This window comes from Pseudophryne corroboree, chromosome 3 (genome assembly GCF_028390025.1).
Source record: "Pseudophryne corroboree isolate aPseCor3 chromosome 3, aPseCor3.hap2, whole genome shotgun sequence".
Taxonomy (NCBI): domain Eukaryota; kingdom Metazoa; phylum Chordata; class Amphibia; order Anura; family Myobatrachidae; genus Pseudophryne; species Pseudophryne corroboree.
This window is the reverse complement of record NC_086446.1, coordinates 5473908-5545996: the sequence shown is the minus strand read 5'-3', so window position 1 is coordinate 5545996 and position 72089 is coordinate 5473908. Positions and strand designations below refer to the sequence as shown.

The window sequence follows — 72089 nt, the reverse complement described above, 5'->3', positions numbered from 1 at the left end:
CATGGGGCAAATCAACACGGGACAGTAACACACAGGGAGCACATCACCACTGGACAGTAAAACACAGGGGGCACATCACCAAAGGACAGTAACAAACAGGGGGCACATCACCACAGGACAGTAACACACAGGGGGCACATCACCACAGGACAGTAACACACAGGGGGGCACATCACCACAGGACAGTAACACACAGGGGGGGACATCAACACAGGACAGTAACACACAGGGGGCACATCACCAAAGGACAGGAACACACAGGGGGCACATCACCACAGGATAGTAACACACAGGGGGCACATCAACACAAGACATTAACACACAGGGGGCAAATCACCACAGGACAGTAACACACAGGGGTAACATCACCACAGGACAGTAACACACAGGGGGCACATCAACACAGGACAGTAACACACAGGGGGGCACATCGCCACAGGACAGTAACACACAGGGGGTACATCAACACAGGACAGTAACACACAGGGGGCACATCACCAAAGGACAGTAACACACAGGGGGCACATCAACACAGGACAGTAACACACATGGGGGCACATAAACACAGGACAGTAACACACAGGGGGGCACATCACCACAGGACAGTAACACACAGGGGGGGACATCAACACAGGACAGTAACACACAGGGGGCACATCACCAAAGGACAGTAACACACAGGGGGCACATCACCACAGGACAGTAACACACAGGGGGCACATCACCACAGGACAGTAACACACAGGGGGGCACATCACCACAGGACAGTAACACACAGGGGGGACATCAACACAGGACAGTAACACACAGGGGGCACATCACCAAAGGACAGTAACACACAGGGGGCACATCACCACAGGACAGTAACACACAGGGGGCACATCACCACAGGACAGTAACACACAGGGGGGCACATCACCACAGGACAGTAACACACAGGGGGGGACATCAACACAGGACAGTAACACACAGGGGGCACATCACCAAAGGACAGTAACACACAGGGGGCACATCACTACAGGACAGTAACACACAGGGGGCACATCAACACAGGACAGTAACACACATGGGGGAACATAAACACAGGACAGTAACACACAGGGGGGCACATCACCACAGGATAGTAACACACAGGGGGCACATCAACACAAGACATTAACACACAGGGGGCAAATCACCACAGGACAGTAACACACAGGGGGCACATCACCACAGTACAGTAACACACAGGGGGGGCACATCGCCACAGGACAGTAACACACAGGGGTAACATCACCACAGGACAGTAACACACAGGGGGCACACCACCACAGGATAGTAACACACAGCGGTAACATCACCACAGGACAGTAACACACAGGGGGCACATCACCACAGGATAGTAACACACAGGGGGCACATCAACACAAGACATTAACACACAGGGGGCAAATCACCACAGGATAGTAACACACAGGGGTAACATCACCACAGGACAGTAACACACAGGGGGCACATCAACACAGGACAGTAACACACAGGGGGCACATCAACACAGGACAGTAACACACAGGGGGCACATCATCACAGGACAGTAATACACAGGGGGCACATCACCACAGGACAGTAACACACAGGGGGGCACATCACCACAGGACAGTAGCACACAAGGGGGGACATCACCACAGGACAGTAACACACAGGGGGCACATCAACACACATGGGGGCACATCAACACAGGACAGTAACACACAGGGGGGCACATAACCACAGGACAGTAACACACAGGGGGGCACATCACCAAAGGACAGTAACACACAGGGGGCACATCACCACAGGACAGTAACACACAGGGGGCACATCAACACACATGGGGGCACATCAACACAGGACAGTAACACACAGGGGGGCACATAACCACAGGACAGTAACACACAGGGGGCACATCACCACAGGACAGTAACACACAGGGGGCAAATCAACACGGGACAGTAACACACAGGGGGGCACATCACCACAGGACAGTAACACACAGGGGGCACATCTCCACAGGACAGTAACACACAGGGGGCACATCAACACAAGACAGTAACACACAGGGGGCACATCAACACAGGACAGTAACACACAGGTGTAACATCACCACAGGACAGTAACACACAGGGGGCACATCACCACAGGACAGTAACACACAGGGGGCACATCACCACAGGACAATAACACACAGCGGTAACATCACCACAGGACAGTAACACACAAGGGGCACATCAAAACAGGACAGTAACACAGGGGGCACATCACCGCAGCACAGTAACACACAGGGAGCACATCAACACTGGACAGTAACACACAGGGGGCACATCACCAAAGGACAGTAACACACAGGGGGCACATCACCACAGGACAGTAACACACAGGGGGCACATCACCACAGGACAGTAACACACAGGGGGGCACATCACCACAGGACAGTAACACACAGGGGGGGACATCAACACAGGACAGTAACACACAGGGGGCACATCACCAAAGGACAGTAACACACAGGGGGCACTTCAACACAGGACAGTAACACACAGGGGGCACATCAACACAGGACAGTAACACACATGGGGGCACATAAACACAGGACAGTAACACACAGGGGGCACATCACCAAAGGACAGTAACACACAGGGGGCACATCAACACAGGACAGTAACACACAGGGGGCACATCAACACAGGACAGTAACACACATGGGGGCACATAAACACAGGACAGTAACACACAGGGGGGCACATAACCACAGGACAGTAACACACAGGGGGCACATCACCACAGTACAGTAACACACAGGGGGGGCACATCGCCACAGGACAGTAACACACATGGGGCAAATCAACATGGGACAGTAACACACAGGAGGCACATCACCACAGGACAATAACACACAGGGGGCACATCACCACAGGACAGTAACACACAGGGGGCACATCACCACAGGACAGTAACACACAGGGGGGCACATCACCACAGGACAGTAACACACAGGGGGGGACATCAACACAGGACAGTAACACACAGGGGGCACATCAACACAGGACAGTAACACACATGGGGGCACATAAACACAGGACAGTAACACACAGGGGGGCACATAACCACAGGACAGTAACACACAGGGGGCACATCACCACAGTACAGTAACACACAGGGGGCACATCACCACAGTACAGTAACACACAGGGGGGGCACATCGCCACAGGACAGTAACACACAGGGGGTACATCAACACAGGACAGTAACTCAAAGAGGGCACATCAACACAGGACAGTAACACACATGGGGGGGACATCAACACAGGACAGTAACACACAGGGGGCACATCACCACAGGACAGTAACACACAGGGGGCACATCACCACAGGACAGTAACACACAGGGGGCACATCAACACAAGACAGTAACACACAGGGGGCACATCAAAACAGGACAGTAACACACAGGAGGCACATCAACACAGGACAGTAACACACAGGGGGCACATCAACACAGGACAGTAACACACAGGGGGGCACATCAACACAGGACAGTAACACACAGGGGGCACATCACCAAAGGACAGTAACACACAGGGGGCACATCACCACAGGACAGTAACACACAGGGGGCACATCACCACAGGACAGTAACACACAGGGGGGCACATCACCACAGGACAGTAACAGACAGGGGGTACATCAACACGGGACAGTAACACACAGGGAGCACATCACCACTGGACAGTAACACACAGGGGGCACATCACCAAAGGACAGTAACACACAGGGGGCACATCACCAAAGGATAGTAACACACAGGAGGCACATCAACACAGGACAGTAACACACAGGAGGCACATCAACACAGGATAGTAACACAAAGAGGGCACATCAACACAGGACAGTAACACACATGGGGCAAATCAACACGGGACAGTAACACACAGGGAGCACATCACCACTGGACAGTAACACACAGGGGGCACATCACCAAAGGACAGTAACACACAGGGGGCACATCACCACAGGACAGTAACACACAGGGGGCACATCACCACAGGACAGTAACACACAGGGGGGCACATCACCACAGGACAGTAACACACAGGGGGGGACATCAACACAGGACAGTAACACACAGGGGGCACATCACCAAAGGACAGTAACACACAGGGGGCACATCACCACAGGATATTAACACACAGGGGGCACATCAACACAAGACATTAACACACAGGGGGCAAATCACCACAGGACAGTAACACACAGGGGTAACATCACCACAGGACAGTAACACACAGGGGGCACATCAACACAGGACAGTAACTGTTAGGGTCTCCTGCCCTGTGCTGCCACGTCATCATGGCAACCGGGAGACAAGTGCTAGCGGAATAACCTGAGCGCAGCTGATACTCCAGTTCGGGTCTTTTGCTGTGCAGTGGTTACAGGCAGGGGATCCGGTGCTGGTTTTTGTGCTCACAGTCTGTGAGGTCTGAGTGGGGCGTGGACAGCACCTGCTTTATAAGGCCTCTTCTCAGATTAAGCAGATGCTGCTGAATCTTTGTTGGTTAGTCAGTTCCTGAAAATTAGCCAGTACTGTGTAGCTTTGTATTTGTTATTGCTTACTGCAAATAGGCCTGGAGATTTGGTACTACACTCTGCCAATCCAGACCTAGCAGTAAGACTGGAGTCAGTCGTTTAGCCTGCTGAAGTTCTTTTGTTATTCTGTGAACCCAGCAGGTTTGTGGCTGTACTTTCAGACCTGCATGCTTAATCCTCTCTCACTGTGCAGGGCGTCCATGTGTCAGTTTAGTGGCAGGAAGCTGAACCTGTGCCCTGCAAGTGAGAAATAGGATTGTGGAGACTCTCCTTGTGTCTACTATTCCATCTCTGACCAAGGAGTTTGCTGCCACACCCGTTGGTAACCCTTTAGGGTTTTGCTGTTGCCCTTAGCAACAGCATTTCGGGTTCTCTACGTATTAAAACACAACATCTTGCTTTTTCCATCTGAGCATTTGTAATACTAGGGAGACACCCAGTTTCTTAGCCTCTGGGCTTATCTGTTCACTTTGTGTTGGTTTTGTTACCCTATCACTTTCTGTGTATGTGATGTCATATTTCCCAGTCTGTCTGTTAGTTCATTTGTTTTGCATCCCTCTCTGTTCAGACACCAGTACATTCCTGCAGGCACTGGTGTGCATAACATATTCAGCAGCCCAATACTCCTGTTGAAATTTTGTGGGAATATGGAGCATACCCCTCAAAATACGTTGCAACAGGTGGTCGATCAGGTGCAGGTCCTGACTCGTCAATTTAGTGATTTGTCCATTAAAATGCACACCTCCCAGGCCGCTGGCAGAGCTCCCGCAGCAGCAGCACCTTCAGGGGTTAAGGAGCCGAAAGTAAATCTTCCGGATCGTTTTTCTGGAGATCGCTCGCAGTTCTTTTGTTTCAAGGAGAGCTGCAAGCTATATTTCCAGCTTAGGCCTCAGTATTCTGGGTCAGAGATTCAGCGGGTGGGCATAGTGATTTCCTTGCTACAAGGAGACCCACAGGTCTGGGCATATGGGTTGCAGCCTGACTGTCCGTCGCTTAAAAGTGTTGATGCTTTTTTTACGGCACTGGGCATGTTGTATGATGACCCTGACAAGACGGCCTCAGCCGAGGCTCAGATTTCGATCCTTAAGCAAGGGCGAAGGCCAGTTGAGGTTTACTGTACGGAGTTTCGGAGGTTGGCCCATGATACCCAGTGGAATGACCCAGCCCTGAGACACCAGTACCGAAGAGGTCTTTCTAACCAGATAAAAGACCAACTGGTACAATATCCCTTGCCTGATAGCTTGGATCAGCTTATGCAGTTATCCATCCGGGTTGATAGACGGCTGAGAGAGCGTAAGCTTGAAAGGGAGACCGAGGTTTCCTTCCTTCCCAAGGGAACCTCAGACTCTGAGGAATTTTCCGAGGAGCCTATGCAGATTGGGGCTACCCGCCTCTCCTCGCGTGAGAAGACGCGGAGGAGACAGCAGGGGTTGTGTTTGTACTGTGGGAATAAGGGTCATGTGGTAGTATCATGCCCAGAAAAGCCGGAAAACTTCAGGGCCTGAGGGTGATGGGAAATATCCTGTCAGGCCAGAAGTCAGAATTTCCCAAGAAGACTTTTATCATTCCGGTGACCTTGAAGATCCTCGGTCAAACTGTCAAGACTGAGGCCTTTGTGGACAGTGGGGCCGACGGGGTTTTTATGGACCGCCAATTCGCCCTGAAACACTCTGTTTCCTTAGTAACCTTGGCGTCGGAAATTGAAATTTGTGGGTTAAACGGGGAGCCATTATCCCAGGGTAAAATTACCTCTTGCACTAGCCAGATTTCTTTGTTTATTGGAGCCACACACTCTGAAAAATTGTCCTTTTATGTGACTGTCTGTACTTTTGCCCCAATGGTGTTGGGGTTACCCTGGTTAAGGGCCCACAATCCTCAATTTGACTGGGTCTCTGGGGAGATTCTTAGTTGGGGTACTGATTGTTTCAGGAGTTGCTTGAGCCTTCCAGTCAGGCTCTCGCAGCTAAGTTTGCCAGGATTGCCAGGGTGTTATGCAGATTTTGCGGACGTGTTCTCCAAAAAAGTTGCAGAGGTACTACCTCCCCATCGCCCCTATGACTGTGCCATTAATTTGTTGCCGAATGCTAAGCTTCCCAAGAGCAGGTTGTACTCCCTGTCACGTCCTGAGACTCAGGCTATGGCAGAGTACATTCAGGAGAACTTGGCTAAAGGATTTATCAGACCTTCACAGTCTCCAGTTGGGTCGGGGTTCTTCTTCGTGGGTAAAAAGGATGGTTCATTGCGACCCTGCATCGACTTCAGGGAATTGAACCGTATCACGATTAAAAACTCATACCCACTGCCTCTCATTTCGGTCTTGTTTGACCAGCTTCGTACTGCCACCATTTTTTCTAAGATTGACCTACGCGGTGCGTACAATCTAATCCGAATAAGAGAGGGGGATGAAAGGAAGACTGCCTTTAATACTCACTCAGGGCATTATGAATATTTGGTGATGCCTTTTGGGCTCTGTAATGCCCCGGCAGTCTTCCAGGATTTCATGAACGATGTGCTCAGGGAATATTTGGATAGATTCTTGGTCGTATACTTAGATGACATCCTAATCTTCTCCCATTCCCTGGAGGAACATCGGAAGCATGTACGCTTAGTCCTCCAGAAACTCAGAGACCACCGGCTTGGGGCGAAGCTGGAGAAGTGCGAATTTGAAGTTCAGCAAATCGCATTTCTAGGATATATTATCTCCCCAGAAGGTTTCAAAATGGAGGGTTCCAAGGTACAGGCAGTCCTGGATTGGGTGCAGCCCACTAGTTTGAAGGCGCTTCAGCGTTTCCTGGGCTTTGCAAATTTTTATAGACGATTTATCGCTGGATTTTCGTCTATAGTGGCGCCCTTGGTGGCACTCACTAAGAAAGGGGCGGATGTTGCTCACTGGTCTCGTGAGGCCAAATCGGCTTTTGCCCGTCTCAAAAGGGCATTTGTCTCGGCCAAAGTGCTGCGACACCCAGATCCAGAGCGTCCTTTTGTGGTGGCGGTGGATGCCTCTGAGATGGGTATTGGGGCAGTGCTCTCTCAGATGGGAGTGTCTGATAATCACCTTCATCCCTGTGCTTACTTTTCCCGTAAATTTTCGCCTGCCGAGATGAATTATGACGTGGGTAACCGGGAATTGTTGGCTATTAAGGATGCACTCGAGGAGTGGAGACACTGGCTTGAGGGGGCTAAGTTTGTGGTCTCAATTCTCACCGACCATAAGAATTTGGCATATTTAGAGTCAGCGAAGCGTCTCAATGCCAGGCAGGCACGATGGGCTTTGTTTTTTGCTCGCTTTAATTTTTTGATAACATATCGCCCTGGGTCAAAAAACATCAAGGCTGATGCGCTCTCGCGGAGTTTTGCTCCAATCCAAGAGACCACCGAGGAGCCGTTGCCCATTGTGTCCCCCTCATGTATTAAAGTGGGCATTACCCAGGACCTCTTGTCATTAGTCCTTAGAGCACAGGAGCAGGCTCCTCCAGACCTTCCGGTAGGTCTTTTGTTTGTGCCTCCTAGGTTAAGACAGCGAGTGTTCCTGGAATTCCATGCCAAGAAGTCGGCAGGTCACCCGGGTATTGCCAGAACTCGGGAGTTGCTATCTAGGGCGGTGTGGTGGCCCTCGGTGGCTAAGGATGTGGATCAGTGGGTTCGGGCATGTGACATCTGTGCCCGAAATAAGACTCCTAGAGGGGTTCCTGTTGGCCCATTGCATCCACTCTCTATTCCATCTAAGCCATGGACCCACATTTCAATGGATTTTGTGGTGGACTTGCCCAAATCCTCGGGGATGACAGCCATCTGGGTTGTCGTTGACAGGTTTTCGAAGATGGCGCACTTCGTTCCACTGGTTGGGCTGCCATCGGCCAGACGCCTGTCTGAATTATTTATGCTGCATGTTGTGCGTCTCCACGGGTTGCCACTTGATGTGGTATCTGACCGCGGATCCCAGTTTGTGGCCAAATTCTGGAGGGCATTTTGTTCCGATCTCCAGATTTCTGTCAGCTTGTCGTCAGGCTACCATCCGCAGTCTAATGGGCAGACTGAAAGGGTAAACCAGTCCTTGGAGCAGTTCCTCAGGTGTTATGTCTCCAAATGTCAGACTGACTGGGTTGCTCATCTGTCCATGGCGGAGTTTGCCTATAACAACGCGGCTCACTCTGCTACAGGGATCTCTCCTTTCCTTTGTGTGTATGGGCATCATCCTAAGGCCAATTCTTTTGACCCCCTGGACTCCACGCCTGGTGGTTCCTCTGTCGTTTCGGTCCTTAGAGGTATTTGGAGGAAAGTGAAGAAAGCCCTTGTGTCTGTGTCATTAGTGACCAAAAGGGTTTTTGATAAGCGGAAAAGACCCTGCAGCTTCAAATTAGGAGACTTCGTCTGGTTGTCTACCAAGAATTTGAAGTTGAGACAGCCATCTCATAAGTTAGGCCCCCGGTTCATCGGCCCTTATAAGATCACCAGGGTTATCAATCCAGTGGCATTTCAGTTAGATCTGCCCCGTTCTTTGGGTATCAATAAAACATTTCATTGTTCCCTTTTAAAACGGGCGATTAGTAATCCTTCTTCCAGAGGAAGACCTTCCCCTCTTCTGATACGTGGCCAGAGGGAGTTTGTTGTTGAAAGGATTCTTGACTCCAAGATGGTTCGGGGTCGGCTGTCATTTTTGGTGCACTGGAAGGGGTATGGCCCGGAGGAGCGGTCGTGGGTGCGCAGTTGTGATCTTCATGCCCCCAGACTGATACGCTCTTTCTTCTCGCAGTTCCCCGATAAACCCGGTGGTAGGGGTTCTTTGACCCCTCGTCAGAGGGGGGGTACTGTTAGGGTCTCCTGCCCTGTGCTGCCACGTCGTCATGGCAACCGGGAGACAAGTGCTAGCGGAATAACCTGAGCGCAGCTGATACTCCAGTTCGGGTCTTTTGCTGTGCAGTGGTTACAGGCAGGGGATCCGGTGCTGGTTTTTGTGCTCACAGTCTGTGAGGTCTGAGTGGGGCGTGGACAGCACCTGCTTTATAAGGCCTCTTCTCAGATTAAGCAGATGCTGCTGAATCTTTGTTGGTTAGTCAGTTCCTGAAAATTAGCCATTACTGTGTAGCTTTGTATTTGTTATTGCTTACTGCAAATAGGCCTGGAGATTTGGTACTACACTCTGCCAATCCAGACCTAGCAGTAAGACTGGAGTCAGTCGTTTAGCCTGCTGAAGTTCTTTTGTTATTCTGTGAACCCAGCAGGTTTGTGGCTGTACTTTCAGACCTGCATGCTTAATCCTCTCTCACTGTGCAGGTCGTCCATGTGTCAGTTTAGTGGCAGGAAGCTGAACCTGTGCCCTGCAAGTGAGAAATAGGATTGTGGAGACTCTCCTTGTGTCTACTATTCCATCTCTGACCAAGGAGTTTGCTGCCACACCCGTTGGTAACCCTTTAGGGTTTTGCTGTTGCCCTTAGCAACAGCATTTCGGGTTCTCTACGTATTAAAACACAACATCTTGCTTTTTCCATCTGAGCATTTGTAATACTAGGGAGACACCCAGTTTCTTAGCCTCTGGGCTTATCTGTTCACTTTGTGTTGGTTTTGTTACCCTATCACTTTCTGTGTATGTGATGTCATATTTCCCAGTCTGTCTGTTAGTTCATTTGTTTTGCATCCCTCTCTGTTCAGACACCAGTACATTCCTGCAGGCACTGGTGTGCATAACAGTAACACACAGGGGGGCACATCGCCACAGGACAGTAACACACAGGGGGTACATCAACACAGGACAGTAACACACAGGGGGCACATCACCAAAGGACAGTAACACACAGGGGGCACATCAACACAGGACAGTAACACACATGGGGGCACATAAACACAGGACAGTAACACACAGAGGGGCACATCACCACAGGACAGTAACACACAGGGGGGGACATCAACACAGGACAGTAACACACAGGGGGCACATCACCAAAGGACAGTAACACACAGGGGGCACATCACCACAGGACAGTAACACACAGGGGGCACATCACCACAGGACAGTAACACACAGGGGGGCACATCACCACAGGACAGTAACACACAGGGGGGACATCAACACAGGACAGTAACACACAGGGGGCACATCACCAAAGGACAGTAACACACAGGGGGCACATCACCACAGGACAGTAAAACACAGGGGGCACATCACCACAGGACAGTAACACACAGGGGGGCACATCACCACAGGACAGTAACACACAGGGGGGGACATCAACACAGGACAGTAACACACAGGGGGCACATCACCAAAGGACAGTAACACACAGGGGGCACATCACTACAGGACAGTAACACACAGGGGGCACATCAACACAGGACAGTAACACACATGGGGGAACATAAACACAGGACAGTAACACACAGGGGGGCACATCACCACAGGATAGTAACACACAGGGGGCACATCACCAAAGGACAGTAACACACAGGGGGCACATCACCACAGGACAGTAACACACAGGGGGCACATCACCACAGTACAGTAACACACAGGGGGGGCACATCGCCACAGGACAGTAACACACAGGGGTAACATCACCACAGGACAGTAACACACAGGGGGCACATCACCACAGGATAGTAACACAAAGCGGTAACATCACCACAGGACAGTAACACACAGGGGGCACATCACCACAGGATAGTAACACACAGGGGGCACATCAACACAAGACATTAACACACAGGGGGCAAATCACCACAGGATAGTAACACACAGGGGTAACATCACCACAGGACAGTAACACACAGGGGGCACATCAACACAGGACAGTAACACACAGGGGGCACATCAACACAGGACAGTAACACACAGGGGGCACATCATCACAGGACAGTAACACACAGGGGGCACATCACCACAGGACAGTAACACACAGGGGGGCACATCACCACAGGACAGTAGCACACAAGGGGGGACATCAACACAGGACAGTAACACACAGGGGGCACATCACCAAAGGACAGTAACACACAGGGGGCACATCACCACAGGACAGTAACACACAGGGGGCACATCAACACACATGGGGGCACATCAACACAGGACAGTAACACACAGGGGGGCACATAACCACAGGACAGTAACACACAGGGGGCACATCACCACAGGACAGTAACACACAGGGGGCACATCAACACGGGACAGTAACACACAGGGGGGCACATCACCACAGGACAGTAACACACAGGGGGCACATCTCCACAGGACAGTAACACACAGGGGGCACATCAACACAGGACAGTAACACACAGGTGTAACATCACCACAGGACAGTAACACACAGGGGGCACATCACCACAGGACAGTAACACACAGGGGGCACATCACCACAGGACAATAACACACAGCGGTAACATCACCACAGGACAGTAACACACAGGGGGCACATCAAAACAGGACAGTAACACAGGGGGCACATCACCGCAGGACAGTAACACTCAGGGAGCACATCACCACTGGACAGTAACACACAGGGGGCACATCACCAAAGGACAGTAACACACAGGGGGCACATCACCACAGGACAGTAACACACAGGGGGCACATCACCACAGGACAGTAACACACAGGGGGGCACATCACCACAGGACAGTAACACACAGGGGGGGACATCAACACAGGACAGTAACACACAGGGGGCACATCACCAAAGGACAGTAACACACAGGGGGCACTTCAACACAGGACAGTAACACACAGGGGGCACATCAACACAGGACAGTAACACACATGGGGGCACATAAACACAGGACAGTAACACACAGGGGGCACATCACCAAAGGACAGTAACACACAGGGGGCACATCAACACAGGACAGTAACACACAGGGGGCACATCAACACAGGACAGTAACACACAGGGGGCACATCATCACAGAACAGTAACACACAGGGGGCACATCACCACAGGACAGTAACACACAGGGGGGCACATCACCACAGGACAGTAGCACACAAGGGGGGACATCAACACAGGACAGTAACACACAGGGGGCACATCACCTAAGGACAGTAACACACAGGGGGCACGTCACCACAGGACAGTAACACACAGGGGGCACATCAACACACATGGGGGCACATCAACACAGGACAGTAACACACAGGGGGGCACATAACCACAGGACAGTAACACACAGGGGGCACATCACCACAGGACAGTAACACACAGGGGGCACATCAACACGGGACAGTAACACACAGGGGGGCACATCACCACAGGACAGTAACACACAGGGGGCACATCTCCACAGGACAGTAACACACAGGGGGCACATCAACACAAGACAGTAACACACAGGGGGCACATCAACACAGGACAGTAACACACAGGGGGCACATCAACACAGGACAGTAACACACAGGTGTAACATCACCACAGGACAGTAACACACAGGGGGCACATCACCACAGGACAGTAACACACAGGGGGCACATCACCACAGGACAATAACACACAGCGGTAACATCACCACAGGACAGTAACACACAGGGGGCACATCAAAACAGGACAGTAACACAGGGGGCACATCACCGCAGGACAGTAACACACAGGGAGCACATCACCACTGGACAGTAACACACAGGGGGCACATCACCAAAGGACAGTAACACACAGGGGGCACATCACCACAGGACAGTAACACACAGGGGGCACATCACCACAGGACAGTAACACACAGGGGGGCACATCACCACAGGACAGTAACACACAGGGGGGGACATCACCAAAGGACAGTAACACACAGGGGGCACTTCAACACAGGACAGTAACACACAGGGGGCACATCAACACAGGACAGTAACACACATGGGGGCACATAAACACAGGACAGTAACAAACAGGGGGCACATCACCAAAGGACAGTAACACACAGGGGGCACATCAACACAGGACAGTAACACACAGGGGGCACATCAACACAGGACAGTAACACACATGGGGGCACATAAACACAGGACAGTAACACACAGGGGGGCACATAACCACAGGACAGTAACACACAGGGGGCACATCACCACAGTACAGTAACACACAGGGGGGGCACATCGCCACAGGACAGTAACACACATGGGGCAAATCAACATGGGACAGTAACACACAGGGGGCACATCACCACAGGACAATAACACACAGCGGTAACATCACCACAGGACAGTAACACACAGGGGGCACATCACCACAGGATAGTAACACACAGGGGGCACATCAACACAGGACAGTAACACACAGGGGGCAAATCAACACGGGACAGTAACACACAGGGAGCACATCACCACTGGACAGTAACACACAGGGGGCACATCACCAAAGGACAGTAACACACAGGGGGCACATCACCACAGGACAGTAACACACAGGGGGCACATCACCACAGGACAGTAACACACAGGGGGGCACATCACCACAGGACAGTAACACACAGGGGGGGACATCAACACAGGACAGTAACACACAGGAGGCACATCACCAAAGGACAGTAACACACAGGGGGCACATCACCACAGGATAGTAACACACAGGGGGCACATCAACACAGGACAGTAACACACAGGGGGCACATCAACACAGGACAGTAACACACAGGGGGCACATCAACACAGGACAGTAACACACAGGTGTAACATCACCACAGGACAGTAACACACAGGTGGCACATCACCACAGGACAGTAACACACAGGGGGCACATCACCACAGGACAATAACACACAGCGGTAACATCACCACAGGACAGTAACACACAGGGGGCACATCAAAACAGGACAGTAACACAGGGGGCACATCACCGCAGGACAGTAACACACAGGGAGCACATCACCACTGGACAGTAACACACAGGGGGCACATCACCAAAGGACAGTAACACACAGGGGGCACATCACCACAGGACAGTAACACACAGGGGGCACATCACCACAGGACAGTAACACACAGGGGGGCACATCACCACAGGACAGTAACACACAGGGGGGGACATTAACACAGGACAGTAACACACAGGGGGCACATCACCAAAGGACAGTAACACACAGGGGGCACTTCAACACAGGACAGTAACACACAGGGGGCACATCAACACAGGACAGTAACACACATGGGGGCACATAAACACAGGACAGTAACACACAGGGGGCACATCACCAAAGGACAGTAACACACAGGGGGCACATCAACACAGGACAGTAACACACAGGGGGCACATCAACACAGGACAGTAACACACATGGGGGCACATAAACACAGGACAGTAACACACAGGGGGGCACATAACCACAGGACAGTAACACACAGGGGGCACATCACCACAGTACAGTAACACACAGGGGGGGCACATCGCCACAGGACAGTAACACACATGGGGCAAATCAACATGGGACAGTAACACACAGGGGGCACATCACCACAGGACAATAACACACAGCGGTAACATCACCACAGGACAGTAACACACAGGGGGCACATCACCACAGGATAGTAACACACAGGGGGCACATCAACACAGGACAGTAACACACAGGGGGCACATCATCACAGGACAGTAACACACAGGGGCACATCACCACAGGACAGTAACACACAGGGGGGCACATCACCACAGGACAGTAGCACACAGGGGGGGACATCAACACAGGACAGTAACACACAGGGGGCACATCAACACAAGACAGAAACAAACAGGGGGCACATCAACACAGGACAGTAACACACAGGGGGCACATCAACACAGGACAGTAACACACAGGTGTAACATCACCACAGGACAGTAACACACAGGGGGCACATCACCACAGGACAGTAACACACAGGGGGCACATCACCACAGGACAATAACACACAGCGGTAACATCACCACAGGACAGTAACACACAGGGGGCACATCAAAACAGGACAGTAACACAGGGGGCACATCACCGCAGGACAGTAACACACAGGGGGGCACATCGCCACAGGACAGTAATACACAGGGGGTACATCAACACAGGACAGTAACACACAGGGGGCACATCACCACAGGACAATAACACACAGCGGTAACATCACCACAGGACAGTAACACACAGGGGGCACATCAACACAAGACATTAACACACAGGGGGCAAATCACCACAGGACAGTAACACACAGGGGTAACATCACCACAGGAAAGTAACACACAGGGGGCACATCAACACAGGACAGTAACACACAGGGGGCACATCAACACAGGACAGTAACACACAGGGGGCACATCATCACAGGACAGTAACAAACAGGGGGCACATCAATACAGGACAGTAACACACAGGGGGCACGGGACAGTAAAACACAGGGGGGCACATCAACACAGGACAGTAACACACAGGGGGCACATCAACACAGGACAGTAACACACAGGGGGCACATCATCACAGGACAGTAACACACAGGGGGCACATCAATACAGGACAGTAACACACAGGGGGCACGGGACAGTAAAACACAGGGGGCACATCACCACAGGACATTAACACAGGGGGCACATCACCACAGGACAGTAACACACAGGGGGAACATCACCACAGGACAGTAACACACAGGGGGCACATCACCACAGGACAGTAACACACAGGGGGCACATCACCACAGGACAGTAACACACAGGGGGCACATCAACACAGGACAGTAACACACAGGGCGGCACAGGACAGTAACACAGGGGGGCACAGTACAGTAATACAGGGGGGAACAGGACAGTAATACAAGGGGGCACAGGGCAGTAACACAGGGGGCATAGGGGCAATGAGCACATGACACAGACAGAACAGGGGTATCACTACCTGTCAGGGGACATCACCAGCTGTACACAATGTAGCTGGCTGCACAGTGCCACCATAGGCCTCCCAGCATACACACACTCTGGGGACACTCACTACCATGGTAACAGGAAGTCTGGTCACTAAGGGGTTACCATGCAGAGCAGTCACCGCGGGGGAGGGGGATCCTGCACTCATATACCGCCCCCTATATCACTAATCATCCCCCACACACACAGCTGGGAACCCCAGGCCGGAGCCCTCTGCAGCGGTACACCTCCGGAGCCCGGGACACGCCACTTCCGCTCTGTGCGTTCCACCCTACTTCCGCGTTCCCGCTCACTTCCGGCCCGTGCGGTCCACCACTCATTCATCCTGTGCGTTCCACTCCACTTCCGCGTAACACCTTACATCCGGCCTAATCCCCGCCCCCTGTGCACCATAACAACATCCGGATCTCTAGGTGAGAAGGAGCAGAGAGGAGACATCAGGTAATGGTGCTATATATTATTATTATTATACAGGAGGAGCAGCCTGTGTATTATTAGTATTAAACAGGGGGAGCAGCCCGTGGTGTCCTGTTATTATTATTATACAGGGGTCTGAGTCTGTGGTGTACTATTGTTATTACTATACAGGAGGCGCAGCCTGTGGTGTCCTGTTGTTGTTATTATTATTATACAGGAGGAGCAGCCTGTGGTGACCTGGTATTATTACAATACAGGTGGGGCAGCCTGTGGTGTCCATTTGTTGTTATTATTATTATTGTTATACAGGAGGAGCGGCCTGTGGTGTCGTTGTTGTTGTTATTATTATTCAGGAGTAGCAGTCTGTGGTGTCATGTTATTATTATACAGGAGGAGCGGCCTATGGTGTCCTGTTATTATTATTGTTATACAGGAGGAGCGGCCTGTGATGTCCTGATTATTATTATTATTATTATTATTATACAGGAGGAGCAGCCCGTGGTGTCCTGTTATTATTATTATACAGGAGAAGCAGCCTGTGGTGTCCTGTTGTTATTATTATTATACAGGAGTAGCAGCCTGTTGTGTCAAGTTATTATTATTATTATTATTATTATTATTATTATACAGGAGGAGCAGCCAGTGGTGTCCTGTTGTAGTTGTTGTTGTTGTTATTATTATTATTATTATTATTATTATTATTATTATACAGGAGGAGAAGCCTGTGGTGTCCTGGTATTATTATAATACAGGTGGAGCAGCCTGTGGTGTCCTGTTGTTTGTTGTTGTTGTTGTTGTTATTATTATTATACAGGAGGAGCAGCCTGTGGTGTCCTGTTGTTGTTGTTGTTGTTGTTATTATTATTATTATTATTATTATTATTATTATTATTATTATTATACAGGAGTAGCAGTCTGTGGTGTCCTGTTATTATTATTATACAGGAGGAGTGGCCTGTGGTCTCCTGTTATTATTATTGTTATACAGGAGGAGCGGCATGTGGTGTCGTTGTTATTGTTGTTGTTGTTATTATTATTCAGGAGTAGCAGTCTGTGGTGTCATGTTATTATTATTATACAGGAGGAGCGGCCTGTGGTGTCCTGTTATTATTATTGTTATACAGGAGGAGCGGCCTGTGATGTCCTGATTATTATTATTATACAGGGGGAGCAGCCTGTTGTGTCCTGTGATTATTTTTATACAGGGGGAGCAGCCCCGTGGCGTCATGTCATTATTATTGTACAGGTGGAGCAGCCTGTGGTGTGTTGTTGTTGTTGTTTGTTGTTATTATTATAATACAGGAGGAGCAGCCTGTGGTGTCTTATTATTATTATTATTATTATTATTATTATTATTGTACAGGGGGATCAGCCAGTGGTGTCCTGTTGTTGTTATTATTATTATACAGTAAGAGCAGCCTGTTGTTGTTGTTGTTATTATTATACAGGTGGGAGTGAATTTTGGTGTCCTGTTATTATACAGGGGAAGCAGTCTGTGGTGTTCTGTTATTGATTCTTAGACACACTGATCATGATTCTATGGCTGGTGGGACAGGTGATAGTTACTGGTCTCTCAGTGTTAAATATTATATGTTACATGTATTATATGTACAGTATTGTATTTTTTCCTAGGCACTCAAGCTGTGAAGTAACGGAGGCTTTAGTTGTACCTCCTGTATTCTCCCTGATTCTTTGAGAATGGACACAGACAGACATCAGAAGATGGAGAGAATAATAAATCTCTCCCTAGAGATCATCTACCTGCTGACTGGGGAGGTGAGGGGATATCTGAGTATCACAGTGACATCACATATCTATAGTAATAATACAGGGACATGACTGGGGAGGTGAGGGGATCTGGGAGTATCACAGTGACATCACTTATATCTATAGTAATAATACAGGGACATGACTGGGGAGGTGAGGGAATCCTGCAGAGTTTGCAGTGATATCTGAAGTCTCCCCTAATAAACAGGATTATGCAGTAGTGAAGAAGACAAGGGATTTTGAGACACCCAGCAGCCGTCTCCGAGTGACAGGATTGCTGAGCAGGATCCAGAGTCCCATCACGGTGCCTCCACATCACTCTCTGATACATGAGAGACGCAATGACCAGAAGATCCTGGAAATCACCAACAAGATCATTCAGCTGCTGACTGGAGAGGTGACTGCTGGGAATGGGACATTATACAGTAACACCAGGGGATGTGTCTGGGTGATGACCGGAGAGGTGACTGCTGGGAATGGGACCTTATACAGTAACACCGGAGGATGTGTCTGGGTGATGACTGGAGAGGTGACTGCTGGGAATGGGACATTACACAGTAACACCAGGGGATGTGTCTGGGTGATGACTGGAGAGGTTACTGCTGGGAATGGGACATTATACAGTAACACCAGGGGACGTGTCTGGGTGATGACTGGAGAGGTGACTGCTGGGAATGGGACATTATACAGTAAAACGGGAAACGTGTCTGGGTGATGACTGGAGAGGTGACTGCTGGGAATGGGACATTATACAGTAACACCAGGGGATGTGTCTGGGTGATGACCGGAGAGGTGACTGCTGGGAATGGGACCTTATACAGTAACACCGGGGGATGTGTCTGGGTGATGACTGGAGAGGTGACTGCTGGGAATGGGACATTACACAGTAACACCAGGGGATGTGTCTGGGTGATGACTGGAGAGGTTACTGCTGGGAATGGGACATTATACAGTAACACCAGGGGACGTGTCTGGGTGATGACTGGAGAGGTGACTGCTGGGAATGGGACATTATACAGTAACACGGGAAACGTGTCTGGGTGATGACTGGAGAGGTGACTGCTGGGAATGGGACATTATACAGTAACACCAGGGGATGTGTCTGGGTGATGACTGGAGAGATGACTGCTGGGAATGGGGCATTATACAGTAACACCGGGGGATGTGTCTGGGTGATGACTGGAGAGGTGACTGCTGGGAATGGGACATTATACAGTAACACCAGGGGACGTGTCTGGGTGATGACTGGAGTGGTGACTGTTGGGAATGGGTCATTATACAGTAACACCAGGGGATGTGTCTGGGTGATGATTGGAGAGGTGACTGCTGGGAATGGGGCATTATACAGTAACACCAGGGGGATGTGTCTGGGTGATGATTGGAGAGGTGACTGCTGGGAATGGGACATTATACAGTAACACCAGGGGATGTGTCTGGATGGTGACTGCTGGGAATGGGACATTATACAGTAACACCAGGGGATGTGTCTGGGTGATGACTGTATCACTGTGTGTGTCAGTTGTCTATAAGGTGTCAGGATGTCACTGTCTATGTTTCCATGCAGGAGGGGGAGTATATAGATGAACACAGGTTTCTGTACAAGGACGTGATGATGGAGAATCACTGGCCCCTCACATCACTGGGTAAGAGGAGACTGTCATGTATTGTACAGGGGAGAGCAGGTATGGGGGCCCCTATATACACACATTATCTGATAATCACATATATACACTGTACTCAGTCACTGTGTGTCTCCTACAGATGGACCCAGTAACAGAGATACCCCAGAGAGTTGTCCCCGTCCTCTGTATTCCCAGGATTGTACAGAGGAGAATCACAGGACCCCACAGGAGGATCAGGTAGGTGGGATTTAGGGTCTCACCAGGGCCACAACAGAAATCTAGGGGCCCGGTGCAGTGATATCCTCCCCAGATTATATGTGTTTATGTGTGTGTGTGTGTATATATATATATATATATATATATATATATATAAATTTCTCCAACTCCGGCACTCCGCTGACATAAATCTCATACTGCACCCGGTGCCTTCCTCATGTAAACCTGCACGGCTCCACGTAATATAGCCCTCCAATGGCGGCACTCCAGGGTTCAAGAAAAAATGACACAAGTCGGCTGTTTAAGGCAACGTTTCAGCGCCGTTCAGCGCTTTTATCAAGCCAGTAACTGGCTTGATAAAAGCGCTGAACGGCGCTGAAACGTTGCCTTAAACAGCCGACTTGTGTCATTTTTTCTTGAACCCTGGAGTGCCGCCATTGGAGGGATATATATATATATATATATATGTATATATGTATATATATGTGTATATATATATATATATATATTTCTCTGACGTCCTAGTGGATGCTGGGGACTCCGTAAGGACCATGGGGAATAGCGGCTCCGCAGGAGACTGGGCACAAATAGAAAGCTTTAGGACTACCTGGTGTGCACTGGCTCCTTCCCCTATGACCCTCCTCCAGACCTCAGTTAGATCTTTGTGCCCGGCTGAACTGGATGCAAACTAGGGGGCTCTCCTGAGCTTCTTAGAAAGAAAGTTAGATTTAGGTTTTTTATTTTCAGTGAGACCTGCTGGCAACAGGCTCACTGCTACGAGGGACTAAGGGGAGAAGAAGCGAACCTGCCTGCTTGCAGCCAGCTTGGGCTTCTTAGGCTACTGGACACCATTAGCTCCAGAGGGATCAAACACAGGCCCAGCCTCGGACTCCAGTCCCAGAGCTGCGCCGCCGGCCCCCTTACAGAGCCAGAAGCAAGAAGTGGTCCAGAAAATCGGCGGCAGAAGACATCAGTCTTCATCAAGGTAGCGCACAGCACTGCAGCTGTGCGCCATTGCTCCTCATGCACACCTCACACTGCGGTCACTGATGGGTGCAGGGCGCTAGGGGGGGCGCCCTGAGCTGCAATATTAACACCTTGGCTGGCAAAAATACATCACATATAGTCCCCAGGGCTATATGGGTGTACATTAACCGCTGCCAGATTTCCAAAAAAAGCGGGAGAAAAGTCAGCCGAAAAGGGGGCGGAGCTATCTCCCTCAGCACACTGGCGCCATTTTCCCTCACAGCTCCGCTGGAAGGACGTCTCCCTGACTCTCCCCTGCAGTCCTGCACTACAGAAAAGGGTAAAAAAGAGAGGGGGGCACTATTAGGCGCAGTATTAAATATAACAGCAGCTATAGGGGAAAACACTCTATATAGTGATATCCCTGTGTATATATAGCGCTCTGGTGTGTGCGGGCATACTCTCCCTCTGTCTCCCCAAAGGGCTAGTGGGGTCCTGTCCTCTATCAGAGCATTCCCGGTGTGTGTGCTGTGTGTCGGTACGGCTGTGTTGACATGTATGAAGAGGAAAATGATGTGGAGGCGGAGCAATTGCCGGTAAATGTGATGTCACCCCCTACGGGGTCGACACCTGAGTGGATGGGCTTATGGAAGGAATTACGTGAAAGTGTCAACTCTTTACATAAGAAGTTTGACGACATGGAACAGCCGGCTTCTCAGCTTGTGACTGTCCAGGCGTCTCAAAGGCCATCAGGGGCGCTAAAATGCCCGCTACCTCAGATGGCAGATACAGACGTTGACACGAATACCGACTCCAGTGTCGACGACGGGGAGACAAATGTAACTTCCAGTAGGGCCACATGTTACATGATTGAGGCAATTAAAAATGTTTTACACATTTCTGATAATACCCCAGGTACCACAAGAAAGGGTATTATGTTTGGTGAGAGAAAACTACCTGTAGTTTTTCCTGCATCTGAGGAATTAAATGAAGTGTGTGAGGAAGCGTGGATTTCTCCCGATAAAAAACTGATAATTCCTAAGAGGTTATTGGCAGCGTACCCTTTCCCGCCAGAGGATAGGGCACGTTGGGAAACACCCCCTAGGGTGGATAAAGCGCTCACACGCTTGTCCAAACAGGTGGCACTACCGTCCCCGGATACGGCCGCCCTTAAGGAACCTGCTGATAGAAAGCAGGAAACTATCCTAAAGTGTATATACACACACACTGGTGTTATACTGCGACCAGCGATCGCCTCAGCCTGGATGTGCAGTGCTGGGGTGGCATGGTCAGACTTCCTGACAGAAAATATTGATACCCTGGATAGGGACAGTATATTACTGACTTTAGAGCATATAAAGGATGCACTTTTATACATGCGTGATGCACAGAGGGATATTTGCCGGCTGGCATCAAGAGTAAGTGCTATGTCCATTTCCGCCAGGAGAGGGTTATGGACTCGGCAGTGGTCAGGTGATGCCGATTCTAAAAGGCATATGGAAGTATTGCCTTATAAAGGGGAGGAGTTATTTGGGGTAGGTCTGTCGAACCTGGTTTCCACGGCAACTGCTGGGAAATCCATGTTTTTACCCCAGGTTACCTCACAGCAAAAGAAGACACCGTATTATCATACACAGTCCTTTCGGCCCCATAAGGGCAAGAGGGCGAGAGGCTCCTCTTTTCTGCCACGTGGCAAAGGTAGAGGAAAAAAGCTGCAGCAAACAGCCAGTTCCCAGGAACAGAAGTCCTCCCCCGCTTCCGCCAAGTCCTCAGCATGACGCTGGAGCTCTACAGGCGGACTCAGGTACGGTGGGGGCCCGTCTCAAGAATTTCAGCACACAGTGGGCTCGCTCACAGGTAGATCCCTGGATCCTGCAGGTAGTATCTCAGGGGTACAAATTGGAATTCGAGACGTCTCCCCCCCGCCGTTTCCTAAAATCTGCCTTACCGACAACTCCCTCCGACAGGGAGGCGGTGTTAGAGGCTATTCACAAGCTGTATTCCCAGCAGGTGATAACCAAGGTACCCCTCCTGCAACAAGGAGAGAGGTATTATTCCACGATGTTTGTGGTACCGAAACCGGACGGTTCGGTGAGACCCATTTTAAATCTGAAGTCATTGAACACTTACATAAAGAAGTTCAAATTCAAGATGGAATCGCTGAGAGCGGTTATCTCGAGCCTGGAGGAAGGGGATTATATGGTGTCTCTGGACATCAAGGATGCTTACCTACATGTCCCCATTTACCCTTCTCACCAGGGGTACCTCAGGTTTGTGGTACAGGACTGCCACTATCAGTCCCAGACGCTGCCGTTTGGGTTATCCACGGCACCGCGGGTCTTTACCAAGGTAATGGCCGAAATGATGATACTCCTTCGAAGGAAGGGAGTTTTAATTATCCCGTACTTGGACGATCTCCTGATAAGGGCGAGATCCAAGGAGCAGTTGGTAGTCGGGGTAGCACTATCTCAAGAAGTGTTACAACAGCATGGTTGGATTCTCAATGTTCCAAAATCACAGCTGATCCCGATGACGCGTCTTTTGTTCCTAGGGATGATTCTGGACACAGACCAGAAAAAGGTATTTCTTACAGAGGAGAAAGCCAGGGAGTTATCCGATCTAGTCAGAAAACTCCTAAAACCAGGTCAGGTATCGGTGCTTCAATGCACAAGGGTCCTGGGAAAAATGGTAGCTTCTTACGAAGCAATTTCATTCGGCAGATTCCACGCAAGAACTTTCCAGTGGGACCTGCTGGACAAATGGTCCGGATCGCATCTTCAGATGCATCAGCGGATAACCCTGTCGCCACGGACAAGGGTGTCTCTCCTGTGGTGGCTGCAGAGTGCTCATCTTTTAGAGGGCCGCAGATTCGGCATTCAGGACTGGGTCCTGGTGACCACGGATGCCAGCCTTCGAGGCTGGGGAGCAGTCACACAGGGAAGAAATTTCCAGGGTCTGTGGTCAAGTCTGGAGACTTCACTTCACATAAATATCCTGGAGCTAAGGGCCATTTACAATGCCCTAAGCCAAGTGAGACCTCTGCTTCAGGACCAGCCGGTGCTGATCCAGTCAGACAACATCACGGCGGTCGCCCACGTAAACAGACAGGGCGGCACAAGAAGCAGGAGGGCGATGGCAGAAGCTGCAAGGATTCTCAGATGGGCGGAAAATCATGTGATAGCACTGTCAGCAGTGTTTATTCCGGGAGTGGACAACTGGGAAGCAGACTTCCTCAGCAGACACGACCTCCACCCGGGAGAGTGGGGACTTCACCCAGAAGTCTTCCACATGATTGTAAACCGTTGGGGACAACCAAAGGTGGACATGATGGCGTCCCGCCTCAACAAAAAACTAAAAAGATATTGCGCCAGGTCAAGGGACCCTCAAGCGATAGCTGTGGACGCTCTGGTGACGCCGTGGGTGTACCAGTCGGTTTATGTGTTCCCTCCTCTGCCTCTCATACCCAAGGTACTGAGAATTATAAGACGGAGAGGAGTAAGAACTATATTCGTGGCTCCGGATTGGCCAAGAAGGGCTTGGTACCCGGAACTTCAAGAGATGCTCACAGAGGATCCGTGGCCGCTACCTCTAAGACGGGACCTGCTCCAGCAGGGCCCCTGTCTGTTTCAAGACTTACCGCGGCTGCGTTTGACGGCATGGCGGTTGAACGCCGGATCCTGAAGGAAAAAGGCATTCCGGAGGAAGTCATCCCTACTTTGATAAAAGCCAGGAAGGATGTAACCTCAAAGCATTATCACCGCATTTGGTGAAAAATATGTTGCGTGGTGCGAGGCCAGGAAGGCCCCGACGGAGGAATTTCAACTGGGTCGATTCCTGCATTTCCTGCAAACAGGAGTGTCTATGGGCCTCAAATTGGGATCCATTAAGGTTCAGATTTCGGCTCTGTCGATTTTCTTCCAGAAAGAACTGGCTTCAGTTCCTGAAGTTCAGACGTTTGTCAAGGGAGTGCTGCATATACAGCCTCCTTTTGTGCCTCCAGTGGCACCTTGGGATCTCAATGTAGTTTTGGGATTCCTCAAATCACATTGGTTTGAACCACTTCAATCTGTGGATTTAAAGTATCTCACGTGGAAGGTGGTCATGCTGTTGGCCCTGGCTTCGGCCAGGCGCGTGTTAGAATTGGCGGCTTTATCCTGTAAAAGCCCTTATCTGATTTTCCATACGGACAGGGCAGAATTGAGGACTCGTCCTCAGTTTCTCCCTAAGGTGGTTTCAGCGTTTCACCTGAATCAACCTATTGTGGTGCCTGCGGCTACGAAAGACTTGGAGGACTCCAAGTTGCTGGACGTTGTCAGGGCCCTGAAAATATGTTTCCAGGACGGCTGGAGTCAGAAAATCTGACTCGCTATTTATCCTGTACAGACCTTTGCTCGCTGGATTTGTAGTACAATTCAGCTTGCGCATTCTGTGGCAGGCCTGCCACATCCAAAATCTGTAAAAGCCCACTCCACAAGGAAGGTGGGCTCATCTTGGGCGGCTGCCCGAGGGGTCTCGGCTTTACAACTTTGCCGAGCTGCAACTTGGTCAGGGTCAAATACCTTTGTAAAATTTTACAAATTTGACACCCTGGCTGAGGAGGACCTTGAGTTTCCTCATTCGGTGCTGCAGAGTCATCCGCACTCTCCCGCCCGTTTGGGAGCTTTGGTATAATCCCCATGGTCCTTACGGAGTCCCCAGCATCCACTAGGACGTCAGAGAAAATAAGAATTTACTCACCGGTAATTCTGTTTCTTGTAGTCCGTAGTGGATGCTGGGCGCCCATCCCAAGTGCGCATTGTCTGCAATACTTTTACATAGTTATTGTTAACTAATTGGGTTATTGTTGTGAACCATCTATTCAGAGGCTCCTCTGTTGTCATGCTGTTAACTGGGTTTCATATCACGAGTTATACGGTGTGATTGGTGTGGCTGGTATGAGTCTTACCCGGGATTCAAAATCCTTCCTTATTGTGTCCGCTCTTCCGGGCACAGTATCCTAACTGAGGTTTGGAGGAGGGTCATAGGGGGAGGAGCCAGTGCACACCAGGTTGTCCTAAAGCTTTACTTTTGTGCCCAGTCTCCTGCGGAGCCGCTATTCCCCATGGTCCTTACGGAGTCCCCAGCATCCACTACGGACTACGAGAAATAGAATTACCGGTGAGTAAATTCTTTTCTCTATCGTCCTAAGTGGATGCTGGGGTTCCTGAAAGGACCATGGGGAATAGCGGCTCCGCAGGAGACAGGGCACAAAAAAGTAAAGCTTTACTAGGTCAGGTGGTGTGCACTGGCTCCTCCCCCTATGACCCTCCTCCAGACTCCAGTTAGATTTTGTGCCCGAACGAGAAGGGTGCAATCTAGGTGGCTCTCCTAAAGAGCTGCTTAGAGAAAGTTTAGTTTAGGTTTTTTTCTTTACAGTGAGTCCTGCTGGCAACAGGATCACTGCAACGTGGGACTTAGGGGGAAAGTAGTAAACTCACCTGCATGCAGAGTGGATTTGCTGCTTGGCTACTGGACACCATTAGCTCCAGAGGGATCGAACACAGGCCCAGCCGTGGAGTCCGGTCCCGGAGCCGCGCCGCCGACCCCCTTGCAGATGCTGAAGCGTGAAGAGGTCCGGAAACCGGCGGCTGAAGACTCCTCAGTCTTCATAAGGTAGCGCACAGCACTGCAGCTGTGCGCCATTTTCCTCTCAGCACACTTCACTGGGCAGTCACTGAGGGTGCAGAGCGCTGGGGGGGGGCGCTCTGAGAGGCAAATATAAACCTTATACAAGGCTAAAAATACCTCACATATAGCCCATAGGGGCTATATGGAGATATTTAACCCCTGCCTGACTGGAAAAATAGCGGGAGAAGAACCCGCCGAAAAAGGGGCGGGGCCTATCTCCTCAGCACACGGCGCCATTTTCTGTCACAGCTCCGCTGGTCAGAACGGCTCCCAGGTCTCTCCCCTGCACTGCACTACAGAAACAGGGTAAAACAGAGAGGGGGGGCACATTAATGGCTATATATATATATATTAAAGCAGCTATAAGGGAGCACTTAATATAAGGATATCCCTTGTATATATAGCGCTTTGTGGTGTGTGCTGGCAGACTCTCCCTCTGTCTCCCCAAAAGGGCTAGTGGGTCCTGTCTTCATTAGAGCATTCCCTGTGAGTTTGCGGTGTGTGTCGGTACGTGGTGTCGACATGTATGAGGACGATATTGGTGTGGAGGCGGAGCAATTGCCAAATATGCAGATGTCACCCCCCAGGGGGTCGACACCAGAATGGATGCCTTTATTTGTGGAATTACGTGATGGTTTATCTTCCCTTAAACAGTCAGTTGAGGACATGAGGCGGCCGGACAATCAATTAATGCCTGTCCAGGCGCCTCAAACACCGTCAGGGGCTGTAAAACGCCCTTTGCCTCAGTCGGTCGACACAGACCCAGACACGGGCACTGATTCCAGTGACGACGGTAGAAATTCAAACGTATTTTCCAGTAGGGCCACACGTTATATGATTTTGGCAATGAAGGAGACGTTACATTTAGCTGATACTACAGATACCGTAAAACAGGGTATTATGTATGGTGTGAAAAAACTACAAACAGTTTTTCCTGAATCAGAAGAATTAAATGACGTGTGTGATGAAGCGTGGGTTGCTCCTGATAAAAAGTTGATAATTTCAAAAAAGTTATTGGCATTATACCCTTTCCCGCCAGAGGTTAGGGCGCGCTGGGAAACACCCCCTAAGGTGGACAAGGCGCTCACACGCTTATCCAAACAAGTGGCGTTACCCTCTCCTGAGACGGCCGCACTTAAGGATCCATCAGATAGAAAGATGGAAGTTATTCAAAAGAATATATACACACATGCAGGTGTTATACTACGACCAGCTATAGCAACTGCCTGGATGTGCAGTGCTGGAGTAGTTTGGTCAGAATCCCTGATTGAAAATATTGATACCCTAGATAGGGACAATGTTTTACTGTCGTTAGAACAAATAAAGGATGCATTTATCTATATGCGTGATGCACAGAGGGATATTTGCACACTGGCATCTCGGGTGAGTGCTATGTCCATTTCAGCCAGAAGAGCCTTATGGACACGACAGTGGACAGGCGATGCGGATTCAAAACGTCACATGGAGGTTTTGCCGTATAAAGGGGAGGAGTTATTTGGAGTTGGTCTATCAGACTTGGTGGCCACGGCTACTGCCGGGAAATCCACTTTTTTACCTCAAGTCACTCCCCAACAGAGAAAGGCACCGACCTTTCAACCGCAGCCTTTTCGCTCCTACAAAAATAAGAGAGCAAAGGGCTTGTCGTACCTGCCACGAGGCAGAGGAAGAGGGAAGAGACACCAACAGGCAGCTCCTTCCCAGGAACAGAAGCCCTCCCCGGCTCCTGCAAAAACCTCAGCATGACGCTGGGGCCTCTCAAGCGGACTCGGGGACAGTGGGGGGCCGTCTCAAAAATTACAGCGCGCAGTGGGCTCACTCGCAGGTAGACCCCTGGATCCTGCAGATAATATCTCAGGGGTACAGGTTGGAATTAGAGACGGATCCTCCTCATCGTTTCCTGAAGTCTGCCTTACCAACCGTCTCTTCCGAAAGGGAGAGGGTGTTGGAAGCCATTCACAAGCTGTACGCTCAGCAGGTGATAGTCAAAGTACCCCTATTACAACAAGGAAAGGGGTATTATTCCACTCTATTTGTGGTACCGAAGCCGGATGGCTCGGTAAGGCCTATTCTAAATCTGAAGTCCTTGAACCTCTACATAAAAAAGTTCAAGTTCAAGATGGAGTCACTCAGAGCAGTGATAGCGAACCTGGAAGAAGGGGACTTTATGGTATCCTTGGACATCAAGGATGCGTATCTACACGTTCCGATTTACCCCGCACACCAGGGGTACCTCAGGTTCATTGTTCAAAACTGTCACTATCAGTTTCAGACGCTGCCGTTCGGATTGTCCACGGCGCCTCGGGTCTTTACCAAGGTAATGGCCGAGATGATGATTCTTCTTCGAAGAAAAGGCGTATTAGTTATCCCATACTTGGACGATCTCCTAATAAGGGCAAGGTCCAGAGAACAGCTGGAGACAGCTTTAGCACTATCTCAAGAGGTGCTAAGACAACACGGGTGGATTCTGAATATTCCAAAATCCCATTTAATCCCGACAACTCGTCTGCTGTTCCTAGGAATGATTCTGGACACGGTTCAGAAAAAGGTTTTCCTTCCAGAGGAAAAAGCCAAGGAGTTATCCGATCTGGTCAGGAACCTCCTAAAACCAGGAAAAGTGTCGGTACATCAATGCACAAGAGTCCTGGGAAAAATGGTGGCTTCTTACGAAGCAATTCCATTCGGCAGATTCCATGCAAGAATATTCCAAAGGGATCTGTTGGACAAATGGTCAGGGTCGCATCTGCAGATGCACCTGCGAATAACCCTGTCACCAAAGACAAGGGTGTCACTTCTGTGGTGGTTGCAGAAGGCTCACCTATTAGAAGGCCGCAGATTCGGCATTCAGGATTGGATCCTGGTGACCACGGACGCCAGCCTGAGAGGCTGGGGAGCAGTCACACAAGGAAGAAACTTCCAGGGAGTATGGACGAGTCTGGAAAAGTCTCTTCACATAAACATTCTGGAACTAAGAGCAATCTACAATGCTCTAAGCCAGGCGGAACTTCTCCTGCAAGGAAAGCCGGTGTTGATTCAGTCGGACAACATCACGGCGGTCGCCCATGTAAACAGGCAGGGCGGCACAAGAAGCAGGAGTGCAATGGCAGAAGCTGCCAAGATTCTTCGCTGGGCGGAGAATCACGTGATAGCACTGTCAGCAGTGTTCATCCCGGGCGTGGACAACTGGGAAGCAGACTTCCTCAGCAGACACGATCTTCATCCGGGAGAGTGGGGTCTACATCCAGAAGTCTTCAACATGTTAATAGACCGTTGGGAAAGACCAATTGTAGACATGATGGCGTCTCGCCTCAACAAGAAACTGGACAAATATTGCGCCAGGTCAAGAGATCCACAGGCAATAGCTGTGGACGCACTGGTAACTCCTTGGGTGTACCAGTCAGTGTATGTGTTTCCTCCTCTGCCGCTCATACCAAAGGTATTGAAGATCATACGGCAAAGAAGAGTAAGAACAATACTAGTGGTTCCGGATTGGCCGAGAAGGACTTGGTATCCGGAACTTCAAGAGATGCTCACGGACGAACCGTGGCCTCTACCTCTGAGAAGGGACCTGCTACAGCAGGGTCCCTGTCTTTTTCAAGACTTACCGCGGCTGCGTTTGACGGCATGGCGGTTGAACGCCAGATCCTAAAAGGGAAAGGCATTCCAGAAGAAGTCATTCCTACCTTGATTAAGGCACGGAAGGAAGTCACCGTGAAACATTATCACCGCATTTGGCGAAAATATGTAGCGTGGTGCGAGGATCGGAGGGTTCCGACGGAGGAATTCCAACTGGGTCGTTTCCTACATTTCCTGCAATCAGGATTATCTATGGGTCTCAAATTGGGATCCATTAAGGTTCAAATTTCGGCCCTGTCAATATTCTTCCAAAAAGAATTGGCCTCTGTCCCTGAGGTCCAGACTTTTGTCAAGGGAGTACTGCATATACAGCCTCCTGTGGTGCCTCCGGTGGCACCGTGGGATCTAAATGTAGTTTTAGATTTCCTCAAATCCCATTGGTTTGAACCATTGAAAAAGGTGGATTTGAAATATCTCACATTGAAAGTGACTATGTTACTAGCCCTGGCCTCTGCCAGGAGAGTATCTGAATTGGCGGCTTTATCTTATAAAAGTCCTTATCTAATCTTCCATTCGGATAGGGCAGAACTGCGGACTCGTCCGCATTTTCTCCCTAAAGTGGTATCAGCATTTCATCTGAACCAACCTATTGTGGTGCCTGCGGCCACTAGCGACTTGGAGGACTCCAAGTTGTTGGACGTTGTCAGAGCCTTAAAAATATACATTGCAAGGACGGCTGGAGTCAGAAAATCTGACTCGCTGTTTATATTGTATGCACCCAACAAGTTGGGCGCACCTGCTTCTAAGCAGTCGATTGCTCGTTGGATTTGTAACACAATTCAACTTGCACATTCTGTGGCAGGCCTGCCACAGCCTAAAACTGTTAAAGCCCACTCCACAAGGAAGGTGGGCTCATCTTGGGCGGCTGCCCGAGGGGTCTCGGCATTACAACTCTGCCGAGCAGCTACGTGGTCGGGGGAGAACACGTTTGTAAAATTTTACAAATTTGATACCCTGGCAAAGGAGGACCTGGAGTTCTCTCATTCGGTGCTGCAGAGTCATCCGCACTCTCCCGCCCGTTTGGGAGCTTTGGTATAATCCCCATGGTCCTTTCAGGAACCCCAGCATCCACTTAGGACGATAGAGAAAATAAGAATTTACTTACCGATAATTCTATTTCTCGGAGTCCGTAGTGGATGCTGGGCGCCCATCCCAAGTGCGGATTATCTGCAATACTTGTACATAGTTATTGTTAACTAATTCGGGTTATTGTTAAGGAGCCATCTTTAAGAGGCCCTTTCTGTTGTCATACTGTTAACTGGGTTTAGATCACAAGTTGTACGGTGTGATTGGTGTGGCTGGTATGAGTCTTACCCGGGATTCAAAATGCCTCCCTTATTGTGTATGCTCGTCCGGGCACAGTACCTAACTGGAGTCTGGAGGAGGGTCATAGGGGGAGGAGCCAGTGCACACCACCTGACCTAGTAAAGCTTTACTTTTTTGTGCCCTGTCTCCTGCGGAGCCGCTATTCCCCATGGTCCTTTCAGGAACCCCAGCATCCACTACGGACTCCGAGAAATAGAATTATCGGTAAGTAAATTCTTATTATTATATATATATATATATATATATATATATATATATATATATTTCTCTGACGTCCTAGTGGATGCTGGGACTCCGTCAGGACCATGGGGAATAGCGGCTCCGCAGGAGACAGGGCACAAAATTTAAAAGTTTGACCACTAGGTGGTGTGTACTGGCTCCTCCCCCTATGACCCTCCTCCAAGCCTCAGTTAGGTTTTTGTGCCCGTCCGAGCAGGGTGCAATCTAAAGAGCTGCTTAGAAAAAGTTTGTTAGGTTTTTTACTTTCAGTGAGTCCTGCTGGCAACAGGCTCACTGCAACGAGGGACTTAGGGGAGAAGAAGTGAACTCACCTGCGTGCAGGATGGATTTGCTTCTTAGGCTACTGGACACTAGCTCCAGAGGGACGATCACAGGTACAGCCTGGATGGGTCACCGGAGCCGCGCCGCCGACCCCCTTGCAGATGCCGAATAGAGAAGAGGTCCAGAAACCGGCGGCAGAAGACGTCTCAGTCTTCATAAGGTAGCGCACAGCACTGCAGCTGTGCGCCATTGCTCTCCGCACACTTCACCCCAGCGGTCACTGAGGGTGCAGGGCGCTGGGGGGGGCGCCCTGGGCAGCAATGTAATATACCTATTCTGGCTAAAATATATCACATATAGCCCCTGGGGCTATATGGATGTATTTAACCCCTGCCAGGTTCCAAAAAAAACGGGAGAAGAAGCCCGCCGAAAAGGGGGCGGGGCCTATTCTCCTCAGCACACAGCGCCATTTTCCTGCACAGCTCCGCTGCGAGGAAGGCTCCCAGGACTCTCCCCTGCACTGCACTACAGAAACAGGGTAAAAACAGAGAGGGGGGGGCACTTATTGGCGATATTTATAATATTTGAGCTGCTATAAAGGGAACACACTTATTAAGGTTGTCCCTATATATATTTATAGCGCTTGGGTGTGTGCTGGCAAACTCTCCCTCTGTCTCCCCAAAGGGCTAGTGGGGTCCTGTCTTCTATCAGAGCATTCCCTGTGTGTCTGCTGTGTGTCGGTACGTGTGTGTCGACATGTATGAGGACGATGTTGGCGTGGAGGCGGAGCAATTGCCTGTAATGGTATTGTCACCCCCTAGGGAGTCGACACCAGAATGGATGGCTTTGTTTATGGAATTACGGGATAGTGTCAGCACGCTACAAAAGTCGGTTGACGACATGAGACAGCCGGCAAACCAGTTAGTACCTGTCCAGGCGTCTCAGACACCGTCAGGGGCTGTAAAACGCCCTTTACCTCAGTTGGTCGACACAGACCCAGACACTGACACTGAATCCAGTGTCGACGGTGAAGAAACAAACGTATTTTCCAGTAGGGCCACACGTTATATGATCACGGCAATGAAGGAGGCTTTGCATATCTCTGATACTGCAAGTACCACAAAAAGGGGTATTATGTGGGGTGTGAAAAAACTACCGATAGTTTTTCCTGAATCAGAGGAACTGAATGAGGTGTGTGATGAAGCGTGGGTTACCCCCGATAGAAAACTGCTAATTTCAAAGAAGTTATTGGCATTGTACCCTTTCCCGCCAGAGGTTAGGGCGCGCTGGGAAACACCTCCTAGGGTGGATAAGGCGCTCACACGCTTATCAAAGCAAGTGGCGTTGCCGTCTCCTGATACGGCCGCCCTCAAGGATCCAGCTGATAGGAGGCTGGAGAATACATTAAAAAGTATATACACACATACTGGTGTTATACTGAGACCAGCGATCGCCTCAGCCTGGATGTGCAGTGCTGGCGTGGCTTGGTCGGAGTCACTGTCTGAAAATATTGATACCCTGGATAGGGACAGTATTTTACTGACTATAGAGCAGTTAAAGGATGCATTTCTTTATATGCGAGATGCACAGAGAGATATTTGCACTCTGGCATCAAGAGTAAGTGCGATGTCCATATCTGCCAGAAGAAGTTTATGGACGCGCCAGTGGTCAGGTGATGCGGATTCCAAACAACATATGGAAGTATTGCCGTATAAGGGGGAGGAATTATTTGGGATCGGTCTATCGGATCTGGTGGCCACGGCAACGGCCGGAAAATCCACCTTTTTACCCCAGGTCACCTCCCATCAGAAAAAGCCGCAGGCTTTTCAGCCGCAGTCCTTTCGTTCCTATAAGAACAAACGAGCAAAAGGACATTCCTATTTGCCCCGAGGCAAAGGAAAGGGTAAGAGACTGCAACAAGCAGCTCCTTCCCAGGAGCAGAAGCCCTCCCCGGCTTCTACAAAGGCCTCAGCATGACGCTGGGACCTTACAAGCAGACTCAGGGGCGGTGGGGGGTCGCCTCAAACATTTCAGCGCACAGTGGGCTCACTCGCAGGTGGACCCCTGGATCCTGCAGGTAGTATCTCAGGGTTACAGGTTGGAATTCGAGAAGTCCCCTCCTCGCCGTTTCCTAAAGTCTGCTTTGCCAACGTCTCCCTCCGACAGGGTGACGGTATTGGAGGCCATTCACAAGCTGTATTCTCAGCAGGTGATAGTCAAGGTACCCCTCATACAACAGGGACAGGGGTATTACTCCACGCTATTTGTGGTACCGAAGCCGGACGGCTCGGTAAGACCGATTCTAAATCTAAAATCTCTGAACCTGTACATACAAAAATTCAAGTTCAAGATGGAGTCACTCAGAGCAGTGATAGCGAATCTGGAAGAAGGGGATTTTATGGTGTCCTTGGACATCAAGGATGCTTACCTTCATGTTCCAATTTGCCCTTCACACCAAGGGTACCTCAGGTTCGTGGTACAAAACTGTAATTATCAGTTTCAGACGCTGCCGTTTGGATTGTCCACGGCACCCCGGGTCTTTACCAAGGTAATGGCCGAAATGATGATCCTTCTTCGAAGAGAAGGCGTCTTAATTATCCCTTACTTGGACGATCTCCTGATAAGGGCAAGATCCAGAGAACAGCTGGAGGTCGGAGTAGCACTAACCCAAGTAGTGCTCCAACAACACGGGTGGATTCTGAATTCTCCAAAATCCCAACTGATCCCGACGACACGTCTGTTGTTCCTAGGGATGATTCTGGACACTGTTCAGAAAAAGGTATTTCTTCCAGAGGAGAAAGCCAGGGAGTTATCCGATCTAGTCAGGAACCTCCTAAAACCAGGAAAAGTATCTGTGCATCAATGCACAAGAGTCCTGGGAAAAATGGTAGCTTCTTACGAAGCGATTCCATTCGGCAGATTCCATGCACAAACTTTTCAGTGGAATCTGCTGGACAAATGGTCCGGATCGCATCTGCAGATGCATCAGCGGATAAAATTGTCCACAAGGACAAGAGTGTCTCTGCTATGGTGGTTGCAGAGTGCTCATCTGTTAGAGGGCCGCAGATTCGGCATACAGAACTGGGTCCTAGTGACCACGGATGCCAGCCTGAGAGGCTGGGGAGCGGTCACACAGGGAAGAAACTTCCAGGGCGTCTGGTCAAGCCTGGAGACGTCTCTTCACATAAATATACTGGAGCTAAGAGCAATCTACAATGCTCTAAGCCTGGCAAAACCTCTGCTTCAGGGTCAGCCGGTGTTGATTCAGTCGGACAACATCACGGCAGTCGCCTACGTAAACAGACAGGGCGGCACAAGAAGCAGGAGGGCAATGGCAGAAGCTGCAAGGATTCTTCGCTGGGCAAAAAATCATGTGTTAGCACTGTCAGCTGTGTTCATCCCGGGAGTGGACAACTGGGAAGCAGACTTCCTCAGCAGACACGATCTGCACCCGGGAGAGTGGGGACTTCATCCAGAAGTCTTCCACATGATTGTGGTCCATTGGGAAAGACCAATGGTGGACATGATGGCGTCCCGCCTCAACAAAAAACTGGACAGGTATTGCGCCAGGTCAAGAGACCCTCAGGCAATAGCTGTAGACGCTCTGGTAACACCATGGGTGTACCAGTCAGTGTATGTGTTTCCTCCTCTGCCTCTCATACCAAAAGTACTGAGAATTATACGGCAAAGGGGAGTAAGAACGATACTCGTGGCTCCGGATTGGCCAAGAAGAACTTGGTACCCGGAACTTCAGGAGATGCTCACGGAAGATCCGTGGCCTCTACCTCTAAGACGGGACCTGCTTCAGCAGGGACCGTGTCTATTCCAAGACTTACCGCGGCTGCGTTTGACGGCATGGCGGTTGAACGCCGGATCCTAAGGAAAAAAGGCATTCCGGAAGAGGTCATCCCTACCCTGGTAAAAGCCAGGAAGGAGGTGACTGCACAACATTATCACCGCATTTGGAGAAAATATGTTGCGTGGTGTGAGGCCAGGAAGGCCCCGACGGAGGAATTTCAACTGGGTCGATTCCTACATTTCCTGCAAACAGGATTGTCTATGGGCCTCAAATTAGGGTCCATTAAGGTTCAAATTTCGGCCTTGTCGATTTTCTTCCAGAAAGAATTGGCTTCAGTTCCTGAAGTCCAGACTTTTGTAAAAGGAGTACTACATATACAGCCCCCGGTTGTGCCCCCAGTGGCACCGTGGGATCTTAATGTAGTTTTGGATTTTCTCAAATCCCATTGGTTTGAGCCACTCAAATCGGTGGATTTGAAATATCTTACATGGAAAGTAACCATGCTACTGGCCCTGGCTTCAGCCAGGAGAGTGTCAGAATTGGCGGCTTTATCATATAAAAGCCCATATCTGATTTTCCATTCGGACAGGGCAGAACTGCGGACGCGTCCTCAGTTTCTGCCTAAAGTGGTTTCAGCATTTCACCTGAACCAGCCTATTGTGGTGCCTGCGGCTACTAGCGATTTGGAGGATTCCAAGTTGCTGGACGTTGTCAGAGCATTGAAAATATATATTTCAAGGACGGCTGGAGTCAGAAAATCTGACTCGCTGTTTATACTGTATGCACCCAACAAACTGGGTGCTCCTGCTTCTAAGCAGACGATTGCTCGTTGGATTTGTAGCACAATTCAACTTGCACATTCTGTGGCAGGCCTGCCACAGCCAAAATCTGTCAAGGCCCATTCCACAAGGAAGGTGGGCTCATCTTGGGCGGCTGCCCGAGGGGTCTCGGCATTACAACTCTGCCGAGCAGCTACGTGGTCAGGGGAGAACACGTTTGTAAAATTCTACAAATTTGATACCCTGGCTAAGGAGGACCTGGAGTTCTCTCATTCGGTGCTGCAGAGTCATCCGCACTCTCCCGCCCGCTTGGGAGCTTTGGTATAATCCCCATGGTCCTGACGGAGTCCCAGCATCCACTAGGACGTCAGAGAAAATAAGATTTTACTTACCGATAATTCTATTTCTCGTAGTCCGTAGTGGATGCTGGGCGCCCATCCCAAGTGCGGATTGTCTGCAATACTTGTACATAGTTATTGTTACAAAAAAATCGGGTTGTTATTGTTGTGAGCCGTCTGTTCAGAGGCTCCTACGTTTTGTCATACTGTTAACTGGGTTCAGATCACGAGTTGTACGGTGTGATTGGTGTGGCTGGTATGAGTCTTACCCGGGATTCAAAATCCTTCCTTATTGTGTACGCTCGTCCGGGCACAGTATCCTAACTGAGGCTTGGAGGAGGGTCATAGGGGGAGGAGCCAGTACACACCACCTAGTGGTCAAACTTTTACATTTTGTGCCCTGTCTCCTGCGGAGCCGCTATTCCCCATGGTCCTGACGGAGTCCCAGCATCCACTACGGACTACGAGAAATAGATTTATCGGTAAGTAAAATCTTATTATATATATATATATATAATGTAGCAATTGGCGGCGCTCACGTCTCCAAAAAAATGGAAGACACAGGCGTACTCAAGGTCAACGTTTCAATGTTAGGAATGTTAGATGGACACCGGCTTTCTTCTGCCGTTTTTACAGTGTTATTGGAGTGCTGCTGCCACTGCTAATTAAAAAAAAATGCTGATAAAATATACATATATGTTATAAAATATTGTAACAAGCGACCCTCCACCAGACAAGACGCTGACACAGTTGTATGGAAGAAATGTAGACCATTTATTTCCACAGCATAGTAAACAGACTTTTTCACAGCAAGTTTCAATGGGTACCTTAATTAGGCCCCAGTTCACAAACAGCATGTACACACTCTCAGGCTCCCTGTCTCTAACCCACTGGCCCTACCTTCTATCACCTGGCCACTTGTTGGCATCAGGAGCCCTGAGCCCTCGCCCTAACGAGGTGTATAAAAGTGTGGCACAGGTGTGCCTGATTGCTCCAATACCTGGACCGCTGGACCGGACCTGCATGGATGGGATCTCATGTATGAAATTGCCGGGTATTTCTGTGTATCAACAACAATACAATACTATCATTTCTCTCACGTCGTAGAGAATGCTGGGATCCAATTTAGCACCATGGGGTATAGACGGGTCCGCAGGAGCCTTCGGCACTTTAAGACTTTTTAACAGTGTGAACTGGCTCCTCCCTCTATGCCCCTCCTCCAGACCTCAGTTTAGAAAATGTGCCCGGGAGACTGCACGCACACTAGTGGAGCTCTACAGAGTTCTGCTGAAAAAGACTTTAATAGTATCTCAAGGTTACTGAATCTTTATTTAAAAAGGTTCAAATTCAAGATGGAGTCCCTGAGAGCAGTGATCTCCAGCTTGGAGGAGAACGAATTTATGGTGTTGGTGGACATCAAGCCAGAATTTCGCTCCTGTGGTGGCTACAAAGTTCTCACCTCCTGGAGGAACGCAGGTTCGGGATTCAAGCCTGGATCCTAGTGACCACGGATGCAACTCTCTGAGGTTGGGGAGCAGTCACGCAAGTGGATAGCTCCCAAGGAAATGGTCAAGTCAAGAAACAATTCTTCACATAAACATTCTGGAGTTGAGAGCCGTCTACAACAGCCTTCAACAAGCGGCGCATCTTCTTCATGATCGTCCCATGCAGTTCCAGTCAGACAATGTAACAGCAGTAGCTTACATAAACCATCAGGGAGGAACAAAAAGCAGAGCGGCAATGGCAGAGGTGACCAAAATACTCGTCTGGGAAGAAATACATGCAAAAGCTCTGTCAGCATTCTTCATTCCGGGAGTGGACAACTGGGAAGCGGACTTCCTCGGCAGACAAGATCTCCATCCATGATAATGGGGCCTCCAACTAGAGGTTTTTGCGGCGGTAGCAAGTATTTGGTGCGTTCCTCAAGTAGACATGATGTCATCTCGTCTCAACAAAAAGCTTCAGAAATATTATTGCAGGTCGAGACCCACAAGCAATAGCAGTGGATGCACTGGTGACCTAGTGGGTATTCCAGTCTGTATATGTGTTCCCTCCACTTCCACGAATACCAAAAATTCTCAAGATCATAAGAAGAACAAAGGTTTGGGCAATACTCATTGCCCCAGTCTGGCCAAGGAGGGCTTGGAATCCAGATCTTCAGGAGTTGCTGATAGAAGATCCTCGGCCTCTTCCTCTTTGAGAGGACCTGCTTCAGCAGGGTCCGTTGGTTTATCAAGACTTACCGTGGCTACGTTTGACGGCATGGCTGTTGAGCGCCAGATCCTAGCCCGAAAGGGTATACCCAACTAAGTCATTCCCACACTTTTTCAGGCCAGGAAAGGAGTAACGTCTAGAAATTATCATCGCATTTGGAGAAAATGCGTCTCTTGGTATCAATCCAAGAATTCTCCTGTGGTGGAATTTCAATTAGGATGTCTTCTCCTATTTCTACAGGCTGGTGTGGATGCAGGTTTATGATTAGGATCTATGAAGGTCCAAATTTCGGCCTTGTTCATTTTCTTTCAGAGGCAGTTGGCTTCACTTCCTGAGGTTTAGACCATTTGTGCCTGCTGCGGCGCCATGGGATCTTAACGTGGTGTTGCAGTTCCTTAAATCAGATTGGTTTGAACCTCTACAGGAGGTGGAGTTAAAGTTTCTCACTTGGAAAGTGGTCATGCTGTTGGCCTTGACATCAGGCAGACGGGGTCTGAATTGGGGGCTTTGTCTCACAAGAGCTCTTATTTGATCTTTCATGAAGATAGGGTTGAACTTAGAACGCGTCAGCAATTTCTTCCAAAGGTTGTGTCTTCCTTCCATGTGATCCAACCTATTGTGGTGCCAGTGGCTTCTGACACCTCAGCTGTTTCAAAGTCCTTGGATGTCGTCAAGGCTTTGAGGACTTATATCACGAGAATATCTTGTATAAGGAAAACAGAAGCATTGTTTATCCTGTATGATCCCAACAAAATTGGGTGTCCTGCTTCTAAGCAGACTATTGCACGCTGGATCAGATGTACGATTCGGCATGCTCATTCCACAGCAGGATTGCCGTTACCGAGTTCGGTAACGGCCCACTCTATGAGGAAAGTGGGTTCTTCCTGGGCGGCTGCCCGGGGTGTCTCGGCTTTACAGGTTTACAGAGCAGATACTTGGTCAGGGGCAAACACGTTTGCTAAGTTTTACAAGTTTGACACCTTGGCTGCTGATGACCTTCAGTTTGGTCAGTCAGTTCTGCAGGAACATCTGCACCTTCCCGCCCATACTGGGAGCTTTGGTACATCCCCATGGTACTAAAATGGACCCCAGCATCCTCTAGGACGTAAGAGAAAATAGGATTTTAGTACCTACCGGTAAATCCTTTTCTCGTAGTCCGTAGAGGATGCTGGGCGCCCGCCCAGTGCTAATTTTTCCTGCATTATATTTTTTTTCTTCTTACACATCTTATCACGTGTTAAGTTGTTATTCAGCAGTTGATGTAAAGTTATTCATGCTCGTTGGCATGTGTTGAGTTGTATGGCATGTTGTGCGGCATGGTTGAACGGTGTGAGCTGGTGTGAATCTCGCCGCTAGCTTAATATTATCCTTCTATCGAAGTTGTCCGTCTCCTCTGGCACAGTTCCTATACTGAGGTCTGGACGAGGGGCATCTAGGGAAGAGCCAGTTCACACTGTTGAGACGTCTTAAAGTGCCGAAGGCTTCTGCAGACCCGTCTATACACCATGGTACTAAAATGGACCCCAGCATCCTCTACGGACTACGAGAAAAGGATTTACCGGTAGGTATATTAAAATCCTATTTTCCAACTGCCAGATAATCTTTGACACAACATTAGAGACGATCTGCTGTGTCCCAACACCTCCCTGGGCTTCCTCTTGGTGCTGGTCGCCTTAGCCCGGGGCACCCGAACTGTTGTGCCCTGTCCTGCAGACACCCGGGGTGGCATCCGGACTGGACTGCCACAATATATATATATATATATATATATATATATATAAGCGCAACGGAATTTCTGCACTATATAAGAGACTGTTTTCATATATATATGTATGTATGTATATCTTTCCTCCCACCCCCACACACACCACAGTCTGTGTCTCCCTCTTTCCTTCCTCCCACACACACCACAGTCTCTCTCCCCAATGACTCCATGCTGCATTCCCAGCTCCCCCACCCCGTCCCAAAGCCCTGTATCCACTCACCAGTCCACTCTTACCCCTATGCTGCACCGCGCAGCCAGTACCATGCGGACCTCACACCCCACCTGAAAAGGCCGGAGCATGGCGTGGGAATCCTGGCCAGTAGAGCTGCTGTCCCGTAACTGCCTGCAACAGAGCTGGACACAGAAGAGCAGGCGCAGACTCGCGCCACACAGTTCCTGTATCACGCTTTTAGTCACAGTGTTATCTGCTTCAGGTGATGACTGGAATCCTATGGCTTTAACTTGTGGCTGTGGCTGGAAACGAGGAGGCTGAATATAACTTTTGCATGGGATTTGGGTAGCAGTGAGTGGTCCTATAACGGACTGGTTACTGGCTGAAGAATAAAGCTGGACCGGACTGGTTACCGGCTGAAGAATAAAGCTGGACCGGACTGGTTACCGGCTGAAGAAAAAAACTGGACCTGACTGGTTACCGTCTGAAGAATAAAGTTGGACCGGACTGGTTACCGGCTGAAGAAAAAAGCTGGACTGGACTGGTTACCGCCTGAAGAACAAAGCTGGACTGGACTACTTACCGGCTGAAGAATAAAGCTGGACTGGACTGGTTACCGGCTGAAGAATAAAGATGGATTGGACTGGTTACCGGCTGAAGAAAAAAGCTGGACCGGACTACTTACCGGCTGAAGAATAAAGCTGGACTGGACTGGTTACCGGCTGAAGAATAAAGCTGGGTTCGGACTGGTTACTGGCTGAAGAATAAAGCTGGACCGGACTGGTTACCGGCTGAAGAATAAAGCTGGACCGGACTGGTTACCGTCTGAAGAATAAAGCTGGACCGGACTGGTTACCGGCTGAAGAATAAATCTGGACCGGACTGGTTACCGGCTGAAGAATAAATCTGGACCGGACTGGTTACCGGCTGAAGAATAAAGCGGCAAAGGGCCTTTTTTTATACCTGAGCAGGAAACAGCAGGAAGTGGCAGTGAGTGTAGTCTCCCATTGGGCCCTGCTGTCATGTGACCAAAGTAAAGATGGTGGCCCCATGCAAGAGATAGCGGGTCCCTGGGGACCCTGCAGGGAATCGCTGCAAGCTCACAGTACCCAATGGACCCCCTGCTGGACCCGCAGCATTACAGGTAAGTGTATAGGACGCCGGTGCTGGCCGCACGTCCTGACATACTGCTTGTGAGTGGCTCCTGTCACTCCGAGGCTGCGCCCACACTGTCTACAGCTTGCTGCCCTATTTGGACATCTCTGCCGGGGACTAAGTGACATATCCCTGGGGCCCCTCTGATCCTTGTTGCAGATGTCCCCTTTGACCCCCCTTCCCCCACCACCTCTCTGTCGCTGGCTCTGGGTCTCATCAATATACCAATGTGACTGTCACTGTGTGATCTATAGAGAAGCTGTGTGTGTCTTATACCTGGATATTATACTGTTTTATCCTAATTAATTCACACTTTATTATTTTATTGTTCTTTTAGGTTGACGACATGGTTGATATTAAGACAGAAGATGCAGAGGGAGAAGAGATGAATGTGACTGATGTAAAGGCAGAAGATATAGAGGGAGAAGAAGAGACGTATGTGACTGATATAAAGGCAGAAGATACAGAGGGAGGAGAAGAGACGTATGTGACTGATATAAAAACAGAAGATACAGAGGGAGAAGAAGAGACGTATGTGACTGATATGAAGGCAGTAGATATAGAGGGAGAAGAAGAGACGTATGTGACTGATATAAAGGCAGAAGATACAGAGGGAGAAGAAGAGACGTATGTGACTGATATGAAGGCAGAAGATACAGAGGTAGAAGAAGAGACGTATGTGAGGGGTGATCAGCAGTGTAAGGAGGAGGAAATCCCTACAGATATCAGCACAGGTGAGTAATAAACACTTATTACAGAAAAGAGTCACATATTCTCCTTGCTCAGTCACTACAGCAATATCTTATCCTACACCCTTCTCTGTCAGTACAAACTATTGAGTGAAATGTGTCTACCCAGTGAGGAAGTCCAGAGCCATCATTCCTTATTAGACTCTTTTTCTCTGCCTCACATCATGTCACTGTGTGTTACCAGCCCAGAGATCTGGCCAGTCTCCTTCAACACTCTCTGGTGTATCTCATACATCAGGAGCCATCAGCCCTTATTATACTCCTGTTCTCCCCCTCACATCATGTCACTGTGTGTTACCAGATCAGAGATCTGACCAGTCTCCTCCACACTCTCTGGTGTATCTCATACATCAGGAGCCATCAGCCCTTATTATACTCCTGTTCTCCCCCTCACATCATGTCACTGTGTGTTACCAGATCAGAGAGCTGATCAGTCTCCTTCCCACACTCTCTGCTGTATCTCATACATCAGGAGCCATCAGCCCCTATTATACTCCTGCTCTCCACCTCACATCATGTCACTGTGTGTTACTAGCCCAGAGATCTGACCAGTCTCCTCCCCACACTCTCTGGTGTATCTCATACATCAGTAGCCATCAGCCCCTATTATACTCCTGCTCTCCCCTCACATCATGTCACTGTGTGTTACCAGCCCAGAGATCTGACCAGTCTCCTCCCCACACTCTCTGGTGTATCTCATACATGAGGAGCCATCAGCCCCTATTATACTCCTGCTCTCCTCACATTATGTCACTGTGTATTACCAGCCCAGAGATCTGACCAGTCTCCTCCCCACACTCTCTGGTGTATATCATACATCAGGAGCCATCAGCCCTTATTATACTCCTGCTCTCCCCCTCACATCATGTCACTGTGTGTTACCAGCCCAGAGATCTGACCAGTCTCCTCCCCACACTCTCTGGTGTATCTCATACATCAGGAGCCATCAGCCCCTATTATACTCCTACTCTACCCCTCACATCATGTCACTGTGTGTTACCAGCCCAGAGATCTGACCAGTCTCCTCCCCACACTCTCTGGTGTGTCTCATACATCAGGAGTCATCGGCCCCTATTATACTCATGCTCTCCCCTTACATCATGTCACTGTGTGTTACCAGCCCAGAGATCTGACCAGTCTCCTACCCACATTCTTTGGTGTATCTCATACATCAGGAGCCATCAGCCCTTTTTATACTCATGCCAGCTGTATTCAAGCTGCAGTGTGCACATGGGGGTTGCTGATATTCCATGGTGTGATAAAGGTGGTAGCTGGTGGTCTTGGTAAGGCTTTTAGGTATCCCGGAGAGTGTGCCATATGCAGACCTTCAGTGTTACAGTAGTCAGTATAGGATGGTGGAGGGATGGGAGGCCGAGGTGTAACAAGGGTCTTTGGCGGGCGCCCAGGGCAGGGTGAAGAATATTGCCAGAAGATTGGCATGGTAGACTGGGGGGGGGGGGGTTGTGGTTTCACTTTTTTGGTGAGTAACTGAGATAAACAAGGGGCAGGCAGAGAGAAAGACCAGGGGCAGAGAGAGGGGGTCCTGAGGAAGAGAGAGAACAGGGGCAGAGAGAGAGGGTCCTGAGGGAGAGAGAGACCAGGGGCAGAGAGATGTTGGCTCCAAGGACTGCACAAATACCTGCCCCATCCTGATCCCATTGGCTCGGCGGCATCTACCAGCCCCAGGTCCAGAGCAGAAATGGAGATGTGCATACAGGAATTCCGGGGGATATTGATTGAATAGGCAAACTCCAGGCATGATGTCCAGTAGCGGATACTCTGGCCGCTAGCACACTGCCCTGGCCAGCGACGCCCCCATCTGCCAGGCCTGCCTCCGTGACCAGGGCACACACCCGGCTGGACCAGCTATTTTACGCCTCTGCTGGCATGTCCAAGTTTTATGCGTTTCAGCAATGATGGGCATCTTTAGAAGCATGGCAGGCATGGCAACATCCCAGGGGCGGTGGGATGGATACCATAGCGGATTGGCTGTCAGAATTTAGACAAAGCTGTCTGACCTATTTCAGGAAGGCAACCAGAGGGTTGTGGACCTGCGCAGATTGGGGATTGGTTATAGGCGATAAAGAAAAACGAAACAAAACTGAGAACAGCATTAAATAGTTGGGAATGTCCCAGGATTGGATGCATGACCATAGCGGAGAGGTAAGGACGACGCAAAGATCACAGTATCAGAGCTTCACCGTTTAGCTGATTTTTGGGGTTAGAAATGATCACAATCCACTGCCAGATGCCATCTCCATGCGCAGAAGCTTTATGGAAGAGTTCCATGGAAGAAGCCTTTCCTTACCGCAAGCAACAGAATGTAGCTCCTGAACTTTGCAAAATGTCATTGTAGCTAGCCATGATCAGATAAGCGTCAGGTCAGGCTGTAAAGAGGTATCCGATGAATGGACTTGAGCTGAAGTGGCAGAGACCACTGGAGGCAGAAGGCATGGAGGCCGGATATAGTTCCTTCCCATGAACTCCAGGGACAGGACACTACCTGTGACAACTGATCGCTAGGTAACTGTGACTACGAAGACTGGGAACTTCAGTAACTGTGTTCGGTAGACATTAACTGAGAACGTGATTGAAAGACTTGGACAATATGACTGAAAGACTTGGACTGTGAACTCTGTATTCTTGGTAACTGGTCAGAGAACCGAAGGAATCGCCAACAGCTCCGGATAACCCACAGCTTCCACCTGGCGAGCTGGCAGCCGCAGGAGGCGGTGCCGGTACCGAACTCGGAACCAGAGTGCAGAGGATAGCGGAGTATCATGCTGGAGAGCGAAGCAGGAGATATCCACGGACTCAGAGCACCAAGCAACAAGGACAATTGTAGGAGCACAGAGCTAGAGCACCTTCTAAGAAGAGCAACATAAAGCACTGGCCGTGTTTGTTTCAAATCCAAATCCTTTTAAAAGGGGAAGCAGACTGGGATTGGGTGAGAAACCACAGAGAGCACAGCAATTGTATTCACTGCATGCATTGGTCTCCAACATGGCAGCTCCCAGAACTGCAGATACAAAGAAGTGCTCTTTCCCTGCTGACTCCCCGATTCCTGAGCTTCAGTGCTCACACCAGCTGACTCTGCCAGACGCACTATAACCTCTCACGAGTGGGAACCGGTCACTCGCCGCCTCAGCACAGCCAAGACCCGAACAGGGAGACCGTGGGACCCGGTGCCTAAAGTAAGACCCGGGATCCTCAAAATGAGACAGAAACGTAACTTTTTGGCCGTGCTCACCATTGTCACTTTTGGAAATAAAAATGGACCTCAAGGAATACCCGAATGTCAGATACGGTAGCGGATTATTGATGCTTTGGAGCTGTTCTGCTGCTAGTGGCCCTTGTGACAATAATGAATCCTACTAGAGATTTTAGGCTAAAATCTGAACATGGCCATTGCTGGACCTCAAACTCACCTCAAAATCTATCTGAAATGGTTGTGGGAGCACAAAATAAAAGTGTTACAATGACCCTGTCCGTATCCAGATTTGATCTCAATTGATAACCTTTGCTATGCACTAAATAGGGCAGTCCACAAGCGGTGACCCAAGACTATCAAGGTCCTGGAAATGTTCTGCATGGAGGAGTGGTCCAAGGTCCTTCACCGAGTCTCCTCCATCCTTACTAAGCATTCCAGGGGAGATGTCACCAAATATAAATAATGAGCGGGTCAAAATATTTCTCTTACGTCCTAGAGGATACTGGGGTCCATTTAGTACCATGGGGTATAGACGGGTCCACTTGGAGCCATGGGCACTTTAAGCATTTGATAGTGTGGGCTGGCTCCTCCCTCCATACCCCTCCCACCAGACTCAGTTTAGAAAATGTGCCCGGAGGAGCCGGTCACGCTGATTGAAGCTCCTGCAGTTTTCTGCATTTATTTTTTATGTTTGTTATTTTCATGCAGGGCTGGAACGGCTCAACCTTTTGAAGGGTTAATGGTCTCGTGCCCCGCTGACAGGACACTGAGCTCCTGAGGGAACTATTTGCAAGCCCCACCACGGCGAGCGTACATTCCTGCTGCATGCCGCCACCTCTAACAGAGACAGAAGAATGAAGAGTAGTGAGTACTGAGCCGGCATCCCGGTTAGCGGGCGCCGGCCACTATGGCGGCACGAGTGTACGGAGACGAATGGCTTTTAGACGGAGCGGAATTCGTCTCCAGATACAATACACAACTGCGTCTCTGTACACTGTACCCACACTGGCAAACATAGCCTTAAAACGGTTTAAGCACAAAAATTACCTCAGGCAGTGAGAGGATCCAGCAGCTCATCAGCGCCATTTTCCCTCTGCAGTAGACATAGACGTTGACTGACAGGGACGCACAGCTCCTCCGGAGTGACTCCAGATTACCTCAGCAGTACCAGGGGGTCATAGCAGGGGGGCAGCGACTATTAGTGTACTAAGGAGCAGATGTATTAACCTGGAGAAGGCATAAGGAAGTGATAAACCAGTGATAAGTGCACGGTGATAAACGCACCAGCCAATCGACTCCAATATGCAAATTGAGTTAGGAGCTGATTGGCTGGTGCATTTATCACCTTGCACTTATCACTGGTTTATCACTTCCTTATGCCTTGTCCAGGTTAATACATCTGCCCCCATGTCCCCTATCAAGGTACTTAGTCTGCGACCCGGCTAAGCTTGGCATTAACGGTAAGGGCGCGGTGGGGGCTGGCTCCAGACAACTCTGTGTCTCCCTAAAGAGCTTTGTGGGTTACTTGTGCTTAATCTTTTCCTGTGTGTGTGTGCCGTCACATTTATATTATGTCAGGCAAAGATTGTGCACCTTGTACCGCAGAGTGTTGCTCTTCACCAGGGGGCTCGCTACTGGGTACTCAGGGTTCACAGAATAGTGGGGCTGAACCGGAGTGGGTTAATTCTCTTAAAGGAATGATCTCCACTCTTTCTACAAAATTGTCCCGCAATGAGAAAGAGACGCAATACTTAAATTATCTAACGGTAAATCCTTTCTTTAAGATCCCAATAAGATTGGGTGTCCTGCTTCAAAGCAGACAATTGCACGCTGGATCAGACTTACTATCTATCATGATTATTCCACGGCAAGTTTGCCGTGTCCAAAATCTGTACAGGCCCACTCTACTAGGTTGGTGGATTCTTCCTGGGCGGCTGCCCGGGGTGTCTCGGCTTTACTGAGCAGCTACTTGTTAAGGTTCGAACACGTTTGCTAAGTTCTACAAGTTCGATACTTTGGCCTCTGAGGACCTTCAGTTTGGTCAATCAGTTCTGCAGGAACCTCTGCACTCTCCCTCCCATACTTGGAGTTTTGGTACATCCCCATAGTACTAAATGGACCCCAGTATCCTCTAGGACGTAAGATTAAATAGGATTTTAATTATCTAACGGTAAATCCTTTTCTCGTAGTCCGTAGAGGATACTGTGCACCCGCTAGGTGCTTCGTTCTTCCTGCACTGTTACTTGGTTAAGCATTGTTAGTTCAGCTGTTGCTGTTCCTGTTTCAAGTTTGGTTAGCTTGGCTTTCCTCTTGTTGTGTGTGCTGGTTTGGAATCTCACCACTATCCTTAGCTATCCTTCTCTCAAAGTATGTCCGTCTCCTCGGGCACAGTTTCCTAGACTGAGTCTGGTGGGAGGGGCATGGAGGGAGGAGCCAGCCCACCTTATCAAATTCTTAAAGTGCCCATGGCTCCTAGTGGACCCGTCTATACCCCATGGTACTAAATGGATCCCCAGTATCCTCTACGGACTATGAGAAAAGGATTTACCGGTAGGTAATTAAAATCCTAATTTTGGTTCCAAAAGGCAATGAGTAAGTAAAAGCTATGCACCTTGCCAGTCTGTTACGCTTAGAATGTCACTCATTGCATGGGTTTATTTTTATGTATACTGATTGTATATTAAGTAAGCTAATTATTCTGCACTTGACTGTGTGTGTGTGTGTGTGTGTGTGTGTGTGTGTGTGTGTGTGTGTGTGTGTGTGTGTGTGTATATCTATCCGTTCAGGCCTTGAAGACCTAGAAAAACTAAATCTGGGTTTTACATTTCTAGTATACTCTTCTCTGTCACCCACCTTCTCCTGGATAACCCTGTGCTCATTTCCAAAACTAAAGTCATCCCATTCTCCCCTTCTTTCAACTCCCAGTCTCAAGTTGTGTTGACAACATCTCTCCTGTATATTCCAAATCCGTTGTCTGGGTGTCATTCTTTACTCTCCCAATCCTGCCACATGTACCTCCGTGATATCCCCAGGATCAGGCCCTTTCACACTCTGGAAGCCACTGAAACGGTTATTAAATCCATTATCTCTCACCGAGATTACTGTAACCTAGTCATCCACCACAGCCTACTGAGCTCCCACCTTGCCATTCTTCAATGTGTCCTCATCACCACTGCCTGTCTCATTTTCCTCTCTCACCGATTTACTTCTGCTGTACTCCTTTGCTCCACTGTCTCCGTCATATACAGAATATATATCACACTTATCTCACTCCCCTGCAGAGCCCTCAACCACTATTCTCTTCCCTACATCTTCAGTCTAATCTTCACATGTTCCCTCCTGTCCTCTTCATTCTACCAGTGACTGTGGCCTCTCCTCCCAGATCACCATTGCCACCTTCAGTATTTCACCTGTACTGTCCCCAAACTCTGCCATGCCTTCCCAATCAGACAATCATCTAAACACTTCTCCGTGAGTTAGAAATGGTACCATGAAACATCTTGGGCATACCCCTTAGATGGCAATTTTGGGACTTTTCATCATCATCATCATCTATATCATAAAATTTATCTTATTACAGGGAAATGTTAATGCTCCTATATATTGTTTTTCTATACTCAGCAGTTGGACACCTCAGCAGGAATATCTCAGAAGAATATCTCCGTTTCTCCTCAGATGGTGAAATCAAAGATTACCTCACACAAGATGTTCATGGAGAAAACTCTATTACTCCATCTGGTCCCACTTCTCATGGAGAATGTTCTCTTGATAACTCAGATATTGGTATATCTATTGCAGCTCTTAGAGTAGATATGACTTTGCCTTCTTCTATAGATACCAAATATTTTACACAGATCACAAAGTGTATTAGCCATCCCCCAGCTAAGGCAGGTGAGAGGCAGTTTTCATGTTCTGAGTGTGGGAAATGCTTTAAACGAAAACACACTCTTTTTACACATCAGAGAATTCACACAGGTGAAAAAACATTTTCATGTTCTGAGTGTGGGAGATGTTTTACACGTAAAGGACATCTTATTATACACCAGAGTATTCACACAGGTGAGATGCCATTTCCATGTTCTGAGTGTGGGAAATGTTTTAGAGATAAATCACATCTTGTTAGACATCAGAGAAGTCACACAGGTGAGAAACCATTTCCATGTTCTGAGTGTGGGAAATCTTTTAGAGAGAAATCAGATCTTGCATCACATCAGAGAAGTCACACAGGTGAGAAGCCATTTCCATGTTCTGAATGTGGGAAATGTTTTAGACGGAAATCAATTCTTGTTACACATCAGAAAAGTCACACAGCTGAGAAGCCATTTCCATGTACTGAATGTGGGAAATGTTTTAGAGATAAATCGCATCTTGTTAGACATCAGAGAAGTCACACAGGTGAGAAACCATTTCCATGTTCTGAGTGTGGGAAATCTTTTAGAGAAAAATCAGATCTTGCATCACATCAGAGAAGTCACACAGGTGAGAAGCCATTTCCATGTTCTGAGTGTGGGAAATGTTTTAGACAGAAATCAATTCTTGTTACACATCAGAGAAGTCACACAGGTGAGAAACCGTTACCATGTTCTGAGTGTGGGAAATGTTTTAGAGGTAAATCAGATCTTATTAAACATCAGAGAAGTCACACAGGTGAGAAACCGTTTCCATGTTCTGAGTGTGGGAAATGTTTTAGAGATAAGTCAGATCTTATTAAACATCAGAGAAGTCACACAGGTGAGAAACCATTTCCATGTTCTGAGTGTGGGAAATGTTTTAGAGATAAATCAGTTCTTGTTAGACATCAGAGAAGTCACACAGGTGAGAAACCGTTTCCATGTTCTGAGTGTGGAAAATGTTTTAGAGATAAATCGCATCTTGTTAGACATCAGAGAAGTCACACAGGTGAGAAACCATTTCCATGTACTGAGTGTGGGAAATGTTTTAGAAATAAATCAGATCTTGCGTCACATCAGAGAAGTCACACAGGTGAGAAGCCATTTCCATGTTCTGAGTGTGGGAAATGTTTTAGACAGAAATCAATTCTTGTTACACATCAGAGAAGTCACACAGGTGAGAAACCGTTTCCATGTTCTGAGTGTAGGAAATGTTTTAGAGATAAATCAGATCTTATTAAACATCAGAGAAGTCACACAGGTGAGAAACCATTTCCATGTTCTGAGTGTGGGAAATGTTTTAGAGATAAATCAGATCTTATTAAACATCAGAGAAGTCACACAGGAGAGAAACCGTTTCCATGTTCTGAGTGTGGGAAATGTTTTAGAGATAAATCACTTCTTGTTAGACATCAGAGAAGTCACACAGGTGAGAAACCATTTCCATGTTCTGAGTGTGGGAAATGTTTTAGAGATAAATCAGATCTTATTAAACATCAGAGAAGTCACACAGGTGAGAAACCATTTCCATGTTCTGAGTGTGGGAAATGTTTTAGAGATAAATCAGATCTTATTAAACATCAGAGAAGTCACACAGGAGAGAAACCATTTCCATGTTCTGAGTGTGGGAAATGTTTTACATTGAAATCAAATCTTGTTACACATCAGAAAACTCACAGGGTTTAAAAGCCATTTCCATGTCCTGAGTGCAGTTAATGCAGTCAAATTTCACACTGCCTAAGGAAGCAGACCGTGACATGCATTGCTCTTGGACACCACACAGATTATTGATTTAACCATTTTTTATTTTATTTTTGTTTAAATTTCTAATTGTTGTAAGCCTATATGTTATTTTATCTTTCTGAAGTGGGGTACACTTGGGATTCCACAGGAAATACATCGGGGATGTTGATCCGAGGTACCAACAGGCTAAAGCTTTGACTGTTCCCAGGATGCACGGCACCGCCTCCTCTATAACCCTGCCTCCGGACTCTGGAGCTCAGTTTGTAAGTTGGTGCCTGCAGTGCAGGTCGACTAACAGGTGGGGCTGCGCTAGGCAGCCCTGAAAAGCTTTTTTAAGAAGACTTTAAGGGCTGCAGCACTGTTTAATGTAATTTTGACATTCTGTGCTGCTGCTGCTGCATACTCCCATGGCTGAGTTCCCGTGTACTTGCAGCGGAGGCGCACCGGTCTTCAGGCACACCACCGCTGATGCTCTCCTGAATTGCGTGGCTGCACATCAGGGAGGAGGTAAGAGGGTCCCCCAGGTGGGACCCACCGGTAAACCGTGGTCCCAGGAGACGGACTGCGCTGCTGGCATTGACACTGTACTGCACAGGGACCCCACTATATCCACCAGGGCAGGGAGCACTGGTCGGATTTACTAAAATCCATTTTACATAGGCTCCACAGTACCCGGTGGTGAGAACCAGCAGAGGAGATAATCCGCTGACCTGTAGCCCCTCCCACAGCTCTAGGTGCCATCTACTGCTGGTGTTCCTGCCCTGGAGCTGCATTTCCTTCTCCCTCACTCCCTGACAGATCCTGGCGCCATCTTTACACTAATAGCTGCGCTGATCTCTGGGACTGCTGGGCACTGTCTCCTCTGTAAAGCTGCCTGTCTCATCAGCACTAGTGCATTTACAGGACACTTCAGTATTTTACATGTCATTTTAGACATTGTTAGTACAAGCAATCTGTGATATACATCCAGTAGTTACTGTGCATTGTTATATCTGTATTTATACATATTTATATGTATTTTTACTAGTCTAGTGCAGTTTTATTGTTTATCTGTAATAACTTCTGCATTGTACCTGTGACTGAGTGTGCCTGTAGCTGCTGTGTGGATTCCATTCTCGTGTATCACACTACTTGCTATCACTATATTCTGTACCCTGGGGGATAGGTGCGTCAGGGTCTCATATTATATAGTGCTACACAGTATATCCTGGTAGGTATTTTTACTGTGTGGTTCAGTCGCTTTATACCGCATTAATTGTCTGCCCTGTATTTCCTGTCACATAACAGGGGGTTATTTGCAGGTATTGTATTTGTCTGGCTATATTGTACTATTGCGCTCTAAGGCTACATTCTCTATAATGTCTGCCACACGGTGGGAAATCCGTGCCCGCTTCTGCATCATGCAGTGCTGGCACCACGGATTTACCTGAAGGTACTGGATGCCATATACCTCCCAGTCAACCCGCAGCACCTGTGGCCAATCATGACCCACCTTGGGCAGCATTCTCATGTATGCTAAACACACTTGTGACACGTCTTACGCCCCCTATGGGACCTCCGGTACCATTACAGCCACAGATTGTCCCTGTAGTCAATCTGCCCTGGGTGGACACTCTGTCTACTCAGTTACAACAACTAAATCAAATATTGGTTAGTAAAAAGTCTACCCCATGCCCCGCCGGGACCAAGGGGTCAGCTAAGCAGGTCATTTCTTCCTCACAATCCACTAATATTTCAGATGATTCTTCTGATGAGAATGGAGAATATACTGATCCATCAGACACTGATACAGCTGATTCTGATGCAGAATCTACAACACAGGTTGATGTTCCTGACCTGGTGGAGGCTATTAAGCTGATTCTACAAATAGATGATGAGATTGAGCCCACTACTGTGTCTAAGAAACCTGATAAGTTCAAACGTCAGAAGGGTCCTAAAGTAGTCTTACCACATTCTGACAATTTAATTGACATACGTCAGGAATCCTGGGCATCTCCAGGAAAGAAATTCTCCCTGTCTAAGAAGATGCTAGCTCGTTATCCTATCCCGGCGGACTTGAGTAACAAGTGGAAAACTCCACCGCCGGTGGACTCTCATGTCACCCATCATGTGGTGTCATCTACACTGCCTGTCACATTACTGGAGGAACCGACAAATAAGCGTGTGGAGGGTTGCCTGAAGTCTATTTACTCCCTTACAGGTGCTGTACATAGACCCACTATAGCAGCCTCCTGGGCTGCGAAAGGAAATGATGCATGGGTTCAGGCAATTGAGAATGAGCTGCCTCAGGATTGTTCAGACACTGCCAGACAATATCTGTCTTATGTTACCACAACCTCACACTATATTCAGGAGGCGGCCTCTGAGGCAGGTATTATGGCGGCCAAGGTGTCTACTATGTCCATCCTGGCTCGCCGGATTCTGTGGTTAAGGTCATGGAAGGTGGACCTGGATTCTTAAAAGACCTTTGAGGTACTACATTCTCTTTGGGGAGGATCGGAATCAGATTGTGACTGACTTAGCGACTGCTAAGACTGCGTTTCTCCCAACTACTAATCCTTTTGCTCTGAAGGCTAAGAGTACCACTTTTCGTTCCTTTCACCTTCCAGGGAAAGCAAAAGGTCAGGCATACCGAAAACAGGCTCGTACCTCCAAAACCACTAAGCCCAAAATGAAACAATCTTGGGCCCTTCCGTCAGCCTGCTTCCAAACAAGACAAGCCTGCTGCATGACTGGGTGGACCTCCCTCTGGGGGACCCCAGGGTGGGAGGCCGACTTCTGTTGTTCGCCCAGGTCTGGTTGAAGACCACTTTGGACGCCTGTGTGTGAGAAGTTGTCTCACGGGTATACATTCTCTTTTAAGAAACGCCCCCTTGCCAGTTCTGCATGACTTATATCCCTGCAGACCCGTTGAAAGCGCAAGCTCTCCACTTGGTTGTACAATCCCTCCTGGACACAGGAGTGGTAGTGCTGGTACCTCTGTCCCAAAGCTGCAGGGGATACTATTCAACCCTGTTTCTAGTTCCGAAGCCAAATGGGTCCTTCCGGCCTATACTCAACCTCAAATCATTGAACAAATTTGTGAGAGTGTCCAAATACTGTATGGAAACTCTGCGCTGTATTGTATTGGCCATGGAACCCAAAGACTATATGGTATCCCTGGATATACAGGATGCTTACCTGTATATACCTATTGCCTTATCGCATCAGCAATATCTGCGGTTTGCTATTGGCAACCTACATTATCAGTTCCAGGCTCTGCCATTTGGACTGACCACGGCTCCTCTGATCTTCACCAAGGTCATGGCCGTGATGACAGCTCATCTCCGCCGTCAGGGAATCAGGATCCTTCCGTATCTGGATGACTTTCTGATCCTGGCGAACTCCCGAGATGTTCTCCTCAGTCATCTGGAATTGACACAATTCCTACAAGGCCACGGGTGGCTCATCAACTGGAAAAAGTCCTCGCTGGTCCCTGCTCAGAGCATGGTGCACCTGGGGGCACTACTGGACACACACAAACAGAGACTGTTTCTGACTCCAGAGAAAGTCCTGAAACTTCAGGACAGGATTAGATACGTCCTCTCTCGCCCAAGAGTGATGATACACTTGACAATGCAAGTACTAGGGCTCATGATGTCCGCTTTCAACATGGTGGAGTACACTCAATTTCATTCCTGCCCTCTGCAGAGGTTAATCCTTTCCAAATGGGACGACCTGCCTCATCGGATCTGGTCTCCTGATCTCCTTGACTCTGGGGGTTCGTTTGTCACTGAGCTGGTGGCTACAGGACCAGCAGTTAAGCAGGGGCCATCCCTTTTTTATGTCCAACTGGGTCCTCCTGACAACGGATGCCAGTCTGCAAGGTTGGGGCACGGTGTTTGAGCAACACTCTCTCCAGGGTCGATGGACCAGGGAGGAATCTCTCCTCCCGATTAAACATTCTGGAAATGCGGGCAGTGTTCAATGTGCTGACGCTTGCCCTGCCTCTGGTACAGAACAGGCCTGTTCAAGTACAATCAGACAACGCCACCACGGTGGTGTACATAAATCATCAAGGCGGCACTCGAAGCCGCATGGCAATGCTGGAAGTATCAAAAATCCTCCGTTGGGCAGAACGCCATCTGCCAGCAATATCGGCAGTGTTCATTCCCGGAGTACTCAACTGGGAAGTGGATTTCCTCAGTCGTAAAGACGTGCATGCTGGAGAGTGGAGTCTTCATCAGGAAGTCTTTCAACTCCTAGTGGACAAGTGGGACCTACCAGATGTAGACCTGATGGCGTTTTGACACAATCACAAAGTTCCGGTCCTCAGATCAAGAACCAGGGATCCTCAAGCAGTGTTCTTGGACACACTGGCAATTCCATGGAACTTTCGGCTGCCTTACGTGTTCTCTCCAGTGTCACTCCTGCCCAGGGTACTACGGAAGTTCAAGCAAGAAGGAGGAATACTACTGCTAGTCGCTCCAGCGTGGCCTAGATGGTATTTGTTCTCAAACCTGCAGGGTCTATCGATAGAGCATCCTCTTCTACTTCCTCAACGCCCAGACATCCTCGTTCAGGGCCCTTGTGTCTACCCGGACCTGGCCAGACTGGCTTTGAAGGCGTGGCTTTTGAAGCTTCACTCCTGAGGGCCAAAGGATTCATAGAGGCGGTTATCCAAACTATGCTGAAGGCCCGCAAACTGGTTTCTGCACGGATTTATTATAGGGTCTGGAATTCTTACTTCACCTGGTGTGATGCTAAGAATTATAATGCTTCCAAGTTTAGTACTTCCAGACTTCTAGCTTTTTTGCAACAAGGCCTGGATTTAGGACTATTGCCTCTGCTAGACGGGTGTCAGACTTAGGAGCTTTGTCCTGTCGTTCACCCTTTTTGATTTTTCATCATGACCGTGCAGTTCTTAGAACTCACCCAGGTTATCTACCTAAGGTGGTGTCATCTTTCCACCTTAACTAAGAGATTGTGGTTCCGGCCTATAACTCTTCTGGATTGTCCTCCAAAGAATGGTCTTTGGATGTGGTCCGGGCTCTCCGTATATATGTGGAGAGCACTGTCTCCATCAGGAGGTCAGATACCCTTTTTGTACTGTTTGGTTTTCACAAACGTGGCTGGCCTGCGAACAAGCAAACCTTGGCCAGATGGATTAGGATGTTGGACCTTCTTGGGCGGCCCGCCATGGCGTGTCCGCAGAACAATTGTACTAGGCGGCTATGTGGTCCTCAGTGAACATGTTCATCAGGTTCTATGCCTTTGATACTTCCGCCTCCCAGGATGCTTCTTTTGGACGCCGGGTTCTTGTGTCTCAGTGTACCCTGCTGCAGAAAAGGAGAGTTATGGTAGACTTACCATAGTTAAATCTCTTTCTGCGAGGTACACTGGATTCCACAGAGCGCCCACACTGACGCACTTAGCTTATTTGGGTTTGTATGGCATTAGCCGCTGGTCCCTTCTCCTGTCGTGAGAACGTGGTTGTATGTGACTAACATCTGCCGTCTCTTACCTGCTACTGCATTGGACTGGTTAATGAAACTGAGCTCCAGTGCCCATAGGCGGGGATATAGAGGACGCGCTGCAGTGCATCCTGGGAACAGTCAAAGCTTTAACCTGTTGGTGCCTCGGATCAAGATCCAACTCTACACCCCGATGTATTCCCTGTGGAATCCAGTGTACCTCGCAGAAAGAGATTTAACTATGGTAAGTCTTACCATAAATCTCCTTTTCAATTGCTGTTTTTAATAATATTATACTGTGAAGTCTTTAGTGTATGTTATTTTGATCATTTTGTGCATTAATAACGTGACTATATAATAGGAGCTCTTCATTTCAGGACTGAACAGTGTGTAATTTACGATTTGTTAATGTAAAATACAGTTGTTTCTGTCTGAACTTACAGGAGTATCAATCATCCATGACAAGGCTATTAAATTATATTAAACCCGTGTACTTAGTTGCACGATGGTGTTCCACCTGATTGTGTGGTTTCAAAGCACAAAAGAGCGAGTCATTCCTAATAGAATAAAAATATAAGTACAAGTATCGCCAATTACAGTCTTTGCCTGGGTCAGGTTGGTACAATGTATACACAGTAAACAATATAGAAGTACCCTAGTAACACACAGTACAGTTTAGGTAAGTTGGTCACTACACCACAGGTTACAGGATAAAGAGATGTATTGGGACAAGCTTTCATCTGTCTTCTTGAGTCATGGGAACCTCTTACTTGTCATCGTTGTTGTATCCATGTGGCTTATATCTTCAGCCAATCACCACTCAGAGTAACAGCTTTACAGGTAAAACAGGAATCTAGTAGCAGCATGTGTATTTACCAGCCAAACCGTAACTATATGCCGTGAGATCACTTCCATAGTCACATATATTCATACAAGTATATACAGTGCAATATCTTACACAGGAAATTGTATTATGTCATAAAGAAAACAAACGCTAATATACAATAATGTGTGATATTGAAATGGAATATTTACGTATATGAAAAATAATAAACATACAGAAAGCTGTTCATTATTGTACTTCATTCAATTGTAATATTTGGCTTTAAATGTGAAAAAGCCGCAATCGCATATGACCAAGTCGCATACAATCAATTCGCCTGCTAACGATCGTATACAAACAAGTGGTGCGATTTGTGACCTATGTACACTTGGTTTCAAATATATACAGTATTGTGCAAAAGTTTTAGGCAGATGTGGAAAAAATGCTGCACAGTAAGAATGCTTTCATAAATAGAAGTGTTAATAGTTTATTCCTCATACATCCTAGAGGATGCTGGGATGCTTCAAGGACCATGGGGTATAGACGGGATCCGCAGGAGACATGGGCACACTATAAGACTTTGAATGGGTGTGAACTGGCTCCTCCCTCTATGCCCCTCCTCCAGACTCCAGTTTGATTCTGTGCCCAGCGAGACTGGATGCACACTGAGGAGCTCTCCTGAGTTTCTCAGAAAAAGACTTTATTTAGGTTTTTTATTTTCAGGGAGACCTGCTGGCTACAGGCTCCGGGCAGCGTGGCAGTGAGGGGAGAGAAGCAGGACCTACTTCTTAAGAGTTCAAGGGCTTCTTCTTAGGCTACTGGACACCATTAGCTCCAGAGGGTTCGATCACTACGGTACACCTAGCTGCTTGTTCCCAGAAAACCGCGCCGTCACCCCCCTCACAAAGCCTGAAGATAGAAGCCGGGTGAGTATGAGAAGATCAGAAGATTTCAGTGACGGCAGATCACGGCACTGCAGGGCGCAGGGGGGGGCGCCCTGGGCAGCATGGGGGGCCGCAAATACCACGGGCATGCAATATAACAGTGCCCAGGCACTTGTTAAGGGACCCCCGCCAGTATAAAGAATTTTGAGCGGGACCTAAGCGCGCCATGTCGGGGGCGGGGCTTAGCCGCATAGCTCTCACCAGCGCCATTTTCTCTTCACAGAAGGCTGCAGAGACGCTGGCCCTGATCCTCCACACTACTGTGCAAGTAACAGGGTGCAAAACGGGGGTGGGGGCACTAGTAATTGGTGATTTATATTGTTGATAAAAGCGCTAGCAGGTCTGGACAGTATTGTTACTGACTTCAGACCCGGGATAGGCGCTGGGTGTGATCTGGCAGAACTCTCTCTGTGTCTCTCTAACAGGCTCTGCTGTGGGTCTGTCCCCTATAGCCCAGTGTGTCTGTGGCTGTCGGTACGTGTGTGTGTCCACATGTCGGAGGCTGAATGCTCTTCCCAGGAGGAGGCTGGCGTGGGGACAGACAGTTCTGTGAGAGTGCCAGTGTCGGCACCGCTGACAGATGATTGGGTCAGTATGCTGAGTGTTTTAAATACTAATGTGACTAAGTTGGCTAAAAGGTTTGATAAATCTGAGTCTAAGAACCAGACATGGAGGAAATCCATGGAAGATGCTTTGTCACAGGTCCAGACCCCTTTGGGGTCGCAGAAACGGGCATTTGACCAAATAGCAGATACGGATACAGACACTGATTCTGATTCCAGTGTCGACTATAGTGATGCCAGATTACATCCAAAACTGGCTAAGAGTATTCAGTACATGATTGTGGCGATAAAAGACGTTTTACATATCACGGAGGACCCTGCTGTTCCTGATACTAGGGTCTGTATGTATAAAGGCAAGAAACCTGAGGTGACGTTTCCTCCCTCTCATGAACTGAACGCGCTTTTTGAAAAAGCTTGGGAAAATCCAGACAAAAAGATACATGTTCCCAAAAGAATTCCAATGGCTTATCCGTTTCTCTCTGGGGACAGGGACAGCTGGGAGTCAATCCCCACGGTAGATAAAGCTTTGTCGCGTTTATCCAAAAAGGTAGCGCTTTCGTCCCGACACGGCAGCCCTGAAGGATCCTGCGGATCGTAAGCAGGAAAATACCCTGAAGTCCATTTATGTCACTACAGGGTCGCTACTCAGACCCGCTGTTCCTGCGGCATGGGTGAGTAGCGCTATTGAAAAGTGGGCGGATAACTTGTTATCTGAGGTAGATTCCCTAGACAGGGATAGTGTGCTTTTGACCTTGGCTCATATCAAAGATGCTGCAGCATATTTAAAAGAAGCAGTAAGCGATATTGGCCTTTTGGGATCAAGGGCCAATGCCATGGCAGTCTCTGCTAGGAGAGCATTATGGAATGCTGATGCGGATTCTAAGAAGGCGATAGTCTTTACCGTTTAACGGTAAGGTCTTGTTTGGTGACGGACTCACTGACCTGGTCTCTACGGCTACAGCGGGTAAGTCCTCTTTTTTACCTTATGTACCTGCACAGCAGATGCAGTCCTTTCGGACCAATAAATTAAAATTAGGACGTGGGTCCTCCTTCCTTGCTGCGAGGGGAAGAGGAAGAGGAAAAGGTCACAGGTTGTGGCAAGTTGCCAGGAGCAGAAGTCCTCTCCGGCTTCTACCAAATCCACTGCATGACGCCGGGGCTCTGTTGCAGGAGCCGCACCAGTGGGGGCACATCTCAAGCTCTTCAGTCAGGTCTGGGTGCACTCGGACCTGGATCCTTGGATAGTAGACATAGTATTCCAAGGGTACAAGTTAGAGTTTCAAGACGTGCCCCCTCACCGATTTTTCAAATTGGCCTTACCAGCTTCACTTCTGGACAGGGAGATAGTAAGCGCTGCGATACTAAAGTTGTGTCAAAATCAAGTAATTGTCACGGTACCCGTCTAAGCAGGGGGAAGGGTTTTATTTGAGCCTGTTCGTGGTCCCGAAGCCGGATGGCTCAGTCAGACCGATTCTAAACCTAAACCTAAAATCCCTCAATTTCTTTCTAAAAAAATTCAAGTTCAAGATGGAGTCCCTACGAGCAGTGATCTCCAGTCTGGAGGAGGGGGATTTTATGGTGTCCCCATATATCCTCCACATCAGGCTTACCTGAGATTTGCGGTGCAGGGTTGTCGTTACCAATTTCAAACGTTGCCGTTTTGTCTGTCCACGGCTCCGAGGATTTTCACAAAAGTAATGGCGGAAATGATGGTTCTCCTGTGCAAGCAGGGAATCACAATTATCCCGTACTTGGACGATCTCCTCATAAAGGCGAGGTCCAAGGAGCAATTGTTAAAGAATGCTGCCCTTTCACTGACAATTCTGCAACAACATGGTTGGCTCCTAAATCTGCCAAAATCACAGTTGGATCCAACGATACGGCTGTCGTTCCTGGGTATGATTCTGGATACAGAATTGCTGAGAGTTTTTCTTCCAGTGGAAAAAGCTCTGGAAATACAGAACATGGTAAAACAGATTCTGAAACCGGCAAAGGTGTCAGTTCTTCACTGCACTCGGTTGCTGGGGAAGATGGTGGCGGCCTACGAGGCCATTCCGTATGGCAGGTTCCATGCCAGGGTGTTTCAGTGGAACCTGCTGGACCAGTGGTCCGGGTCTCACCTGGACATGCACCGGAAAATTATTCTATCTCCCAGGACCAGAATTTCCCTTCTGTGGTGCATGCACAGTTCTCACCTTCTGGAGGAACGCAGGTTCGGGATTCAGGATTGGATCCTGGTGACCACGGATGCAAGCCTCCGAGGCTGGGGAGCAGTCACACAGGGAAGAAACTTTCAGGGAAAGTGGTCAAGTCAGGAAACTTGTCTACACATAAACATTCTGGAATTAAGAGCCATCCACAACGGCATTCTGCAAGCAGAACATCTTCGAGGTCTGTCGTTCTTGATTCAGTCAGACAACGTGACAGCAGTGGCGTATATAAACCGCCAAGGCGGAACAAAGAGCAGAGCGGCGATGGCCGAGGCCACAAGGATTCTTCGCTGGGCGGAAAGACATGCCAGCGGTCTTAATTCCAGGAGTGGACAACTGGGAAGCAGAGTTCCTCAGCAGACACGATCTCCATCCAGGAGAATGGGGTCTTCATCAAGAGGTCTTTGCAGAAGTGACAAGTCGTTGGGGGAGTTCCTCAAGTGAACATGATGGCGTCCCGCCTCAACAAGAAACTTTAGAAATATTGTTCCAGGTCAAGGGACCCTCAGGCGATAGCGGTGGACGCCCTAGTGACACCGTTGGTGTTTCAGTCGATCTATGTGTTCCCTTCACTTCCACTTATTCCGAAGGTGATAAAAATTATAAGAAGAACAAGAGTTCAGGCAATCCTCATTGTGCCAGATTGACCAAAAAGGGCCTGGTATCCAGATCTTCAGGAGTTGCTTATAGAAGATCCCTGGCCTCTTCCTCTTTGCGAGGACCTGTTACAATAGGGTCCGAGCGTGTATCAGGTCTTACCGTAGCTGCGTTTGATGGCGTGGCGGTTGAGCGCCAAATCCTAGCCCGAAAGGGTATTCCCAGTGAAGTCATTCCTACACTTCTTCAGGCTAGGAAAGAAGTACTTGCAAGGCATTACCACGTATTTGGAGAAAATATGTGTCTTGGTGTGAATCCAAGAAGGCTCCTACGGAAGAATTTCACCTGGGGCGGTTGCTCCATTTCCTACAAGCAGGTGTGGATGCGGGCCTAAAGTCAGGCTCTATTAAAGTACAAATTTCAGCCTTATCAATCTTTTTTCAAAAAGGATTGGCCTCCCTTCCAGAAGTTCAGGCCTTCGTAAGAGGCAGGCTGCACATCCAACCTCCCTTTGTGCCCCCAGTGGCACCATGGGACCTTTAATGTGGTGTTGCAATTCTTGCAATCACATTGGTTTGAACCTTTGCGCAAGGTTGAGTTAAAATTCCTTACTTGGAAAGTGGTCATGTTGTTGGCCTTGGCGTCTGCAAGGCGAGTGTCTGAGTTGGCGGCTTTGTCTCACAAAAGCCCCTATTTGATTTTCCATGCTGATAGAGTGGAGTTGAGAACTCATCAGCAATTTCTGCCAAAAGTGGTTTCATAATTTCATGTTAACTAGCCAATTGTGGTGCCAGTGGCTACTGACGCCTTGGCGGAGTCAAAGTCTCTCGATGTGGTCAGAGCTTTGAAGATCTATGTCGCCAGAACGGCGCAGATTAGGAAAACAGAGGCTCTGATTGGGGCTCCTGCTTCTAAGCAGACTATTGCGCGCTGGATTTGTAATACGATTCAGCAGGCTCCTTCTACGGCAGGATTGCCGTTACCAAAATCGGTGAAAGCCCATTCTACCAGGAAGGTGGGCTCATCCTGGGCGGCTGCCCGAGGGGTCTCGGCATTACAATTTTGCTGAGCTGCTACTTGGTCGGGTTCAAACACGTTTGCGAAGTTTTACAAGTTTGATACCCTGGCTGAGGAGCACCTCTTGTTTGGGCAATCGGTGCTGCAGAGTCATACGCACTCTCCCGCCCGTTCTGGAGCTTTGGTATAAACCCCATGGTTCTTGAAGCATCCCCAGCATCCTCTAGGACGTATGAGAAAATAGGATTTTAATACCTACCGGTAAATGCTTTACTCTTATTCCGTTGTCAAATACTGTGACAGAGGCAACATTCTAAAGGCCTAACAGCCATATATATGTACTACGGGATAGTACGTATATTATGCATACACCTAATAATCACAATATCAAAGGTGATCTATATTCACTAGTATAGTATAAAGCATAAGAGAATCCATTTTGTTTTTAGCTAGATGATACAGCACATATTCATTTGTATTCCATTTGAACTCTATACACAGAAAGAAAGACGAAAACAACTTTGTTGGCTAGTACTAATTCCACGTACGCACATCCGAAGTTCTGTTTAATTCCAAAAAAGGAATTACCCCCACACACACACACACACACTGTAGACAATGGAAAAATAGGAATTGGATATTTTAATATTATCAAGGAGATATGGAGACCACTGGGTCCAAAACCTGTGACTCTGACGTTATTAAATATTTCTTGTTTGTTTGTGCCAATTGTCCTGATATTGAATAACACTGTATTCCAGATGAATGAACTCATATGGGAGGGTTATAAGAATGAGGCGTAACTGTATGTATAAAAATCATTGTTTTTACATGTATCTGTTGTTGAAGCATTTTGACCCAGGCTTGAGAGGCTGTTTCCTCTCAACCTGTATACGGGCGTGGCCTTTTTAATAACTAATTAATTGATTTTTCTAAATCTAATTTCAATTCATTCTTTTACCTAACAACAACTCAAACAGCAATGAGATGGTTAATTTAATTAACCCTAAGTATATAACACCGTAGAGGATGCTGGGCGCCCGTCCCAGTGCGGGCTGTATCTGCAGTTTGCTTATAGTTGCGCTCATGTTGCGTTGAGTGTAGTCACTCTGTGACTGTTGTTGGTCACACCGTTGCATGCGTTGTTGTTGAATGCCATGTTGTACGGCGTGTTAGTGGTGTGAGCTGGTATGTATCTCACCTTAGTTTAAAATAATTAAATAAATCCTTTACCTCGAAATGTCTGTCTCCCTGGGCACAGTTCCAATAACTGGAGCCTGGAGGAGGGGCATAGAGGGAGGAGCCAGTTCACACCCATTCAAAGTCTTATAGTGTGCCCATGTCTCCTGTGGATTCCGTCTATACCCCATGGTTCTTGAAGCATCCCCAGCATCCTCTACGGACTAAGAAAATGATTTACCGGTAGGTATTAAAATCCTATTTCTCTGACGTCCTAGTGGATGCTGGGTACTCTGTAAGGACCATGGGGTATAGACGGGCTCCACAGGAGACTGGGCACTCTTAAAATAAGAATTTACTTACCGATAATTCTATTTCTCGTAGTCCGTAGTGGATGCTGGGGACTCCGTCAGGACCATGGGGAATAGCGGGCTCCGCAGGAGACAGGGCACATCTAAAAAGCTCTTTAGGTCACATGGTGTGTACTGGCTCCTCCCCCTATGACCCTCCTCCAAGCCTCAGTTAGGTACTGTGCCCGGACGAGCGTACACAATAAGGAAGGATCTTGAATCCCGGGTAAGACTCATACCAGCCACACCAATCACACCGTACAACTTGTGATCTGAACCCAGTTAACAGTATGATAACAAAACGAAGTAGCCTCTGAAAAGATGGCTTACAACAACAATAACCCGATTTTTGTAACAATAACTATGTACAAGTATTGCAGACAATCCGCACTTGGGATGGGCGCCCAGCATCCACTACGGACTACGAGAAATAGAATTATCGGTAAGTAAATTCTTATTTTCTCTAACGTCCTAGTGGATGCTGGGGACTCCGTCAGGACCATGGGGATTATACCAAAGCTCCCAAACGGGCGGGAGAGTGCGGATGACTCTGCAGCACCGAATGAGAGAACTCCAGGTCCTCCTTAGCCAGAGTATCAAATTTGTAAAATTTTACAAACGTGTTCTCCCCTGACCACGTAGCTGCTCGGCAAAGTTGTAATGCCGAGACTCCTCGGGCAGCCGCCCAAGATGAGCCCACTTTCCTTGTGGAATGGGCCTTTACAGATTTAGGCTGTGGCATGCCTGCCACAGAATGTGCAAGTTGGATTGTGCTACAGATCCAACGTGCAATCGTCTGTTTAGACGCAGGAGCACCCATCTTGTTGGGTGCATACAATATAAACAACGAGTCAGATTTTCTGACTCCAGCTGTCCTTGAAATGTATATTTTTAATGCTCTGACAACGTCCAGTAACTTGGAGTCCTCCAAGTCGCTAGTCGCCGCAGGCACCACAATAGGCTGGTTCAAGTGAAAAGCCGAAACCACCTTAGGGAGAAATTGAGGACGTGTCCGCAATTCTGCCCTGTCCGAATGGAAAATCAGATATGGACTTTTGTATGACAAAGCCGCCAATTCTGAAACTCGCCTGGCCGAAGCCAGAGCCAATAACATGGTTACTTTCCATGTAAGGTATTTTAAATCTACCGATTTTAAGGGTTCAAACCAATGAGATTTGAGAAAATTTAGAACCACGTTCAAGTCCCATGGTGCCACTGGAGGCACTATTGGGGGTTGTATATGTAGTACACCTTTTACAAAAGTTTGTACTTCAGGCACTGACGCCAATTCTTTCTGGAAGAAAATTGATAAAGCCGATATTTGAACTTTAATGGACCCTAATTTTAGGCCCATAGACAATCCTGCTTGCAGGAAATGTAAGAATCGACCCAATTGAAATTCTTCCGTTGGAGCCTTTTTGGCCTCACACCACGCAACATATTTTCTCCAAATACGGTGATAATGTTGTGCGGTCACATCTTTCCTGGCTTCAATTAAAGTAGGAATAACTTCCTCAGGAATGCCTTTTTCTTTTAGAATCCGGCGTTCAACCGCCATGCCGTCAAACGCAGTCGCGGTAAGTCTTGGAAAATACAAGGTCCCTGTTGAAGCAGGTCCCTTCTTAGAGGTAGAGGCCACGGATCCTCCGTGAGCATCTCTTGAAGTTCCGGATACCAAGTTCTTCTTGGCCAGTCTGGGGCTACCAGTATTGTTCTTACTCCTCTTTTCCGTATGATTCTCAGTACCTTTGGTATGAGGGGCAGATGAGGGAACACATATACTGACTGGTACACCCACGGTGTTATCAGAGCGTCCACAGCTATTGCCTGTGGGTCTCTTGACCTGGCGCAATACCTGTCCAACTTTTTGTTGAGGCGAGACGCCATCATGTCTACCTTTGGTCTTTCCCAAAGGTTCACCAACATGTTGAAGACTTCTGGATGAAGTCCCCACTCTCCCGGATGAAGGTCGTGTCTGCTGAGGAAATCTGCTTCCCAGTTGTCCACTCCCGGGATGAACACTGCTGACAGTGCTACGACATGATTCTCCGCCCAGCGCAGAATCCGTGCAGTTTCTGTCATTGCACTTCTGCTTCTCGTGCCGCCTTGTCGGTTGACGTGGGCGACTGCCGTGATGTTGTCGGACTGGATCAGCACCGGCTGATTCTGAAGCAGAAGTCTGGCTTGGCTTAGGGCATTGTATATCGCTCTTAGCTCCAGTATATTTATGTGAAGAGACTTTTCCAGGTTTGACCACACGCCCTGGAAGTTTCTTCCCTTTGTGACTGTTCCCCAACCTCGCAGGCTGGCATCCGTAGTCACCAGGACCCAGTCCTGTATGCCGAATCTGCGGCCCACTAACAGATGGGCCGTCTGTAACCACCAAAGGAGAGACAATCTTGTTCTCGGTGACAATGTTATCCTCTGATGCATGTGCAGATGTGATCCGGACCATTTGTCCAGTAGATCCCACTGGAATGTCCGTGCATGGAATCTGCCGAAAGGAATCGCTTCGTACGAAGCCACCATTTTTCCCAGGACTCTCGTGCATTGATGTACTGACACAGTCCCTGGTTTCAGGAGGTTCCTGACAAGTTCGGATAGCTCCTTTGCTTTCTCCTCCGGGAGAAATACCTTTTTCTGAACCGTGTCCAGAATCATGCCCAAAAACAACAGTTGTGTTGTGGGAGTCAATTGAGATTTTGGAAGATTTAAAATCCACCCGTGTTGCCGAAGCACTACTTGTGATAATGCCACACTGGCTTCCAGCTGTTCTCTGGACTTCGCCCTTATCAGGAGATCGTCCAAGTACGGGATAATTAATACGCCTTTTCTTCGTAGAAGAACCATCATTTCGGTCATTACCTTGGTAAAGACCCGAGGAGCCGTGGACAAACCAAACGGCAGCGTTTGAAACTGATAATGACAGTCTTGTATCACGAACCTGAGATACCCTTGGTGTGAAGGGTAAATTGGGACATGTAGATAAGCATCTTTTATGTCCAAGGACACCATGAAGTCCCCTTCTTCCAGATTCGCTATCACTGCTCTGAGTGACTCCATTTTGAACTTGAATTTCTGTATGTACAGATTCAAGGACTTCAGATTTAGAATCGGTCTTACCGAACCGTCCGGTTTCGGTACCACAAATAGTGTGGAATAATACCCCTTTCCCTGTTGTAAGAGGGGTACCTTGACTATCACCTGCTGAGAATACAGCTTGTGAATGGCTTCCACAACCAACGTCCTTTCTGAGGGAGACGTTGGTAACGCAGACTTTAGGAAACGGCGCGGAGGAGACCTCTCGAACTCCAGCATGTACCCCTGAGATATTATCTGCAGGACCCACGGGTCTACCTGTGAGAGCGCCCATTGATTGCTGAAATTCTTGAGCCGACCCCCCACCGTTCCTAAGTCCGCTTGTAAAGCCCCAGCGTCATGCTGATGGCTTTGTAGAAGCCGGGGCGGGCTTCTGTTCCTGGGCAGGGGCTGCTTGCTGTCCCTTCTTACCCTTACCTCTGCCTCGTGGCAGATAAGACTGTCCTTTGGTCGCTTTTTATAGGAACGAAAGGACTGCGGCTGAAAAGACGGTGTCTTTTTCTGTTGGGAAGGAGTCTGAGGTAAAAAAGTGGATTTCCCGGCAGTCGCCGTGGCCACCAGGTCCGAAAGACCTACCCCAAACAATTCCTCTCCTTTGTATGTCAATACTTCCATATGCCTCTTGGAATCCGCATCACCTGACCACTGTCGCGTCCATAAACTCCTTCTAGCAGATATGGACATTGCGCTTACTCTTGATGCTAGAGTACACATATCTCTCTGAGCATCTCGCATATAAAGAAACGCATCCTTTAATTGCTCTAGAGTCAATAAAATACTGTCCCTATCCAGGGTATCAATATTTTCAGTCAGAGAATCCAACCACACTACCCCAGCACTGCACATCCAGGCTGAGGCTATTGCCGGTCGCAGTATAACACCAGTATGTGTGTATATAGGCCCTCATTCCGAGTTGTTCGCTCGGTATTTTTCATCGCATCGCAGTGAGAATTCTCTTAGTGCGCATGCGTAATGTTCGCACTGCGCATGCGTCAAGTAACTTTACTAAGAAGAAAGTAATTTTACTCACGGCTTTTTCGTCGCACCGGAGAACGCATTGTGATTGACAGGAAATGGGTGTTACTGGGCGGATGTACGGCGTTTTAGGGGCGTGTGGCTGAAAACGCTACCGTTTCCGGAAAAAACGCAGGCGTGTCTGGAGAAACGGTGGGAGTGCTTGGGCGAACGCTGGGTGTGTTTATGACGTCAGCCGGGACCGAAAAGCACTGAATTGATCGCACAGGCAGAGTAAGTCTGGAGTTACTCAGAAACTGCTAACTCGGTTTTGATCGCAATATTGCGAATACATCGGTCGCACATTTAAGAAGTTTAGATTCACTCCCAGTAGGCGGCGGCTTAGCGTGTGTAACTCTGCTATAATCGCCTTGCGAGCGAACAACTCGGAATGAGGGCCATAGTTTTCAGTGTAGTTTCCAGCCTTCTATCAGCTGGATCCTTGAGGGCGGCCGTATCAGGAGACGGTAACGCCACCTGCTTTGATAAACGTGTGAGCGCCTTATCCACCCTAGGGGGTGTCTCCCAGCGCGCCCTAACCTCTGGCGGGAAAGGGTATAATGCCAATAACTTCTTTGAAATTGGCATTTTCCTATCGGGCGTAACCCTTCATCACACACATCATTCAATTCCTCTGATTCTGGGAAAAATACAGGCATCTTTTTCACCCCCCACATAATACCCCTTTTTGAGGTACCAGCAGCATCAGAGATCTGCAAAGCCTCCTTCATTGCCGTAATCATATAACGTGTGGCCCTACTGGAAAATACGTTTGTTTCTTCACCGTCGACACTAGAATTATCTGTGTCGGTACCCGTGTCGACAGACTGAGGTAACGGGCGTTTTACAGCCCCTGACGGTGTCTGAGACGCCTGAACCGGTACTAACTGGTTTGCCGGCTGTCTTATTTCGTCCACTGACTTTTGTAAAGTACAGACATTATCACGTAATTCCATAATTAAAGCCATCCATTCAGGTGTCGACTCCCTAGGGGGTGACATCATCAGCAATTGCTCTGCCTCCACACCAACATCGTCCTCAAACATGTCGACACACACGTACCGACACACAGCAGCCACACAGGGAATGCTCTTTTGAAGACAGGACCCCCTAGCCCTTTGGGGAGACAGAGGGAGAGTTTGCCAGCACACACCAAACAGCGCTGTAAATATATACAAACAACCCTAGAAGGTGTTGTTCAGTACATATACACTGTTATTATATAATAATAGCCAATTTATGCCCCCCTTCTCTCTGTTTTACCCTGTTTCTGTAGTGCAGTGCAGGGGAGAGTCCAGGGAGCCTTCCTCACCAGCGGAGCTGTAGGAAAATGGCGCCGTGTGCTGAGGAGAATAAGCTCCGCCCCTTTTTTCGGCGGGTTTTTCCTCCGTTATTTTAATAACTGGCCTGGGTTAAAATACATACATATAGCCTTAATGGCTATATGTGATGTATTTATTTTGCCAAGAAGTATTTATATTGCTGCCCAGGGCGCCCCCAGCAGCGCCCTGCACCCTCCGTGACAATGTCAGTGATCTGTGTGACAGCAATGGCGCACAGCTGCAGTGCTGTGCGCTACCTCTCTGAAGACTGAAGTCTTCTGCCGCCTTTCACCGGACCTCCGTCTCCGCCGTCTTCAGCGTCTGTAAGGGGGATCGGCGGCCCGGCTCCGGGACGAACCCCAGGCTGACCTGTGTTCCGACTCCCTCTGGAGCTCAGTGTCCAGTAGCCTAAGACTTCAATCCTCCTGCACGCAGGTGAGTTGCAAGTCTCTCCCCTAAGTCCCACGTTGCAGTGATCCTGTCGCCAGCAGGAATCACTGATTATTTAACCTAAAAAAAACTTTTCTAAACAGCTCTATAAGAGAGCCACCTAGATTGCACCCTCTCGGACGGGCACAAAAACCTAACTGAGGCTTGGAGGAGGGTCATAGGGGGAGGAGCCAGTACACACCATGTGACCTAAAGAGCTTTTTAGATGTGCCCTGTCTCCTGCGGAGCCCGCTATTCCCCATGGTCCTGACGGAGTCCCCAGCATCCACTAGGACGTTAGAGAAAGAAAGATTAGGTACTATATCTGGTGTGCACTGGCTCCTCCCTCTATGCCCCTCCTCCAGACCTCAGTTAGTATCTGTGCCCGGCCAGAGCTGGATGCACTCTAGGGGCTCTGCTATTTGTTAGGTTTTTTATTTTCAGTGAGATCTGCTGGCAACAGACTCACTGCTTCGTGGGACTGAGGGGAGAGAAGCGAACCTACCTGCTTGAAGCTAGCTTGGGCTTCTAAAGCTACTGGACACCATTAGCTCCAGAGGGATCGAACACAGGCCCAGCCTCGGTCGTCCGGTCCCGGAGCCGCGCCGCCGTCCCCCTTGCAGAGCCAGAAGAACGAAGAAAAAGAAGTTGAAAATCGGCGGCTGAAGACTCCGGTCTTCATTAAGGTAGCGCACAGCACTGCAGCTGTGCGCCA

General features: G+C 48.8%; 1 protein-coding gene across 1 annotated transcript; it reads left to right on the top strand.

Annotated features, from left to right (window-relative positions):
• Window positions 1-16828: 16828 nt before the first annotated feature.
• On the top strand, window positions 16829-58899 carry LOC135054501 (zinc finger protein 271-like). Its single transcript, XM_063957620.1, has 7 exons — window positions 16829-16885; window positions 18494-18637; window positions 18837-19025; window positions 20193-20271; window positions 20390-20487; window positions 43119-43515; window positions 50363-58899. The coding sequence occupies exons 2-7, from the start codon at window positions 18560-18562 to the stop codon at window positions 52315-52317; spliced, it is 2796 nt and encodes a 931-aa protein (XP_063813690.1). The 5' UTR covers window positions 16829-16885; window positions 18494-18559; the 3' UTR covers window positions 52318-58899.
• The last annotated feature ends 13190 nt before the right edge of the window (window positions 58900-72089 follow it).

Excerpts from the sequence above, each read along its gene's own strand:
- LOC135054501 (XM_063957620.1), top strand. The coding sequence starts at position 18,560 with ATGGACACAGACAGACATCAGAAGATGGAGAGAATAATAAATCTCTCC. Across the intron at positions 20,488-43,118 it reads GGACCCCACAGGAGGATCAG|GTTGACGACATGGTTGATAT; the intron begins GTAGGTGGGATT and ends TTGTTCTTTTAG. Across the intron at positions 43,516-50,362 it reads CCCTACAGATATCAGCACAG|CAGTTGGACACCTCAGCAGG; the intron begins GTGAGTAATAAA and ends TTCTATACTCAG.